Below are 72089 nucleotides of genomic sequence, written 5' to 3' on the forward strand. Positions count from 1 at the left end.
CTGATGTTACTTATTCTGATATTAGACTTTGAACATGGTTCAGATTTTGAAGTTGTAATATCAAAAGTGAAATGATTTTGTGTCATACACTATTCAACCCCCCTTCTTGTGTAAATTTCTCACCATCACAATAATTCCTCCTCATGAGGTATTCATCAATTAGCTCAACATAATAACTCAAAAACACTTTTCTCATCAATCATCATCAAACAACAAGGAACAAATCAAAAAATCAAAAAGTACTCAAAAAATTAAGTAAAACACCCCACTACGACCATTCTATAAGGCTGACCGTCATACCGTTTCGGCCATGACAGTCATCACCCTCAGAAAATTGTGACTCGCCAATCATTGATGGTTTAGGGCCGTACACTTATTCTGGGGCACTGACAGTTTGACCATCACTCGGCTGGTGTTTGTAACTGAAGATGATTTGGCGTATTCTCCCCCAACATAGTTATAGTTGGCTCGTCACACTGGTGACACCCATCACCAATGTGTAAAATGCGATTTATGCGTTTTCACCAATGAATCACTCCATATTTAAATCTCTTTAACCGATTTCATACCATTCCAATACCAAGCATTCAATTTACATATTATAATAACATAATTCACAACAAAACATCAATTTAATATTTATCACATCAATTCATCATTAATTCTTCATAAAAATATAACATCTCATATGAACATAGGCATGTATTTTTCATATCATAAACCCATACGAAATTCACATAATAGTAGAAAAATCAGCAACATCATTAGATCACAACTAAGAATTATATAACAATAATCTAGAGAGATTTTGCACAAACCATCTCAAGACTAAAGTTCCACATCAATGGAAGAAAAAGGAAAAAGTATAGGGATTAAGAATCCCCACTACCCCTATGCTTAGACACCAATTTATTGAAAAACCCCCCTTTACCTCGATTATGATGAAAAGCTTGAAACTTTGGCTATGGAGGCTCTACTCCTTCGCTTGCTCTGCTAGGGTTTACTCTCTTTTCTTCTTATTCCTTATTTCACTCAAAAAAATCCTACGTTTTATACATTTCTCCTCTATTTAAATAAAAAACCTATTTTATTTTATTTTTAATAATTCCACTAATGCTTCTGATTCTCGCTAATTCTACCCACCTCCCCATACTTAATTAACTATAGTTTATTACCCTAAAACCGCAAATTCTCATATTTTCTAATAATTTTAAATATTAAACTATAATTCAATTCTCATAGTCCTTATTAACTTAAATAATAATAATGAATTAAATAAGATACACCCCAAAAGCTCAAATAAAAATTAAGAATAGTAGAATAAAAATTGGGGTGTTGCACCATGGTCCGATGATCGTTGTCAGAGGAACTACTATAGGATAATTTGATGCCTCGTGTTTGTACCATCTTAAGGACGATAATTTGGGCAATCTATGATGTAAATGTAGGTGTGGCCTATGTTAATTTTACTAGGGTCGTACGATGTACGCCAACTGTACTTGCTAAAGCATAATAGTTGAAAGAGAGAAAGTCTATTCATGTAGGGGTTGTGAGAGACTCAATGTATTTCTCTCCAAAATATATGGATATCCTCCTTTCAATCATGTGATTGAGGTATCTATAGAGGATTTCCTTGGGCCTGTGCTAGAAAGCAGTAATCAGTTTCCCTCATTTCATGATAAAAAAATGGGAGTAGTGGAAAACTCATTCTCCCTTAAATTACGAGGTATACAAATTCCCTTTCACTATTACAAATAACTCTTTTTATAACGAAGCCTACACCTTGAACAATAAACAACCGAGGGTATAAGTCTTGGGAGCGCCATGTTTTATTTTAAAAAAATCAATCTTTTCCCTTGGTTTTTATAAAAACTAACATAAATAGTTGCTCAGGGTTTGAGATTCAATTCTCAGCTCTTGCAATTTTATGTTTTATTTAGAACCAAAAAGGCGCATTTATTTTTTATAAATTTTACGTCGGATATTATACCTCAATTTTTAAATAAACCGAGATAAAAAGTCTCTTATTTTTTATTTCTTTTGGAACCATAAAAGGCGCCTTTATTTTTTATAGATTTTATGTCGGATATGTTACCTCGACTTTTAGTAAAACCGAGATAAATACTCTCTAGTTTTTTTTATTCTATCAGAGTTAATGTTAAGTCTAACTAATTCACTTTTTGAACCCAATCAAACAAAAGAACACCATTCATCTCAAAGGAGGAAGGAAACTCAAACCGATAGTTTTCTTTACAAGTCTCTCGTCACATTTCCGGTATGTATAAGTTTGTTGTTGTTTGTTGTTGTTGTTGTCGTTATTATTATTTTGAGATTGTCTTGTTGTTTAATGTTTTTTTGACGGTGTACTATTTTTATTTTATTTTAAGAAGCTTTATGTGATTATGGACCATAGTTGGATGAAAGCTAATAGATTAAGTAAAGATTATGAATAATATGATTTCCTAAAAATAATATGATTTTTGGTGTCCTTGTAAAAAGTGCTTTAATACCAAAATAATATGACTTTGCAAAGAGACATGGAAGATTTGTTGTGTTCGAGATGTAAAAGTTTTACAAGAATGTCATATGTATTAAGACTATTTAATCTTAAGGCAATAGATGGATGGACGGATAAAAGTTTCACTAAATTGCTTGAATTGTTGAAAGAAATGATTCCCGAAGGTAACACGTTGTCGAACCGTAATTATGAGGCCAAAAAGATATTGTGTCCAATGGGTTTGGACTATGCCAAAATACATGCATGTCTTAATGATTGCATCTTATACAGGAAAATTTTTGAAAACTTGAAGGAGTGCCCGAGGTGTGAGGAGTCACGCAATAAGTAGAAGAATAATGATGTTGAGGGCGATGATATTGTAACTAGCAATGGTGTTTCTTCCAAGGTGATATGGTAACTACCGATAATTCAAAGGTTCAAGAGTTTATTTTCTAATGTTAATGATGCAAAGAATACTAGATGACATGCATATGAAAGAGTGTGTGATGAAAAATTCGCCATATAGATGATTCATTGCAATGGAAGAAAATTGATTCCTTGTTATCAATGAACCTTAGGCTTTGACTTGATACCGATGGAATAAACCCTTTTGGTAGTTTGAGTGCTAACCATATATCGTGGTTTGTTCTTCTCATAGTTTACAACTTACCTTCGTGATTGTGCATGAAGCGCAAGTATATGATGTTATCAATGATGATTTCGGGTCCAAGACAACCAGGGAATAAGATATATGTTTATTTAACGCCATTGATTGAAGATTTAAGACTTTTGTATGATGAAGGTGTTGATGTTGATGATTTGTATAAATGCGATAACTTTAAGTTGTGTGCCATATTGTTTTGCACAATTAATGACTTTCCTGCATACGACAATTTGTCTGAGTACAACGTCAAAGGACATAAGACGTGTCCTATATGTGAAGTTGATACATGTTACCACCAATTGCAAAAAGGAAAAAATACAGTTTATCTCGGGCATCGAAAATTTCTAAGACCTAATCATCCATATCATAGATTGTGAAAGACTTTTAACGGAGAGTAGAAGTTTGGTATCGCTCCAAAGACCTTAACTGGGAGGGAAGTTGATAAAACACAACAATACATTAATGTTGTCTTTGGAAAGAAACAAAAATAAAATTGTGGAGAAAAATATTTGGAAAAAGAGGTCGGTGTTCTTTGATCTTCCATACTGATCTAGTCTTGATGTAAGACATTGTCTTGATGTGATACATATGGAGAAAAATGTATGCGATAGTTTGATTGGAACACTTATCAACATTAAAGGCAAGGCAAAAGATACTAAGAAATCCCACAGAGATATGGTTGTGATGGGTATACCACAAGAGTTAACCCTAAAAGAAATAGAAAATATAACTTATTTTCCCCCACCATGTCACACTCTGTCTAAAAAAGATTTTTTTTTTGCGAATGTTTGCAAGGTATCAAAGTTTCCCAATGGTACTCATCAAATATGAAGAAACTTGTGTCAATGAATGATCTCAAATTAGTTGGCTTAAAATCTCATGATCATAATGTCTTGATGCAACAACTTCTACCAGTGGTTATTCGTGGCATTTCACCAAGAAATGTAAGGGTAATAAATTGTGTTTATTCTTCAATGCTATATGTAGTAAAATTATTGATCCTGAAAATTTAGATGACTTAGAACACAAAACTGCAATTATCTTGTGCCAATTAGAGATGTTTTCCCCTCTATCATTCTTTGACATTATGGTTCACTTAGTTGTTCATATAATAAGGGAGATTAGAATTTGTGGTCCAGTTTATTTACGGTGGATGTATTCGGTAGAGCGTTACATGAAGATTTCTAAATGGTATACAAAGAATCATCACCGTTCATAAGTTTCGATCATAGAAAGGTACATAACAGAATAAGCTATTGAGTTTTGTACAAACTATTTGTCATAAGCAAACTTTATAGAATTCCTGAGTCTCGTCAGATGTTATGATGGTAGATATATTCAAGGTTTAAATGTTAAGAAATTTGACCGAGAAGTAGTTCTTCAAGCACATTTGTATATATTGAATAACCTTAGTGAAGTTCAACCTTACTTGACCGCTCATAAAAGTCTTATAGAGAAAAAATTTCTCCAAATGAATGAAAGATGGTTGTTGACATTGCATAACAAAACTTTTATAAATTTATTTAATGAAAGTGTTTCTAAAGAGAGTAACCTAATAAATACAATTAAATGGTTGTCACATATGCTTAAGTTTAATGTAATTACTTGGAGTGCATACCACATTACTAAATATTCATTTCATACAAAATCAAAGAATAATCAAGAACCATGCAAAATAGTGAGTTATGATTGAGGCTGAATCCATGTACTTTTTCTAGTTCCAAAGATAACAATCTTGTACTAGCACCTAAAGCGTACTTTTGGATCATTGAGGAGATTTTGGAGATTGAATATTTTACTTTTAAAGTGCCTTTTTTTAAGTGCAAATGGATTGACAGTAACACTAGTGTAGAAACCGATGAATTAAGATTCACACAGATTGATCTTCGAAAGGTAACTTTTAGGAACAAACCATTCATCATGGCAATCCAAGCAAAACAAGTTTTTTACGTCATTGATCGTGCTAGCACTAGATGGTCAATTGTTCTTCAAGGAAAACATCTTCCTGATAGTATTGATGAAAATCAAGATTTTAACTATGATACCCCTTGTTTAGAAACACATGTACGTCAATCATCTAAAGAAAATGATTCAGATGATGTGCATGCTATTCGTCGTGATCATGAATTAGGGATATGGGAAAATTAGTAAATAAATATTTTATATCGTTTAGTAATTTATAATTATTCATTTTACTCTTTTTTATTCCTTGTACTATACATTTAAAGTTGTTGTTGATTATTCAGATTGGTTTCAAATGTTGTTTAAATTATATGTGCTTGATGACCAGTGACAAATGCTATTGGACAACCTATAAAACTTTCCATTTTGATTATTGCTTTTGTTGGTTAATCATTTGTTTTAGTTTTGTTGTAAAATTATAAAGTGTGTGCGATTTTGACTTTGCATTTGGTGTTAATAATGCATATTTGTGGTATAATGTTTCAGATTGAGAATTTGACAAAATGTATAATGTTTCTATTTCAGGAATGTGCAAAATATGGTTCTATATTCTGTAACATGGTTCTGTAAGTGCATATGATAATACTAAAAAAAACTTAACCCCTTGGTTTTTATATAAAACCAAGGTAGTAACATATATATATATATATATATATATATATATATATATATATATATATATATATATATATATTGAAGGAGAATTGCGGTCCAAAACGCAGCGGAAATTAAAATTTCTCCTTTAGAGATCCTTACGAATGGTCATGATCAGTGATAGAATATTTACCTCTTGTGACGGTTGAAACCTTTGGTGCAGATCTCTTGTAACGATCAAAACCCTTTGATGCAGATCCACGAAACGATCACGAACGTTGAACGATGACAACGTCTCTACTCAGTCCACACGAACGGCTTCCTTCAATCTCAGTGCTAGCTGGTACGAATGAAGGCTTTGAGTGAGAGAGAAAGAGAGAGAAAAACGAAATAATGCAACCGCAAATTTTTGCTTCTGCACAAGGGTTCTATTTATAGAACCACTTGTGTGGGCTTCAAGCTAAAAGCCCACTTAAGTGTATTTTGGCCCATATCTTATAATATGCCCAAAATCACTTAAGCTCATGGTACCTTACCATATTTCGTATTCTACTCAAGTACACCGTACCTTACGATGTTCTATAACTCACTTAAGGGCACCGTACCTTACGGTATTCCTTAGTTACTCTATCTCTCATCAATCCGTCCTTTGTGTGTGACCCTGTAGGTTTTCGTGACGTTGGCAATTATACTAAATCACACATTTAATATAATAAACAGTGAGCGGTATCTAGCAACACATCACTGCTACCCAAGACACGAAAATGTCATATGATCTGACAAAACCTTTCTGTGATAATAATTATGTGTATAATTACTCTTTTGCCCTTATGTCTATATTGAACACAAGGCATAGACCGTGTCATCCTTGTTCAGTTCAATATTGGGTCCATAGACATTTATCCTGTTACGCAGGATGGGCAAATTCCATCTAGGACACTCATGTCCCTCAGCATGCTTTGTGGAGTACCCATCAACTGTCTTTATGGTTATCCAGTTACGGACAACGTTGGATCAGCAATAAAGCACTCGACTCTACATCTAGGATCCATAGTGGTTTCAGGTCGAAGAGTGGAATACACTATTATCACCATGAGAATAACTTATGACACTTTGCATAACTTTCTATATAATATTCTCATAGCGGGTCAATCCGGTATAAATATTACTCCTAATATTCATACCTATGTTTAAGACTTGATAACTCTTTATCCATGATCCATGAGATGTGATCATCAGTCTATAACCATAATAGTCTTAATGCTTTAATGTTATCCCACTTCACACTAAAGCTCGACTACGGATACTTTAGGAATAGTGTCCTTATGTTTAATGTGTTCTCATGATTAAGTCACACTTAATACATTAAACGGACTATCTATTCTAGGGACTTTATTAATCAACCATAATAAAGAGAATGCCTTTTATTATTAATAAATAATTCGATACAAGTACCAAAAGGTATTGGCCTCTAGGGCTTACACCAACAATCTCCCACTAGCACTAGAGCCAATCAGGCATACCCCGTATGCCCACTGATCTAGTATGGCCATCATGCTTCTGCTGCGCAAGAGGCTTTGTCAGTGGGTCAGCTATATTGTCAAGTGTAGGTACTTTACATATTTTCACGTCTCCTCTATCTATGATCTCTCGAATGAGATGATAACGCCTAAGTACGTGTTTGGATCGTCGGTGAGATCTAGGCTCCTTAGCTTGTGCGATAGCACCATTGTTATCATAATAGAGACCAATGGGATCCACAATGCTAGGGACTATGCCAAGTTCACTAATGAACCTTTTTGATCCAAACAGCTTCCTTTGCTGCACTTGAGGCAGCAATATACTCGGCCTCGGTTGTAGAATCAGCAACTGTATCTCGCTTTGAATTTTTCAAGCTCACAACGCCACCATTTCAGCAAAACACATAACCATTGGAATCATTCATATTAAAGCGTCTCAACACCTTGTCTATGTACTCTGACTTAGGCCAAGCATTTTATGATCTATCTCTATAGATTCTGATTCCTAATATATAGGCTGCTTCACCTAGGTCCTTCGTAGAAAAGCATTTCCCCAACCAAGACTTTACTTGTTGTAGGGTAGGGACATCGTTTCCAATGAGTAATATGTCATCTACATATAATACCAGGAAAACGATCATGCTCCCACTAACCTTCTTGTAGACACAAGGCTCATCTTCGTTCTTGACTAATCCATATTGTTTTACTGTTTCATCAAAACGAAGATTCCATGAGTAGGTCACAAGCTCATCTTGATCCATGAGTAATACATCACCTTGATCAGATATCCATATATCTCAGGTAGGTGACGTATCCTGCCTGACCTACGCTGGTCTTGTTCTACTTGAGCAGGTTGCTCTTACACAACTACTTGTGTTTCCTGCTCCAATTCCTCCATAGGTGTCTCGATGCTTTGTGATTCTTGAATTTCTTCAAGCTCTACTTTCCTCCCACTGGTTCCTTTGGAAATAAAATTATTTTCTAGGAAAACTCCAGTTCGAGCGACAAACACTTTGCCCTCAGAAGGATTGTAGAAGTAATACCCTCTTGTTTCTTTAGGATACCCCACAAATAAGCATTTGTCAGATCTGGGCTCAAGCTTAGTTGAAATTTGTCGTTTCACATAAACCTCGCAACCCGAATCTTTATGTAAGACATATGTGGTTTCTTACCACTCCATATCTCATATGGTGTCTTCTCAACCCTTTTGGATGGAACACGGTTAAGTGTGTAAGCTGCTGTCAATAGTGCATGTCCCAAAAAGGACTTTGGAAGATCGGCGTGACTCATCATGGATTTAACTCATTAGGTTTCATCCTTTTAGTATTAATGTTATAAGTTGGCATTATGAGATCAAGGACATATAGTCCATTGCTCATTTGTGCAGTAGCATAGAATATATCATTCAAATAAATTGAGCAACAATTGTTCTTTATTATAAATGAAAAACTAAACTTGTCCAAACAAGAAATGGAAATAATATTCCTGCTAATTGCAGATACATAATAACAGTTCTCTAACTGAATTATAAAACCACTAGGTAAAGTTAATAAGATCCTACGGCTAAAGTAGCAACCTTTGCTCCATTGCCAACTCGTAGGTCAACTTCACCTTTTGCCAAATCTCTACTCCCTTTCAGCCCCTGCACATTTGTACAAGTGTGAGAACCGCATCCAGTATCTAATACCCATGATGCAGAAGTAGATGAATTAATAACAAAAATACCTGAAGTTGAAGTCTCTACTCCATTCTTCTTATCTTCCAGGTACTTTGGGCAGTTTCTCTTCCAGTGTCCGGTCTTACCGCAATGGAAGCAGGTGCCTTCTATGCTATGCCTCCATTACGCTTCAAAGCAGCAACGGTGGGTTTGGGTTTGGCAACTTCCTTGCCCTTCCCTTTATCACCCTGCTTAGTGGGCCTTTTGTTCTGTCTCTTTCCATTTCCGATCATCAGAATGGACTTCCCTTTTGACTTCAGATTCTGCTCGGCAGTTCTTAACATGGCGAGCAGTTCAGGAAGAGATTTGTCCATATCAATCATATTGAAATTTAGGACAAATTGACTGAAACTATCTGGCAACGATTGCAAGATCAAATCAGTTGCAAGTTCCTTTTCGAGGGGAAAACCTAATCTCTCAAGGTTTTCCACATACCCAATCATCTTGAGTACATGGGGACCTACAGGGGCTCCCTCTGCTAACTTGCTTTGGAAAAGGGCTTTTGAAACTTCAAACCTCTCATGCCTTGCTTGCTCTTGATAGAGCAACTTCAGGTGTTCGATCATATCGAACGCTGACATGTTCTCATGTTGCTTTTGCAATTCTGAGTTCATGGTAGCCAGCATGAGACAAGCAGTTTCATTGGCATCATCGACATGCTTCTTATAAGCATCTCTTTCTGCCTTAGGTGCAGAACTAGGAGGTTCCTCTTCAGGAATAGGTGTCTCCAAGAAATACAGCTTTTTATCATGTTTGAGGACAATCCTCAGGTTTCGGTGCCAATCCAGAAAATTTGTCCCAGACAATTTTTCCTTGTCAAGGATTGATCGCAAGATGTTGTTAGAGGTGTTTGCTGTCATGGTTATCTACATAAGGATTAAGAAAATATAAGTATCATTGACATATTTAATTAGGCCTTTAATCAAATATGCTCCCACTATTTTACTCAAAACAAATGACCCTCATCATTTGATTCGGAAAATCCCGTTGGAAGATTTTCTAGTGGGTCGAGATCCATATTTCACTTCGTTCTAAGTCCGCGTAGGCGGATTACACAAAACTAGGTTATTTAGGTAGGAACTCCTTCCAGTTGTATCTCATACAACTCTCGAAAATTTCAGTTGGGTGAATAACTCCTTATTCCAATCCATCATACGGATCATTCCCAACTCTTGCTTCTAAACATATATAAGAAAATTATAATTAAGTTTGACCCATTGTTTTAGCAGTTGGATATTACAATTATCCCATCGCACCTTACTAATATAGAACATGCACCTCGCTTTGACGAAACCTACATTATCCGATACTAGTCTTGATGAGTGCTAAAACTTGGAAAGCAAACACATATAATATTCTCATAATTTGTTTAGTTAAGTTAGACCCATTGTTTTAGCAGTTGGATATTACAATTATCCCATCGCACCTTACTAATATAGAACATGCACCTCGCTTTGGCGAAACCTACATTATTCGATACTAGTCTTGATGAGTGCTAAAACTTGGAAAGCATAAACTTAATATTTTAGTTTGAGGGAATTGCAATTGTTATGATCTCACCGGCTTATTTATTATATGAATCGTCTCTCACATGCATCAACATACATTCACATACATTCACATGCATCAACATACATACACAATGAAACAGTTATGGCCCCTAGCGCAATTGTTCTCCCAAGCCAATGAGAGAACCTAAGCTAACCTAATAACGATCTAAGCTTCTCCAAGCAAGATCTTCAAGGTTGTCCTCCTTTAGTATTGAATTCTTCTCTAAGCTTTTCCAAGCAAGATCTTCAAGGTTGTCCTCCTTTGATCTTGAATTCTTCTCTTTCTTCATATCATTATTCTCCTTTGATATTGAATTCTTCTCTTTCTTCATATCATTACATTACAGAAGAAACTCGTTTTACATACGAGGGTTTGAGATGAGAAAAGAAGTTACATTAAGAGATCAAAAGGAGAGGCACGACACGCAGGTCGTATTTAAAAACCCAAAATAAAATAAAGAAAGACTAAGGCCATAACTGATCACAAGAAGGCAATAATAACAAACACATTATTATTATTATTTTAATTCCTTTAATTTATTAAAACCAAATTAAATTTCGGCGACCGATCACACTACGCAGAGTTAGCCGGGGGTTCCGCTGCCCGATCAGCGGACGGGGTCAAGGGGCAGCGCCCTTGCGGGGTTGGAGGGGCAGCGCCCCTGTCCAAAATTTTAATGAACAATTCATTTGAAATGGACATTGTTTTGCATCAACACAACTCTTGCGTAGGCATAAAATTAGAAACCCCAAAATTTTGACTCTGTGAGTGTGACGACCGTCACAGGCATGTCACGACCGTCACAGGCCATGTGAGTGTGACGACCGTCACACAAAACACGTTATGACCGTCACAGGGCCAAAAACAGAAACGCCTAGTTTTCTGGACTTGTGAATGTGACGACCGTCACACAGCACGTGACGACCGTCACGCCCATCATGTTACGACCGTCATGGGTCTGTTACGAACGTCACGCGTCTTGTTTGTCACGCCTGTTACGCTCGTCACACGAGCTTCACGCGGCCAAACTAATAGGACTTTGAAACAGTCTACGGACCTCTTCCAAAAAGCCCTAAGTTCACAACTCCTTGACGGCACAACCCTTGCGCCGTCACCAACCCTAATGCGCCAATTTCAGACCGTCAAACACACCTCGATTGTTGATTCAGTATGATTGATCAACAGGTCATTGCTTCACCATACTAATGTCGGATTCCGAAGCAAATGACCATTGATCGCTCAAAGGAAAACAATCATTTAGTGTTCGAATGAACGAAACAGAAACAGTATATCACATATACCATATTTTGCATTAGGATTACTTATATCATATATAAGTTGATCGGTCTCAATTGCGTAACCTATGGACGATCGATGTATCGCTGCTTCACCATACTAATGTCGGATTCCGAAGCATAGTCAACATCAATCATCCAACTCGTACACTCATGATGCCAAATTTAATTACCCGTTTAATTAATTGATTCATTCTGTCTTTTAATCATATTAATACAGAAATTAAACACCTATCCGATTCATGGTTTCGTAAGTGGCTCTGATACCACTGAAGGAGAATTGCGGTCCAAAACGCAGCGGAAATTAAAATTTCTCCTTTAGAGATCCTCACGAATGGTCATGATCAGTGATAGAATATTTACCTCTTGTGACGGTTGAAACCTTTGGTGCAAATCTCTTGTAAAGATCAAAACCCTTTGATGCAGATCCACGAAACGATCACGAACGTTGAACGATGACAACGTCTCTACTCAGTCCACACGAACGGCTTCCTTCAATCTCAGTGCTAGCTGGTACGAATGAAGGCTTTGAGTGAGAGAGAAAGAGAGAGAAAAACGAAATAATGCAACCGCAAATTTTTGCTTCTGCACAAGGGTTCTATTTATAGAACCACTTGTGTGGGCTTCAAGCTAAAAGCCCACTTAAGTGTATTTTGGCCCATATCTTATAATATGCCCAAAATCACTTAAGCTCATGGTACCTTACCATATTTCGTATTCTACTCAAGTACACCGTATCTTACGATGTTCTATAACTCACTTAAGGGCACCGTACCTTACGGTATTCCTTAGTTACTCTATCTCTCATCAATCCGTCCTTTGTGTGTGACCCTGTAGGTTTTCGTGACGTTGGCAATTATACTAAATCACACATTTAATATAATAAACAGTGAGCGGTATCTAACAACACATCACTGCTACCCAAGACACGAAAATGTCATGTGATCTGACAAAACCTTTATGTGATAATAATTATGTGTATAATTACTCTTTTACCCTTATGTCTATATTGAACACAAGGCATAGACCGTGTCATCCTTGTTCAGTTCAATATTGGGTCCATAGACATTTATCCTGTTACGCAGGATAGGCAAATTCCATCTAGGACACTCATGTCCCTCAGCATGCTTTGTGGAGTACCCATCAACTGTCTTTATGGTTATCCAGTTACGGACAACGTTGGATCAGCAATAAAGCACTCGACTCTACATCTAGGATCCATAGTGGTTTCAGGTCGAAGAGTGGAATACATTATTATCACCATGAGAATAACTTATGACACTTTGCATAACTTTCTATATAGTATTCTCATAGCGGGTCAATCCGGTATAAATATTACTCTTAATATTCATACCTATGTTTAAGACTTGATAACTCTTTATCCATGATCCATGAGATGTGATCATCAGTCTACAACCATAATAGTCTTAATGCTTTAATGTTATCCCACTTCACACTAAAGCTCGACTACGGATACTTTAGGAATAGTGTCCTTATGTTTAATGTGTTCTCATGATTAAGTCACACTTAATACATTAAACGGACTATCTATTCTAGGGACTTTATTAATCAACCATAATAAAGAGAATGCCTTTTATTATTAATAAATAATTCGATACAAGTACCAAAAGGTATTGGCCTCTAGGGCTTACACCAACATATATCACCTCGGTTATACACAACACCGAGAGTTAATATTGGATGCGCCATCCAATTCTAAAAATAATAAAAAATGTAGATGATGAGATCGAACCCATATGCGGATAACTTTATCCCTCAGTTTTTTAATAACCGAGGGGTAAAATGGACATTTTTCATGATGCCATTAGTTACCTCGCTTTTGTAACCGAGGTTAAATGCATTTCGCATCCGACATTAGATGTATTTTTAGTAGTAGTGTTTGACTGATATTCCCAAGACATCTCATAGACCACGCGTGATAAGTGGAATACGTCAAGGGTCCCTCATCGGAGAGATGCACCCAATCAGGCCGCTAAGACCTTATTGGGCGACTAAGCCTATTTCAAACGCTTACCCAACCTTACTGTGCTTAGTCCGCCTTTACTATGAGTTGTTTTACCATGGACCATCCCTTTTTTAGACCCAATAAAACTATCCCAATCTGCATCATATTCTAGAAATGAAGTATATTCTCAATTTCTCTCTTTGAAGCGATCATTCAACATTAAAAAAAAACTTATGTTCTTTTTGTTGACCATTTTGAGCTATTTTATCCCTTTATGTAAGGGTGAGAATAATGCATACCAACTAATAGGGGTCTATGACCTAGCCTACATTGGTCCAGGCTAGGTCAATTTTTTTTTAAAATAGAAAATGCATATGACCACAAATTATAAAAAAGTCTTGTAAGTCTATTAGATCGATATATTGTATTTTGTAATTTGAATTAAAATACGAAAATAAAACTTAGTTATCTTGAAGAACTTATAAAAATAAGTTAAAAAAATCATACAAACAATGTCATAAGTTTTAGTCATAAGTTTTCTCAAACAAAGAGTATCACAAAACTTGTCTAAAGATAAATTCAAATGAGTAAATGAAAATAAATATTTAATCTCATTGACCTTTTAATTCATTAATCTATTTAACTAATTTCTTATCTACAAACATTAAAAAATGCGGTATTCAAGTCTAAAAATAAATCTATCATATTCTACGGACTAAATTTAAACTTTGAATTTTTTAACAAACTTAAATTTTACAAAGGTTAACTCGACCCTATTTCCACCCCCATAATATTTTAAAAATGCAGTAATATAAAAGATATAAATTTGTTTTCAAAATATAAAACACATAACATTTTCCTTTTAATTTTTTAATCTAATAAAAGTACATTTTTCCATATTTCATTCCAAAAAAAATACTAATCAAATAAAAACACATTCTCCAAATTTAATTCCACACAATTTTTTTTTTAAAATAACAATTACTAATAAAATAAAAAGACATTTTCCAAATTTAATTCCACACAAAAACATAAAAATTTAAAATAACAAGACATTCAATAAAAACAATTACTAAAGATTAATAATAAATAAAATAAAGAAATTAATGTTATGCTTCTATACCATCATCTGAATACTCGATCTGAGTTTTTGTTTGGCTGCGAACAACAACACCAACACAGAAAAAAAAAAAGAGAGAGAGAAAGCCAAAACACAATGGTGTGTTGAGAGACTCGTGAGTGATTTCTCTCCATTTCATGTCTCTCCCCACCAAACGTTCAGGCGGCGCTTCTACCACCCCTATGAAAAAGGCCAAGTCTATCTTCGACCCTTCCTCTAACGACGCCGTTTTAGACCCTTCCCTCTCCCTCTCCGATCTCAAACCCGACCTTCCCAATCCTCGTGGAGCCCCCATGGCTGCTAATCTCGCTCGCAAAAAAGCTACCCCTCCTCAACCTAAGAAATTGCTCATCAAGTTCACCAAAGGTTTTCGCTCACTCTTCTTCGATTTTCAGGGTTTTTCGGTTTTGGCTTAATTCTTAACGCGGATTTCGATTTTTGGTTTTTATATGGTTTGATTAAGCTTCAATTGCAGTTTTTGATTGCGAATTTGTTCTCTAACCGTTTTCTTAGGTTATTCACTATTCACTTGTTTTAGTACTTTTGCTTGTGAGGTTTTGATTAGTGAAACTAGATCTCTTAGTGAGAGTTTCAGTTTTGAACAATTAGATTAGCTAGAAACTGTTTTTGAATTTAAGATTGCATGATGAAAATTTGAATTATGAAGTGAGTTTGGTGGTGGTATCTATTGTGAGTTTCTTCTGTTATATTGTAGGTTGTGTAATTGTTGCATTTCTAAATTTTGATGGTAGGCTAGGCTATACAATGAAGCTCTTATTCGTCGTGATTTAATTTTGCGATTTTGTTTTTATCACTTTTACTTAGTTTCTCTCTGCCTGAACGTTTGAATATCTAATGTTTGGTTCAGTGGTGACCTGAGTAGTCAATAGCTATCCCGCTAAAGCGGAGCAGAGGCTGGCCGATATGGGAAGAGGCTTAGCGGTGCAGAACACTATAGTGGCCACTATAGGGTAAATAGCAGGGAGCGGGGCGGAGCGGTTTATGTCCTGCTATCCTTTTCCCCTTGGAAAAACCGAAGTTACCCCTAAAATTTAAAACGTTTCAAGGGTAATTTTGGGGTTTTCAATCAAATTTGAGTTGAGACTCAACCCTAACCTTCTTTCACCGGCATTTTTGTACTTCAACCATTCCAAAGAAAAATCAGAAGTTCCTCCCTCACCTCTCTCTGCACTTCGTTCTTTCCTCTGCACTTCATATGTTCATAATTATTAATCATGTAATTTATCCAAAAAATGATCAAATAGCGGTCATCCCGCTATATGCCATCCGGCTATCCCATTTTTGGAGTCGGCCGCTCCGCGCCGCTATCTGGGATTGACTACTCTGGTGGTGACAAAAATTGATTGAATAGATTGAGTCAAAACTTGTATATGTTTGGATACATTCAAGTAAAAGTGAATTGGTAATACATTTGAGTGTAATAATCAATTCTTATAGAGTCAAAAGTTGCAATTTCTAGATTCTAGTTAGAATAAAAAAATTAATTATATTCTGGCGGAACCAAGCAAGTCAAAATCTATTCTACTCCTTAATTTTGGCTCTTCTAGAAGTGAAACCAAACATACACAATTGAGTTTCCCGGTAGAATATGGCAGTAGAGTGAGTTTATTTTTACTGAAATGGAAATGGAATGTATTTTTGGAGTGTTGTTTTGAATATCCATTGACATTGCAATGTCATAAATAAAATTTCTTTTTCATAGGAATAGGATGACTTCTAAATTGTTCTCTTGTGCTTTCCTTTTTTCTTTTTGAAGGTAAACCAGTAGCACCCACTAATCTTGAGGAGCAGACATGGGCAACACTAAAGTCTGCTATATGTGCTATATTTTTGAAGCAACCTGACTCCTGTGACTTGGAGAAACTTTATCAGGCAATCATTCCATTTTTCTAATTCTTATTCTTATTATTTTAGTTATGCGCGTTATTTAGCATTGTTAATATTTATCATGAATTATTTTATGGGCATTTCATGTCAAACTCATAATCTCCACAGGCTGTGAATGATCTTTGTATTCATAAAATGGGTGGAAATCTTTATCAACGGATTGAAAAGGAGTGTGATGTACACATTTCTGCAGCACTGCAGTCTTTGGTTGGACAAAGCCCGGATTTGGTTGTATTTCTATCTCTAGTCGAGAGATGCTGGCAGGATCTCTGTGACCAAATCTTGATGATTCGTGATATAGCCTTGTATCTGGATAGGACATATGTGAAGCAATCATCAAATGTACGGTCATTATGGGACATGGGCCTACAACTTTTCCGGAAACATCTTTCACTGTCTCCTGAAGTTCAACACAAAACTGTTACTGGTCTTCTACGGATGATTGAAAGTGAAAGGTAAAACCAATTTTCACAACCTCAATTTTGAAAATGACTGGTAGACCTTTATATATGCATATATCATTGGCCAAATGTTCCGTACTTCAATTCATCGGTGGGTTGCGAGAGTGTGTTTGGCACTTTTTACTGATTTTACCTTAGTTTTCTGTGTTTCTGCCGCAACTCCTTTTTAAAAATTGTTTTTGTAAATACACATGAAAAATATTATTGTTAATAAATGATAATAATATCATCGATCATGTAGCACCATTCTCCGATGTAAAAATTTCTGATTTGATTTCTCTTCAGGGTTAGAGTTAAGCACAAGCTCCTTTCCTTTATTATTTTTTTAAATCTTTTCAGTTAGAAATGTAAGTTGTTTTATGAGATTTTTTCATTTGTTCAAGAGGAAAAATATTGATTAGACTCGTGTTTGCATAATGGCTATACAGCCACAGGAGTGGCCATTTAGATTTTAGGTTGGCTGAATGACCCGGGGTGGCCATTTTTGCTTTTTATCTCCAAAATCAAGGGATGATCCCTTGTTGTGCACATGAATTTCAGGATTAGAAAGGTCTATAGGTGGTTAGAAGGGGATTCTAGCTGTTATGACCTATGGAGCATGGACACATCTCTTTTTTGTGGTATTGCAATGTTGGACAAGTTTTCAGACAGTGACACTTGTATGACATGTGTTAGACATTCCTTACTATGTGTTTGTTTAAAAAGATTAATTTTTGTCGGCTTAGACAATTGCTGGGTAGGGCTTTGATCACTTTATTGACACTCATATGTGCTTGACACTTGAAGTGTATGACTTTTATGAAAAAGTCATTTTATTTTTTAGAGAAGGTAACCCCTAAATATAAAAGATTATTAAAATAGTCAAAATCTGCAAAATGGTGAGAAAAATCACCAAGACACTATTTGGAAATATAGTCACTTCTTATGTTTATCACCGTACCTCTGCCCACATATAAATTCGAAGTGTATCAAGTGCGAAAGTGAATTCAGATCAACTTGACCGGACAATCATATGAACAGTATTCACTTTTTTAATGCTCTCAATTAATATATCCATGACACTTCCTTTTTTATATATGTAGTCTTAGTTGGATAGTCGAGAGAAGAGATAAATGACAAGTCAAAGAAACAGCAAGTCAGAGAAATGAAACAGAGCCTTGAATACACGTTTTTTTAATGGCAAAGAAACACATGGTGTTTTTCCCTAGTAGAAGTAGAACAATGTATATAGAATCCAATTTTAGCAAGAGAAAAGTAAATTATAAGATATAGGTGAAATTAGTGAGCATAAAATATCTAAAGTCTCGCATTTAAAGTACCCTAGCTTTAACATACAAAGTGACAGGGAGATAAAGAGAGATGTCTTCCATATGATCCAAGTAAGGTGGACAAAATGGAAGATGGCTTCAGGTGTGATGTGATAGAAAAATACAACTCAAGTTCAAAGGATAATTTTATTGCATAGCAGTACTTGCAATATTGTATAGGACTGAACATCAGCTAGTAACAAGCCAACCAGAAAGTAAGAATGGTGTCACAGAGACAAGAATGTTATGATCTATGAGTGGTTACATACGATAAGAGAGATATAAATGAGACTATTTGAGTAGATTATTGTAGTCCCCTAAGTAGACAAGATGGTTGAATCTCATCTTAGGTGGTTGGGATTGGACATGTATGGAGAGGATATGTGGAAGCTCGGTAAGGAGAGTAGACCCAATGGAGGGTAGTCCAATAGTTAGAGATAGAGGGCACCCAGAAAAAATAGAGTATAGACCAATCATCAAGAGAGATTTAGAGATAAATGATCTATCTTTGGACCTAATATACATGTCGGGATTTAATGGTAAGGAATGATCCATATAACCAACCCCTCTAAGTTGGAAAAGACTTGGTTATTGTTGTACGAATCTTTGTATGTAACTGTTTATTTATTTATGTGTCTATATGTCTATATCCATAAAGGTCTTGCTAATCAGTGCCCCAAGGGCAATGGTTAATAAGAAATCAAGAAAAAATGATTATTAAAAAACACAACACTCAAAACGTTGGTATCTTATAGCTTACGGCTTATATGAAAGTAGTTTTACTACATTCCACCTTTTATTATCGAAAAAGCTTTATACATATGATATGACAAACATTTACTCAATCAGCATTCGAGTAAGTGTTTTGTGATGTCGACCGGGCTTCTGATCCAGATGATTGCCAATCCATGCGAGACAATTAATTTTTGTCCAAACCTTATCTCTGTGGTCCAGCTAGCAAACGTAAACATTACTGACATGTTCTAGCACAGGAAGAATACTGAACCGGGAGTTCTGTTCTTTACATCTAGAGTTTTGTTATAACCAGTGCAGCTGCCTTGGCTCACAATCCAGTTCTACATATATGCACCAAGCATATGGAATTAGATCTATTATTTATTAGTGATAAAGTGCTTAATTAACAACTCACTGTTTTACACATTCATGCACATGATCAGCGGGCAGATTGTTCTCGAATGTTCTACCCACTTAAATATTTCTACTACTTTAGACCAGATCCATTCCTTGAGTTTCCTATGATTTCTCACCCACCTTGAGTTTGTGTGGAAGCATATGAGAATTAAAATTTGGTTACAGACTATAACAACTTGTATAACTTGTTTTCTCAGAATCTCTATAAGAGATTGATTCTAATAGAGTTACATAGTCTATACAAGAATTCCATTTTCATCAGAAATATTCTCTTCTCTCTCTCTCTCTCTGAACCTTTGAGACTTAATATTGTTTGTCATTTTATTGTTTATTATATGCAATACGCAAAGCAAAATATATCGTTTCAACTACTCATTGCAATTTTTATTATGTATTTTAATACTATTATTTTATTGGTTTGAAGCTCCATATTTCTATCTGAACCAATCTCTTGGTACATGAATTTTGCCACAGTATTAATATGCAGTTATTGGTTTATCATACAGACCAACCATGTGTAGTAACCTACGAAATCTGCTCAACTGAGCTTCTGATCATAATGCATTGGGAAATTTAACTTTTTGTTTATTTCCTTTTTTATCTTTTTCAGTTTTTTATATGTGGAGTATACAGACATTTTAGTTTTTATTGGCATCTTTTATATAATATATGGTCTTGTATTCTTATTGCACTTTTGTCTTGTTCTGCAGATTAGGTGAAGCAGTGGACAGAACTCTTCTAAACCATCTTTTGAAGATGTTTACTGCTCTAGGAATTTATGCAGAAAACTTTGAGAAGACATTCCTTGAATGTACATCTGAATTTTATGCCGCTGAAGGTGTCAAATACATGCAGCAATCGGATGTTCCAGATTACTTGAAGCATGTGGAGGTGATTACTTTTCCTTATTCCCTTGTACTATTGTCAGATCATATAGAGAAGAGGGACAGTTAGAGCAGTCAACTTAGTTAAAACAGTTAGGGACATGTAGTTAGAAGGCTTATCATGTATAGATTGGAGAAATAAGAATAGGTGGAGCGATGGATGTATTCCTTACATTTTTATAGTTGTATGTGAAAGGAGAGTACATTCTATTCTTCTGATTCCGTCCTTTCATTTCAATTTTTCCGGTTCCTAATAGTTATCTTGTTAACATCAGCTATTTTTTATGACAGATGGATCTTGTCATGCCATATCAGAATTTTATCTGATACTCTGACCTCCAATACTGTCTTTTGTATATTCAATCTTTCCCTTGTCCCACATTGTATACTTACTCTAGGGATGTTTTTGGACACTCATTTTTGTAGACAAGATTGCAAGAGGAACATGAAAGATGTTTGATCTACTTGGATGCAAGTACTAGAAAGCCATTGATAGCAACGACAGAAAAGCAACTTCTTGAACGTCATATACCTGCCATTCTTGATAAGGTTCTAATCACCACTAGCTTCTTGGTTTTCCTTTGGTGATTTCTTTTCTTTATATTTTTCCTCATTGCTTCAATTTTATTTTGTTATAGGGTTTCTTTATGCTTATGGATGGAAATCGTATTGAAGATCTTCAAAGAATGTACTCACTTTTTTTAAGGGTCAATGCCCTCGAGTCACTGAGGCAGGCCCTTAGTTCATACATCAGGAAAACTGGGCAGGGCATTGTTATGGATGAGGAGAAAGATAAAGACATGGTTCAATCCCTTCTTGAATTTAAAGCTGCTCTCGATACAACATGGGAAGAAAGCTATGCCAAGAATGAAGCATTCAGTAACACCATTAAAGATGCATTTGAGCATCTTATCAATCTCCGTCAGGTACTTACCATTTTGCTGTGGTTTTTCCATATTTGTTGGTTGGTTTCTGCGCTGTTCATCTGCATTAATAATAGCCCTATTAATAACGCCACATTACTGTCCTGACATATAACTGTCCTGACATATGATTGTCCTAGAGAACATGGGCCATATTTTAGGGTTTTTTTTTCTCCTCATTATTATCCAGGACCTGGCCCACATTTTAGCTTTGAGCTCTAGCAGCACTTTGGAAGAGTAGAACTGTAGAAGGATCTCAGTTCCTTGTGTAATCTGTTTCTGTTTTCTTGCTTCTATTCAATACTCAATAAAAACAACTTATTTTCTCGAGTATTTTTGGGTTTGCATCATTCAGATTTTTGTTATTATGTCTCTGCCAGTGATTGATAATTGATCATTACTACTTTTTGTCCATAAGAGGGCTTGTGAAATATGCTTGTTGGTCTGCACCTTGAGTCTTATTTTTACCCCCATGTGGGTTTTATTTTATTATGTATGTGATTTGCAGTCAACCGATTGTTTCTTTCTTTTTTTACATGGCAGAACCGACCTGCAGAGTTGATTGCTAAGTTTCTGGATGATAAACTTCGTGCGGGTAATAAGGGTACTTCAGAAGAGGAATTAGAGGGTACACTTGATAAAGTCCTGGTTTTATTCAGATTCATTCAGGTAAGCACAATGTTTCATTGCAGAGCAACACTTACCTCTTGCAAGAGCATTTCTACTGATATTTTTCTTCCATACTGACACTGGCAAGGTTACTTTGTCGTTTTATTGTTGAAGGGCAAGGATGTGTTTGAGGCATTTTATAAGAAAGATCTTGCTAAAAGACTACTGTTAGGAAAGAGTGCTTCGATTGATGCAGAGAAATCCATGATCTCCAAGGTTAAGGCTCATCTTTTCCATATAACTTGAATACATATATGGTTTCTCAGCAAATTTTCATTGACATGACAATTTCCTTTCATCAATGCAGTTGAAGACTGAGTGTGGTAGTCAGTTTACAAACAAACTGGAAGGAATGTTTAAGGTATATATCTTTGAATCAGTTTATAACTTGAAGACATTTTATTCAGCCTCTGGTTGGCATGGGATGTAATGAAATCATCTCACCAACTTCAGTTTTTTCCCATGTCTTTTTCTTTGGGAATTCTAACCTGGTTAGAGATTATCTTTTACGGCCTTTGGTCATGTTTAAGATTCAGCTGTGAGGTTGGACTTGGATTTTAAAATAAGAAACTTCTTCAGCTTTCAGCTTTATAAAATTTTGCGGCCTTACAATTTTCTTGCAATCATAATTTTAAGGGGGTATAAACAATATTGGACATATCGTTTTCAAAGAAGGAAATTTACTCTTCTCTCAGCGTAGACTTCTGTATATATTTTAAAATCTATGACACAACATTTTTATGCATTATTTATGAAATTGCTGTGCCCATAAAACAAGACATCAAACAAACGGCCTATAACTTGTATTTGAAGGTGATGAATGAACAGGAATTTGGTATTTTCCTTTGATTGAAGTCAGTATATCACGTGCTTGGGTTTAATAGTTTTATATAACTAAAAGAATAACAATTTAAGCTATGCTGCATAAGTACGGGTACAGTACCCAGTGCGAGTACTGGTACTAGCACCTGATAGTCATTTTGAAAAAAATCAAGGTATACGTCTATAAAAATAAGATTTTTTCTATAAAATGTATTAGTGGAGAACTAGATTGTTCAATTCATGATAAAACACCACAATAAAGATAAAAAAAATAAAAAAATTGTGTTTAAGTTAGTATAACAAAGAAACTAAAATACATAAATCTATAATGTTAATACATGAAAAAACTGAATTTTCACGTAAAATTGAATAATGAGAAAAAGTGAAGTACCACGAGTTCGGTACATGTACGCGGTACGGGTACGTGTACCTGGTACCGGTATTTCACAATATTAGAAGTACCCATGCTTCAGAGAATTTAAGTAACCCTGCCCAATTTGTTAGTTGGGATCAGTCAGTTTTGGCATTCAGTTAGAGAGGTGGGATATAAGACTGTTAACTGTATATAGATACTAAGGGTGAAGTAATAAAGGACAATTGTGAGAGTTTCAGGAATAAAGTTCGGGAGGGAATATAGTTTTCAAGTACCAAGAACGTTGGAAATTACTGTTTTATATAGATACTGTTAAGAGTCCCACATTGGATGAGATATGGTCTGGCATATGTTTATAAGTAGTGATAGTCCTCACGTTACAAGCCGGTTTGAAGGGTTGAGTTAGGACCAACCCTAGATTCTAATATGATTTCAGTCTATCCAAGACCCATTGGGCCACCTGCAGTGTAGGTTATCACTATCTTGCCACTAAGGTCCTGCGGGTTACAACACATGTGTATAAGTGGGGGTAGTCTTCACTTTATAAATCTCCGTTTTGTAAAATTGAGCTAGGCCTAACCCTAATAGAGGACAAATATTAGAGTTTCAGAAATTGAGTTTGGGAGGGACTCTACAATATTGTGTTCTTTTCTCTAATATTATAATATGATCAAGTTCTATAATGACAATAATCTGACAAACATCATAAATTACTTAAGTTTTTATTCGTAGATTTTTACAGTTGTTAAAAACTATTTTGATACAGGACATTGAATTATCAAAAGAAATAAACGAGTCCTTCAAACAGTCATCCCAGGCGAGAACAAAACTCCCATCAGGGATTGAAATGAGTGTTCATGTATTGACAACTGGGTAGGTTATTTGTTTCCCTTTACTTATCTATTGGCACCAGTAATGTTAACATGATTCTATTTTCTAGGGAATCTTATAATATTGTTTGATGAGTGCAGGTACTGGCCAACGTATCCACCCATGGATGTTAGACTTCCTCATGAATTGAATGTTTACCAGGTTCAGCCCAAGCCATAATTGAATGCTATTTTAACTTTTGGCGATTTCCATCCTTGATACTTTAAGTGACTTCCTTGACACGGTCCTTTCCCTTTCTTCAGGATATTTTTAAAGAGTTCTATCTAAGCAAATACAGTGGAAGGCGTCTCATGTGGCAGAATTCATTAGGTCACTGTGTTCTAAAGGCAGATTTTCCTAAAGGGAAAAAGGAGTTGGCTGTCTCCCTATTTCAGGTTGGTTTTTCTAAAGCCACTATTATTATTTTATTATAGTTTCATTTGTTTAACTTGTATTGCACACATTTTTCTGGAATTAATTCTGCATGCTGGCTTTGCTCCAGACGGTTGTTCTGATGCAATTCAATGATGCTGAGAAACTAAGCTTTCAAGATATCAAGGACTGTACCGGGATTGAAGACAAGGAACTGAGAAGGACTTTGCAATCACTGGCATGTGGAAAAGTCCGTGTCCTACTAAAGGTTTGTTTGTAACCATTTGCAGAATTAAACCATTTATAGAATTTGTTTATAATATGGCCTTCTTTAATTTCTTATTGTTGATTCCGTTTGTTGAACACGCAACAGATGCCAAAGGGTAGAGATGTGGAAGATGATGACTCATTTGTTTTTAATGATACATTTACCGCCCCTCTTTACCGTATAAAGGTACTGTACCCATTTCTTACTACAAAAGAGACCCAGTTAACCGATTTCAAACTTTCATTTAAGTTTTTTGTGATTAAAATAGTTTAGCCCTTTACAGTGATTAATGTTTGTAATGGGTTACTCTAAAATTATGACTGATGATCTTTTTCAAATTAATTTTGGTGTTATTGGAGTGCAGGTGAATGCAATTCAGTTGAAGGAGACAGTGGAGGAGAACACAAGCACCACAGAAAGAGTTTTCCAAGATCGTCAATATCAGGTCATTTTTCTTTTCTTAAAAGCTTCCTTCTAACTTAAACTTCAGAAGACTAATGTAAACGAGAATGTAATGTGCCTTCAAATCCAATAGAACCTAATATCCTTGGGCGTTATACTCTATAGTTTAGTGTCATACAAGACAATAGGATTAACAATACAATTGTTGGCAAGAAATTTCAAGAAATTTTTATCTTAAATTTCATGGTTACATAAATTGTACTCCCTCCTTCCCAAATGATAAGACGTTTTGGATATTTCACGCGAATTAAGAAACATAATCAATGTTATATGAGAAAGATAAATTATGCATGACTTTACAATATTGTCCTTCATTTATTATAGATGAAAGAAAAATTTAAAGAATTGAAAAAAAAGTAATAATAAATGATAAAAGGTATATTGGGGGGAAATGTCATTAATTTTGCATTGAAATTGTAAAGTGTCTTATAATTTGGGACAATTTTTTTTGGCAAAGTGACTTATAATTTGGGACAGAGGGAGTAATATATTTAAGAATTAAATGTTTTTAATCATCAAATTTCCTGAAATTTGGTGTTAGTCCCGTCCCCTCTTTAGAAAGTTGTGTGTTTTTGTCTCCCAATGTTATTTGTGGTCCCTTGAAATTCAGTTTTAGAACCCTCCTTCAAAGACCACAAACGACATATGTTAGGGCAGAAACACCACTTTTTTAATGGAGGGACTAAAACCAAGAAATTTTGTGGGGAAGAAATATTTAACTCTGTATTCCTATTTAATAATATTTTTTAGTTATGTACACAATTGGAAACTAATATTATTTTAGATGTTTAAACCTGTACATTTACATTTGCTGAGGGTAACCAAACAAGGGTGCCTTGGTTGGACATTCTGTTATGCACAACCAATGTCATCCAGTATTTTTTAGCTATCCAAAACAAGTTTTAAATGTCTATGTACTGATTGATTTAAAAAAAAACTACAGAACATCTAATAACGATTATGATCGACATCGTTTTTCTTGTTGGCATGGTTTATTTGCAGGTTGATGCTGCTATTGTGAGGATAATGAAGACCAGAAAAGTACTTAGTCACACTCTTCTTATTACTGAACTGTTCCAACAGGTGACATCATTGCTACCTTTAATTTTTTCAATACAGTTATAATCTGTCTGAATCCCTAAGTAGTTCCATCACTTCCATATCGAAATAGTGCTGTCTGGTCTTCTGGTCGTGTGATATATTATAGTGTTGTTTCAAAAGCTACTTCGAGGAGTTAAAATATGTTATGCAGCTGCACCGTTATGCTTGCGAGTGAAAGTTTCTGATATGAGTCGTCCTGTGATTGTTAATATAAATACTGATTTTAGGATTATTTTTTGTGAACAGCTCAAATTTCCTATAAAACCAGCTGATTTGAAGAAAAGGATTGAAAGTCTGATTGACAGAGAGTATCTGGAGAGGGACAAGAGCAACCCTCAAGTATACAATTACTTGGCATAGTAATATTTTACTTCATTTTACATTTCAAAGTTTCTTTTTTCTTAAAAATGACATGGGAGAAGCTTGATGTTGTTTATTCCCTAGTCATATATGTACAGTAACAACGGATCCCACCTTTCCTTTTTTTTCGTCGTTTCATTTATTGACAAACTGTACTGTAATTGTAAAGTGTATGTTTCTCTCCCCTTTGAATTTCTTTTCATTTTCTTGAAAATTCAAAATTGTTCCCACAAATGCATTACCAGTGTTACCTTTTACCTCTCGAAACCGGTTTGTTGACTATAAGTTTCAACTTCATGATTTTACATACTAAACAATTAAAAAAATGTTGAGTTTTGATCAACATTTAAGATTGTGTAAAAAGATTCTGTTTTAATTGTTAATAGAATACAAGTTCTACTACATGAGAAGAATGTAGAACTCACTCTAGTCACTTAGAGCATCTCCAACACTGAACCCATTTTTGGGTTTTTTGTGAGACCTATTAAGCTACATCAGCTTGAAGCAATTCAACTATTTTTTCACTCCAATGGTGCAACTCTAAAGAATTCAGATTGGATCTCACAATTTTATTTTATATATTAATAATATTTTATTCATATTAAATTTTATATTAATTAAAATAATAATTTTAGTGTTTTAAATTAAATTTGATATTAAATAATTTTTTTAAAAATTAAATTTATAATTTAAAATGATAATTAAAATTAATTTCAAATATATGATATATAATTAAAAACAATAAAAATAAATAACATCACATAATTAATCAAACTTAAATTTCATCATCTTCATGTCCAAAATATTCCCAAATATATTCGACTAGATCTCTTGAAGTTTACGATGAACTTGTTTTTCTTGAATACTTGCTCTTCTTTGTAGTCTTGTTGCAAGATTCAGACGAAGACCGCTAAATGTTTCAGTTGTTGAGTTATTGATATCCACATTATCATAAGAGTAATCAAAATTACCTCCATATGTATGTTGTTTGTCTTTCACAATCATGTTGTGCAATATGATGCAGACATATATGGTATGCTTGAGAGTGTCCATGTGCCAGGCACGTGCTAGGCCATGTATAATCGCAAATCGAGGTTGAAGCACTCCAAATGCTCGCTCCACATCTTTTCTAGCCGATTCTTGATGTTGAGCAAATAATTTTTTCTTTTCTCCCTGTGGCATTGAAATAGTCTTGACAAATGTAGCCCACTCGGGATATATACCATCTGCTAAATAATATTCCATATTATATGATTTCCATTGATTGTATATTGCACATTGGGAGCACGTCCTTCCAAAATATCATTAAACACGTTGGATTGGTTTAGCACATTAATGTCATTGTTTGAACCTGCAATACCAAAAAAAGCATGCCAAATCCATAAGTCTTGTAATGCCACTGCTTCAAGCATGACTGTGGGCTTACCATGATCACCTCGACAAAATTGTCCTTTCCATGCAACAGGACAATTTTTCCATACCCAATGCATACAATCGATGGAACCCAACATACCTGGAAAGCCACGTGACTCTCCCATTTGTAAAAGATGTTCAACATCAGTGTTGTTAGGCTTTCTCAAATACTCAGCGTCAAATACAACATTGACACCCTTAACAAATCTTTCTAAGCACTCAATTGAAGTGCTTTCACCGATTTGAACATATTTGTCTACAAGGTCAGCAGGAGACCCATACGCCAGCATACGAATAACAGATGTACATTTCTACAATGGTGAAAGATCCATTTTACCAGTTGCATCGACCCTCATTTAGAAATATTCATCATGATTTCCAAGGGCATCTACAATTCGAAGAAATACATGCCTATGCATTCTGAACCTTCTTCGGAATTGAACATCTGTGTATACTGGGTTTTCCGAGAAGTAGTCATTGAATAATCGATTGTGCCCTTCTTCACGACCTCAATCTACCGTTGTTCTTCTCTTTGGCCTAGAGGAACTTCCAGATCGACGTTCATTCTGAAGTTGTTGTTCTTCATCACTGTCGTCCATAAATTCTTCTTCAACCAACTCCCAAAATTCTTGATCGTAATTATCTGAATTGTCTGAATCCATTTAGTGAGTAAAGAATGAGAGAAAAATGAGAAGAATGAGATGAGAATGAGAGAACAATGACATAAGTGGTACTATATATAATGGTTTGAATAACGGCTAGTTTGAATAACAACTAGTTTGAATAACGGCTAGTTTAAATTAAAGTGGTAGTTTGAATAACGGCTAGTTTAAATTAAAGTGGTACTAATGACCATTTTACATAGGTGTTGATAAATTAAAGTGGTACTAATGACCATTTTACATAAGTGATACTTACTACATTCCATATTTTTTTCATCTTATTACCATATTTTTCATGAATATCTCATTGACTATCGTTCATAGTAGAAGTGTCTTTCATCATCATTTGCACTACCCTTAATTCTAGCTCGTCCTCCTTAGCTTGCGCAAGTCTGTCCATTGTTATTGCTCTTTTATTCTTTGCATCTTGCGTTGCATTTGGAATTTCTGATGCCTTACCCTTCCTTTTTGCTGCTTTTTGTCCCATTGGACGCTCCATTGGTGATGATGAGTTAAACTCATAACTTGAAGTTGTATCTGAGTTCTCCGATGATGCCCCATAGCATAAGTCTTTGTTATTTTTGCAGAACTTCCAATCGATTCTTCGACGATGCGCCATTTAGCTTCATCTTTTAACAATCGCCATGCATACTCAAGATTGAATGTTGTACCTTGATCCTGAGCAAAAATAGCATGTGCATCTGCCATGACATCGGTCTCGGATGTCCCACTTTTCTTTCCTTTAAGAGCAATTTTGTAACACTCAACAAATTTTTGAACCATGCCATTTATTCTATGCCATCGACATTTTAACTGTCCCCCTAACTTTTCCCGCAATTGCCCACGATATTGGTTATAACTAGCAGCAATTCTTAACCAAAAACTCTCAGCCTTTTGATCAACTCCCACAATTGGATCCTTTGAAACATTGAGCCATGATTGAATAAGTAGTATATCCTCTTCCCTTGTAAATTGCTCTCGATATCTTTTTTTAACGACAACCCTTTCTTCTTTTTCAGTACCAACTTGAGTAGAAAATGGTGGGACTTGAGTAGAAAATGGTGGAACTTGAGTAGAGAATTCCATACTATTAGAATTCATTTGAGGTATAGGATACATATTTGGATTGTTTGGTGACGGAAGAAATATGGCGGGGTTTGTTGGCACCGGTGGAATTTGAGAATTTTGAGGATTAGGATTTTGATAATTTTGCATGTAATTGAAAAAAGCTTGTTGATAATGAAAGTGATTAGGATCCATTTGGCCTAAACAGTTGTAATTTGAAGTAAAAAGATGAAACTTTGAGTTAAATATTTTGTAAAAAAAATGCTAATGAGAAAAAATTGTTGAAAAAAAAATTAAAAGTATAGGAATAAAATGATGAAATTGTGAGAGAGAAATTTCAAATTGAAGAGAAAATAAAAGTGAGAGAAATTTGTGTTGGTAAATTTTTGAAAACCAAAATTATATTTATAATAAAAAATAAGTTAAAAAAAAAAAGTAGCCGTTGAACGGCTAGTTTCTAAATTAAAAAATAGAAAAAAAGAAAGGTTACCGTTGCTTCACATTACGCTGCTCTCCCGCTGGCATATGCTTGAAACGAGAAAAAGTGAAAAGATGGGTGCCATACTGACAAACCCATTAAAGGAACCACTCGTGGAGGTGGTCTTAGAAAATTACATAGGTAATCTTTCAGTATTACAAAATTAAGTGAATATAGGAATTACTTGGATTCAGGTCCAACGATTTTAAAATGAAAAGTACAAATTAAGTTTAGTGTATTTATAAGAAAAATAAAAGAGACACGATGGATAACATGAGATAGACGTAAAATTACTTACTCTACATTTAACTCGTTGAATTTATCTGCATTTAACCTTAATTTACTCTGACTTTTCTACATCTAACTCATTGAATTGATCTGAAACCCTTTGTTAGAAACTACTTTAGATACAAATTCATAATAGATTATCTTGAGTTAGATTTAAAATATATTTTATGATTTTTTAATGGAATTAAATCTAGTTCATTTTTTAGTAAATTAGATTCTCTTTTATTTTTCTGTTCTTCATTCCGTATTTTCTATCTTTACCTTAATCCTACTATTTTTGTAATGAAAAAAAATAAGATTTTTATTACATTAACATTTTTTTAATGAAAAAAAAGATAATAAGAGTTAGAAAAGAGAAGGAGAGAATTTTTTTAAGACATAAAATATTAATAAGTAACTCTAAGTCAAACACAAGACACACAACTAGCACTAGTAGATCAATAAAGAGATCCGCCAACTAATTACTAAATGAGTTGGCAATTTCTTTTCTCATCTTTGTGGATTGCAGATTTAAAAATCTAAAATTGTTTTAAAGTAATTTTAGAGATGCATATCCGAATGCAACAAATTTTTTATTTATTAAAATTTAGTTCTGAAATGCATCTACAAAGATCTTTATGGTGAATTCGCAGATGCCGAAGATTTCTACGGTGAATTCGTAGATGCATCTTTGAAAAGACTTCTGAAGTCATTTAAACAATGCTTTCATTAAGATGGTTTATCATTTAACCATTCAGTAGTATTTTCGGAGATGCATCTTCAAAAATTTCAAACGAGAAATTGAATATATGACCACCTTGCATGATCATCTCTTTCATACTCAATACCTCCTCCATAATCCAAAACCCTTTAAAAAATTTCATTTTCAATCAATTTTAAGACTTCAAATCACCATTCTTGTGTTTTATCACATCACAGGGAGCAAAATGAGTTGTAATTTAAGGTAAAGTTCATTCATTTCATACATCATTGCTTTCATTAATCTTTTTCTTGAGCTGAAAAAATGAACGTTACATCGAAGATGCATATTCAAATTCATTTGCTATATGTTTTGGAGATGCATCTCCAAAGATGTCTGTTACTGTTAGACATGTGTGTGTGTGTGTGTGTGCGCGCGCGCGCGTGTGCGTGTGCGTATGTGTGTGTGTGAATCAAGTAAAAACTTAAAAATTATTTTGAAACACCTTATGTATAATTGCAATTAAAGTATGATAATGAGTACAAATTTGATCAACAAACTTTCAACCACAACCAATTTAATGCTATACTAAAAGTAGAGTCTATTGTCAATGATAAACTACACAAAAGTGTAATATAGACAAATTATCGAACATCTTGTGTGCAATCGATTTTGTTTAGAAATTTGTATAATTTTGTTGATCTTCAAATCCAACCCCAATCTAGTAGATTGTGATCAACTCAACAAAACCTATTTCATATGATTATAAAAAGGTTTAGCCGAACTTATTAATCACACGATCGATGAATTCAACAATTTGAAAATGAAATGTAAAAAAGAAAGAGAGTACATAAAGATTTGTTTAGGAAGTTTCACAATCGACCTCGCTATGGGTACGTCTGCTCTCAATTCGAACTCGAATTGAGATAATGAAATTAACCTTACTTTGCAAAAGTAGTATACAAGAGAAATATAGTAATCCAACCCTACAAACCCTATGTTTGATGTTGATTCTAACACTTTCTCTTGCCTTTATCTGAGCTTGATCAAGTCATTCAACAATGCCAATTTGATTCACCGTCTCACGCTACTCCTTTGCAAGAACCTTCTGTTCTTTAAAGCTTTCATTCGATAGAATCCAAATTGCGAATTATTGTAACCCAAATTGCGTAATCTTCTCCAAAACCTTCAAATCCTTAATTGATCTTGAAGGATAACCTCAACTTAATTTTTTTATTTGAAACCCTCAAAGATCTCAACCCAATTTACAATTCAACAACCTAAATTGGACGTTATCAACACTGATTTTAGATGGCATCCAAACAAATAATGATTATGTGTAGTTTTCTTGTGTGTATGCATAAAATGTAGGTTGAAGATGATGATAACTTTTTGAAATCCCGGTTTCGTATAGGTTTAGTAGAGAACATTGCTAGAAATGATGCATGCATGAAGTATATATATGTATGCAAGTTGGAGGCAAAAGGAATGCAAAAGATTTAAAAATGTCATGAATTTTTGGAAAAATGCGTCGTATGTGTCGACCTTTTCGATGTATGTGTCAGCATGTATAAGTCATGTGTCGACCTGTATAGGTTATGTGTCGGCACATATAATCGGCTCATCAAATATAAGTTACATGCTTTAAAAATGACTTACATGTGTTGACTCATAGAATTTTTCTTCTTCTATGTGTCGACCTATAGCACGTATGTGTCGACACATAGACTGTTGGTCCCATAAAAACTTGTTTTTAATGCATGAAACCTTTTCTAACTCATTTCAAAAATATTTTTATGGTTCCTAATGCTAAGATGCACATTAAGACTCAGAGGATACCTTATGATTTACATAAACGCTAAAGTATCATTGTTTTAACATCATACAAAATAAATCTAACGGAAAGTTGCACCCACATACTCCCCCATTTTGATAATGGCAAAATTTGAGACGATGCCTTTCGTGTCTTCATAAAGGCTCCCCCTAAATGTATGCATCCCAACTTTATCTTGCCGGTGCTTCTCCCCCATTGACAACATCAAAAATAGACAAAGCAATCCATGCGAAGTATCTTATATAACACATATACCAATATAACACACATACACGTTTGCAAAGATAAGATCATCAATAAAACAACACTCACATAGAATAACGTAAATATTGAAAATGTCTAAACATAAATAAAAATATTTAAAGCAAAAATATAACATGGTTGCCACAACTCATGCCGAATAACATATACAATAAACATGAGAGATGGAGAATATAATGCAATCGAAAACTCTTGAGTTGCTTCAAAAATGACACGTTTACATGACATATACTTTTGGCGCTCCTGAATGTTGCACACGCATGTGCTCTAGCAAAACGATTATTTAGATTTATCACCACTCAAACAAAAAGCAGAAATGTTATCATAAAAATGATACATTAAAAGGATTTCATTTACATTATAACATGTTTAAACATATTTCATACCGTAATAGATAAAGAACAATCTCACATATACCATGCAAGAGCTAATAGTAGATACCAATATTATACACAAAGATCATATTTCAAATATGGAAGAAAAATAACATAGTCACTATAAGCATATAAATTAAAATACATCAATTGAAATTTTTGGAAGTGAACGTTCATGAATTAGTTCATACATCAAGCATATCAAGCATTTGGAACATAGACAACATGCAAAAGCAAAAGGCTTTATTTTAAAGAGGGAAAATGGAACAATATTACCTCACTTATGAATTGATGAAGGATGCACTCATATGTGATTGAACTTCCAAGGAAAGTTAGAGCAAAAGTATATAAAGTGCATGCAACAAATCATATTTAGGCAAGATTTGAGATATCAAGTATTCCTAATTCCCCTTGAATGTAGAAAAACGATTCAGTCGCAAGAGGTTTTGTAAATATATTTGTAAGGTGATTTTTGCTATCAACATACTCAAATACGACGTCTCATTTTTCAACATGGTATCGTAGGAAATGGTGATGTATCTCAATATGTTTAATGCGAGAGTGTAAAACCGATTTTTGGTTAGGTTAATAGCACTAGTACTTCCAGACATAATAGGAATACATTGTAGTTTAATATCAAAATCAAGTAGTTGTTGTTTGATCCATAAAATTTGAGCACCACAACTACCGGCTGCTATGTATTCCGCCTCGGCAGTTGACAAAGCAACGAAAACCTATTTTTTGCCATGCCAACTTACTAAGGAGTTTGAAAACATGTAGCAAGTTCCACTAGTAATTTTCCTATCCGATTTGCAACTGGAAAAATCAGAATCGATATAACCATCCAAATTACAATCGCTTCCCTTGGAATACCAAAGCCCATACTTAGATGTACCATGACGGTATCTAAGAATGCGTTTTACGGATTTCAAATGCGATTCCTTAAGAGCCGATTGATAACGAGTTCACATACACACTCTAAGCATAATTTACAGCCTAGATGCAATAAGATATAAAATAGATCCAATCATACCTCTATACTTCTTGACATTAACATCCTTACCATTTTCATATTTTTCCAAGTTTCCATTTGTGGGCATTGGAGTGTCAATTGATTTTGCATCTTCCATACTAAATCTTTTTAACAATTCGTTGCAATATTTTTTTTGACACACGAATGTCCATTCATTGAGTTGCTTGATTTGAATACCAAGAAAGTAGTTTAACTCCCCTATGAGACTCATCTCAAACTCACTATGCATTATCTTAGAAAACGGTTGAACAAGAAGATTATGTTTTCCTTGATATTTAATGAAAAGTGTAGTATCTACCTTCCCTCTAGAGTATCCTTGATCGAGTAAAAACTTACTAAGTCACTCATACCACGCCCTAGGGCTTGTTTGACCATACAAAACTTATTTTAGTTTATAAACATGATTAGAGGATACTCATGATTTTCAAAATTGGGAGGTTGTGAAACATACACTTCCTCATTATTATATCCATTAAGGAAAACACTTTTCACGTCCATTTGAAATAACTTAAAATATTTTGAGCAAGCAAAAGAAATAACAATATAGAATACATATGAAGATATTAATATGAGGTCACTAAAAACATGTAAATTGAATCACACCATGGTTATAAATTGAAATTTATGAAAATGAACACTCATAAAATGTATCATACACCAAGTATATCATATACCTTTGAAGAATAAATAGGTAAAAGAAAGGACTTACTTACAAAGCGAAAATTGAAACAATATAACCTCACCATACAAATGACAGAGGATGCACTTGCATTCCACAAGGAACTCTCGAATGAAAGTTAGAATAAATGCAAAACGTGCCACAAAAACTTTTAAAAAGAACAATCTTACCACTTTTCTCTTTGTCAAAGTACTTGAAAGTATGATTAATAATGTATCAAAAAGGTTATTAATTTGATGATCACCAATTTCGGTTGGATTTTCATTCTTGTCCTTATCATGATAGTTATCTTGCTCCTCCTCAGGTTTCTTCTTCTTAGGTTGATCAATCCCTTATTCGATGTATTATGTCTTATTGAAGATACACACACATCATAAAACAACATGCCTTTTCCGACATTTCTCAGATAGGAAACATTAAACGTAATCTACACATATTTTACCAATTAATGAATATAATTTGTTGTCTTCTTTGGTCACACAATCCTTATTCCTTGCCACAAAGTCAATGAAATAAGGAGATGTCACATGTCATACGTCTTGAGCTTCCACAAATGAGATTCCATACTCTCTTCATAGAGCCAAGATATTTATCCTGCAATATCAACAAAAAGTGATAGGCACCCAATCTTCATTGATTCCTTGAGGATTACTGAAACTTTGGTTGCTTTTGGGCAACCATTGAAAAACACTTTTAGGAACAAAGAGTCTTCTAAACTTGCATTTTTTAATAGTGTGACCTTTGTTGCAATAATAATGACAAGATAAATTATGAGGAGAGTGCCCTATTCTATTTTGATCATTTTCAACAAAGCTATACCTTCTATAAGGATTATAAGAAGGCATCTTATATTTGGTAGTATCAATAGCAAAAGTAATATTTCGTTGTAATTCCTTGTCCAATTTAGCTTGAAGAGTATTTACCTTCTTTTGCCAAATGTGACAAGTTTCACAATCGAGCCATGAAGGTTCTTTATCCTCATTCTTATATTATAGAATATCTACCATATGTTTCTTAAGAGCTTCCACATTCTTTTCGATTTCTAAAACTTTAGCTTCTAAATGTGAAAATATTATTTTGTTTGAAGCTAACTTTTTAAAAGCGTCTACGACTTCTCTATGTAGATTTTCAAAGGCTTTTTGTAATTAAGAATAAGATAATTCATTAATATATTAAATCTTAGAATGACTTGCATTCTTCTTCTTCTTCTTCTTCTTCTTTTTGTTGGTCATGAAGCAAAGCTTGGTCGATTCGACACTTGAAATTGAACTTTCATCACTTGAAGAATCACTTTCACTCTCCCAAGCAACATAGACTCTTCTAGACTTGCTATATTTCTTGTGATGACCTTTCTCTTTGTCTTTCTTGATCATAGGACAATCCGGTCTATAATGACTGACTTTTCCACAATTGTAGCATGAACTTCTAAGTTTACCCTTCTTATTCTCATCTTCCTTTGAGGAGTTCGAGAGCCTTCTAAAGTTGATTATGTTCTTGTCGGAGTACTTGACTCCATTTTTCCATATGCATCTATTGTACCTTTTGACGAACAACCCCATATCTTCATCATCAAAATTCTTGTCATCTCTAGTTTCACAATCACTTTGCTCATTGGTTGAGAACTTTGAACTTGAAGCCTTTAGAGCAATATACTTCTTTTCTACCTCCTTGTATTTACCTTTCTCATTTTTTATCTTATTCTCATGCTCATTTTCATGTTTTTCCAAGCAAATGAGTTTCCTCATGTTCTTCTAGTTTTGTAAACAAAGTTGTGAGATCAAGTATTTTAAGATCATTCACTTCTTTGATTGCAGTGAGCTTGAGTTACCATTCCTTATTAAGACACCTTAAAACTTTATTAGTAACAATATCATTAGAAAGGCTTACCTAGAGCATTCAACCTATTTATAATATGTGTGAACCTCTTTTGTATGCCGACAATGGTTTCATCATGCTTTATGCGAAATAGTTCAAACTCTTGATTTAAGGTTTTTATCCTAGTTTGTTTGAATTCATTAGTTCCCTCATAGGAAACTTCTAATGCGTCACACATAGATTTGACGGTTTCACAATGGGAAACATGATAATATTCATCAACACCAAGTGCAAATATGAGAATATTTTATGCCTTCCAATCATATAATCACAATTTCTTATCATTATCATTCCATTGATCTTCCAATTCTCGCATCAGATGAGTGAATAGATCCCAAGTAAAAACTTTAACAAAAGTTCTTTTTAAATTTTTTATGGCTAGCGGAAGTGACCCGTATCAAATCGTTTAACCGAACTGCTATCAAAAAGCTATGATATGCGCAATTGCAATCAAAGTATGATAATGAGTACAAATTTGATCAAAACACTTTCAACCATAACCAATTTAATGATATACTAAAATTAAAGTCTATTCCAAATGATAAAATATACAAAAATGTAATAGAGACAAATTATCAAACACCTTGTATGCAACCAATTTCGTTTAGAAATTTGTATGATTTTGTTGATCTTCAAATCCAACCACAATCTAATAGATTTTGATCAACTTAACAAAACCATTTTAAAATGATTATCAAAAGGTTTAACTAAACGTATTAATTACACAATCGATGAATTCAACAATTTGCAAATGAAACGTAAAAGAGATAGAGAGAGCACACAAGGATTTGTTTAGGCAGTTTCACAATCGGCCTCGCTATGGATACGTCTGCCCTCAATTCGAACTCGAATTGAGATAATGAAATTAACCTTACTTTGCAAAAGTATTATACAAGATAAATGTAGTAATCCAACCCTACAAGCTCTATGTTTGACGTTGATTCTAACACTTTCTCTTGCCTTGATCTGAGCTTGATCAAGTCATTCAACAATACCAATTTGATTCACCATTTCACGCTACTCTTTGCAAGAACATTCTGTTCTTCAAAGCCTTCATTCGATTGAATCCAAATTGCGAATTATTGTAACCTAAACCAATATGATCCACCGTCTCACGACACTCCTTTGCAAGAAACCACTGTTCTTCAAAGCTTTCACTCGATCGGATCCAAATTGCGTAATCTTGTCCAAAACCTTCAAACCCTTAATTGATCTTGAAGGAAAACCCCAACATAATTTTTTTATTTGAAACCCTCAAAGATACCAACCCAATTTATAATTTAACAACCTAAATTGGACGTTATCAACACTGATTTTAGATGGCATCCAAACAAACAATGATTATGTGTAGTTTGTTTGTGTGTATGCATAGAATGTAGGTTGAAGATGATGAGAATTTTTTGAAATCCCGGTCCCGTGTAGGTTTAGTAGAGAACCTTGCTAGAAATGATGCATGCATGAAGTATATATATGTATGCAAGTTGGAGGCAAAAGGAACGGGAAAGATTTGAAAAAGTCATGAATTTTTGGAAAAATGCGTTTTATGTGTCGACCCATGTAAGTCATGTATTAACCTGTTCGATGCATGTGTTGACCTATATAGGCCATGTGTCGACCTATATAGGTCATATGTCTATACATACAGTCGGCACATCAAATAGAAGCTACGAGCTTTTAAAAATGACTTACATATGTCGACCTGTACCTCGTATGTGTTGACTCATAGAAATGTTTTCCTTCTATGTGTCGACCTATAACATGTATGTGTCAACATATAGACTGTTTTCCCCATAAAAACTTGTTTTTAATGAATAAAACCTTTTCCAACTCATTTCAAAATGTTTTTATGCTTCCTAATGCTAAGATGCATATTAAGACTCAGAGGCTACTGTCCAATATATATAAATACTAAAGTATCCTAGTTTTGACATCATATAAAATATATCTAATGGAAAGTTGCACTCACAGTTACTGTGAGTTTTTTAAACCGTTTTTCTATTTTGGTTTGTATTAGATATGGTGCATCTGAATATGTTTCCAAAAGCTGTTGTAAGTAATGATGTAAAATCGGATATAGTGAAGGACGATGTTAAACTAGATGATATGAAGGATGGTGTTAAATCGGGTGCTAGACTGGTTGATGTCAGTTAGAGCATGGTAAAAAAAATTAGAAGATTGTTTATGCCTGGACCGACCAGGTTAAGATTTTTTGTGCCTAGACCAAGTGAAGGAGAAGATTGGTTGTGCGTGGACCGATCAGGTTAGATACCTCCGTAATACAACAACTAGTAAAGTCGAATATGCACACTCAACACTGAAGAAATGGTTGGGTGATAGTAAGGATGATTTATGTAGAGAGTGAGACGCAGTGAACCAAATGCTCTAAAACCAACATAATGAAATACAAACAACTTTTGATAGGAGCATTACCGTGTTAGAACATAAATTTAAAGAAAATACTCTTTATTCAAAGTTGGTTGTCAATGTATCTCAGGTGGGATTGAATTTCATTTTCTGCGAAATGAAGCGAGCAAAGCAGACAGGTTCGACAGTTCGAAGTTTGGATGTACACTTAAGAAGACTTATAGTCTTCCATGTGCTTGTCTCATTTAAAAAAAAAGATGAAGCTTGATGCCCCGATACATATGGATGAAGTGTACAGTCACTGAAAAAGACCCTGGTTTGATGATGATGATTTGATGAAGGATGGTAAAACAGGTATAACTATCATGACCGAGTGGGAAATAATCCAAGCTAGATTTTCCAACTGAGAAAGACATCCTATCTTGAAACCACATATTTGAAACCTCTTTAGGAACTGGTAAAACCAAGAGTGCCCCTAAAAATGTCAAAACGACACAAGATGACAATACAACGAAGCAGTCTCTTTCGTACTTAGAACATATTGATTCACATTTCCAAGATTCTCCAACATCGAAATCTAAAAAAAGTGTCTATAAGGATTCTCCCATTAGCAAATCATCTCCTTCACCATCGAAACCGAAAGTCCTCTTCATCGAAGAAATGACGCTTTTTATGCACAAACACAATGAACAAATAGTAAATGTTAAGGATGATGGTAATTGTGGTTATCCAGCCGTATCCATCTTGCTCGGTAGAGGAGATGAGAATTATTTTCTTGTCTATCAACAACTTTTGAAAGAGTTGACGACACATAGGGAATTCTCCACATCTCTATATGGGAAAGAAAGAACATTTTGATGCAATTCACGATGCTCTTACTCATTGTGTTAGTAGTCCCATACCATTTTCATAAAGGACACACTTCCTTAAAATGGGCCATCTTATAATAAGCGCGTTTAAACAATACACTTTTTTTTAATCTATTATCGTACTACTTTGCTCCAACTCCAACTTTCACAGCATTAGAGGAAACAAAGAAATTATAACATTCTCCTTACTATTTTAATTATTACTTCATTATGTACATTAAAGTAACAAATGTATTAGTAGTGACAAGTTTGACAAAATTGCACCTTCGTTTATTCCCCTATTTCTACTGTATATATTTTTTATCCAAAATAATTGTCGTAATTAATCATTTTATATATTTTTTAAAAATATAATTAATAAAAAAAAGAATAATATTTTTATTAAATTATCATTATTTATTATTGATGTATTCAAATTATCATTAAAAAATAAACATTAGAATTAGAATTGCATTAAAATATAAACACTTATTTTAAGACAAATAGTTTTATAAAGAGATTAATTTTTACATTGTCAATACATCACAATTATCCGTTTGTGTTATTTTATATGTAATTATAATAAAAATCAAACTTCTCTAACAAATCAATGGTTGTAATTAAGTAAGTGTAAAATATCTTTACGCTATCCGTACATTTCAATTAAATTCTTTTATAAAATACAACAATTAGTTTGAAATAATGAAAATATTAATTTAATAAAAATATCCTCATATAAATATTTTATTTGTTCTATTTTTTCACTTTTTCTCTTCTTTCCTTTGCGTTTGAGGATTTTCGAAATAGAGAAAAAATAATTTTTTTTCCAAATGTTTCAATACATTAAAAATAAAAAATTTATTTATGCTGCAAACATTTCTATATCAAACTATATTGCCATAAGAACTACCCTGCTACATAGAAAGAAACCCAACATTAGGGTGTGAGTAATAGTTATAGAGGGATTGTACAAAGAAAATCATTGATCGACTTTAATGACAACTTCGAGTGAAGGACCTATATTTTTGAAAGTTGTTGATGATACAAACGAGTACAAAGACAAACATTACATTGCTAGTAATACCTGTATATAAGATTGCTGGTTTATTTATTGAAAGTACGAAAATGTGCATCCTCATATTTTTCGAACGTGTAGTGCACACATTGAATTTAGCACTAAAAAATATTTGTTTGTTCACCAAATGTTACATTCAATTTAGCTCTCAAATGTATTTGTTAATCAATGTAAACCTTGTTTCAATGATAAAAAGCATCCTCAAATGCACAAATTCTTATTTTTTAGTGAACAAATACCTTTGAGAGTGAAATCCAATGTGTGCACTACACAGTCCAAAAATATGAAAAGTACATGCTTTGAACAATTAAACCAACAAGCTTACATGTCAGGGTATGAATTATCAATAATAAGTTGAACAACATTCTCATCAATTGTATGCAATATTAAATTAGCGTAATATTTATCTTTGCACTCACCTGTACCATCCATAACTTTCAAACACATGTCATGCATTTGGGAATGTCATAAAGTTAATCAATAGTCTTCTTTGTATATCTGTACAATCATCTGTGACTAAACTCACACCCTTTTTATTGTCTTTGATAGGTTGGAGCAATTTCAAAATGTTGGTATGCATTGAAAAGGGAAGGATTTATAGCAACAATGAATAACAAACCAGCAGAATAAAATAGTCATTATCCAGTAAATGGAATAAAGGTATGACATATTGACATTTCATATCATCATGTGTGATGACAAAGAAACAACAAAATGTGACATTTCCCGAGTTGTGATTTCAGAGGCACAAAGGGGGCAAAAGTATGTCGAAGCTATTGAAGGTTAAATCTTGTTATGCAATGGGAAGGTGTGTGTTTATTCTAACTAGAGGGTGTGTGAATCTCTCATTATAAAAGCCTTAGGAGAGGTGAATGCAATTTATCTTAAATCAAAACACAAATCAGCCATTCGATACTCATAATTGAATTGCTTCAAATTGCAACCAAAAATCAGCCATCTCGGTTGGTAACCTCAGTTGGTAGTTGTGCAAGCGAAGGAGAAAATACTAACCTAACAACTTTAGTGATAAAAGTAATTGTAAAAAACCTTTTGAATTTAAGTATAAATTCACAATTGCAGAAGCATGTCTGAATCGAAACAATAAACGATAATAGCTAGTTAAATCAATTAACAACACATTGATATTTCATCAACAATGGATCCATTTCTCAAATCAACTATATAATACACACAAATAATAATAAACGATTTTGTTGTTCAAAATAAAAACAATACCAGGGAGGGTCGATGATTAGTTATGAAACGAATTTAGCATCGGTGGAAGAGGCGGCGGCTTCGGGATCGGTGGTGGATGCGGCAGGGTTGAGTGGTGCTCGAACGGCGTTGTCGTCGTCGGGATCGTAATCGGGGTTGAGATTCCGATCGATGGCTTCACGGCCTTGTTCAAGACAAGGTTTACATGCGATCTCGATGGTGATCCAACCTAGAATCACGGCAGCCACTGCTATGACTGCGCTTGTGATTGCTCCCATCCCTAATACGTTTCTTGTTTCTCTTCCGTTGAATTGTATTATGTATTGTTCTAAATGGGCCACATACAGTGAGATGAAGAAGGGTTGCCTTGCCTTGGTAGCCTTGACAAGTACACTTAATATAATTAATACATACTTTTTACTTTTTAACCCAATTTAATATTTATTTTTTACCATTTTTATTATTGGATTTCATGCTCTATGTAAACTTAATTTGCATATTTTTACAATTTTCAAATTCACTCTCTAAAGATTGGAAAAACAAACTCAACTTTACACCATTCATATTCATACGTAAGAGTTAGTAGAACTCATTCATTCATTCATAGCATAGAGCAGAACTTCTATATAACTTTCGTCTTACATATTTCGTCCATCATTAACGCTCCTTCATGATTTCTGAACACAAATTCACCTGTTTTTGTTGTTGGTATTAAACGTTATCTCATGATTATTTATTTTTCCTTAAATTTGTACTTTGATTTTTGTTTCTACATTGTGTTTATTGTTGTTTTCAATGTTGAATGTCACAGTCACCTTCTCACCGGATTTACTGTTTAATTGGATTTGTTGTGGGTTTTTTTTACTATGTTGGTTTTGTGCGTTTGATTGATTTGTTCCATTGTCTGTAATGTTGTGTTTCTTTATTACCAACTCGATTTTGTAATCAACGACACGTCTAGTTGAGAATGTTAAGGATATCAATGACTCCAAGGATTTGTGGAAACTTGTTGTTAGGATTAAAGATTTATGGTATATCACAAGCATGTCCAACAAAGAGCATTTAAAAATGGTTATAATGAATGCAAAGGTAAGTTGTTATTGTCTATCCGGTCAATGATTATATTTTTTGTTTCAAACATAAATAGCCTTTTTGTATCTCATGATGTTTATTTCTTTGTCTACCTTTGTAGTGCGGCATGATTCAAGTCATTGTACCGCCAATTTGATTCAAAAGCATAATTATATCCTTATTGTAGGAAATACATCCAATATACAGAACTTTAAAGTTGTTAAAAATTATTTCTCCTTCAAGAAAACCGCTCATAAGTTCAAGTTGATCTTTTGTGGTGTATCTTTTGCAAAAACTGCAGATTTGTCAGACATTCCTCAGAACCACATGAACTTGATTAGTTTTGATGGGACACTTCCTGAAAATTTACAATATGAATTCTTAGTTGGTAATTTAAATGTTAAAATTTTGATGATTTTCATCTAAAATAAATTGGATTTTGTTTTTGCTTTCTTTGACGATGTGGTTTATTCATTAGATGTTATTGGAGAAGTTCATGAAATCATTCCGACAAAAACGAATCCATCAAACAACAAAAACAAAGTTGTCTTTACCCTAACAGATGAGGTATTCCATATTATTCTTATAACATGATGAGAAACATGTATTTGTTTAGATTATATTTCATATTGACCATTAACACAGTGCATGTTTTGCTTGATTCTTTTATTATTCTTTAGTTCAGTGTACTCTTTGGGGTGACTTTGCATCACCGTTATGCAATTACTACAGTAATAACTATGATTGTGATCATGTTATTGTATCTTTGCAAAATGCATGAATCAAGGAAGTTGGAGGTATGAATGCTTTCTATTTGTTGTAGTAATTTACATAATGTGTTTTCTCAGTTTGTTTATATAACTGAATTATACAATAGTAATTTACACATCTATAGGAAGTTTTCCATTGACTGTTTTCAACACATGGAATGGTACGAGATTAATAATCAATGATGTTATTGTAGATGAGATATAGAAGTTCAAAGACAAGTGATTACTTTGACTTATTATTATTTTATTGTTTCAACTTATATATCAAAATTTTATTATTCTTAGAAGTTAATTATATGTTTTTTTATTTTCCAATTTTAAAATGGAGATCCCTTTATTATCAACATCTAACTTGTAAGTTGATATGAGTCAAAAATCACAATATTATGATCTTGATAAGTTTACATGAAAAGTTCATGTGTTAAGTATTTTTGAGATCAACAATCTTCAATATGTAAGTGTATTTTAATTCATGATTTATATAGATATTTTTTATGTTAAATTTCAAACTATTGTACTATGTCGTCATCTAAAGAATTATTGTTTCTCATTAAACTAGGAGACAACATGTGTCATTGTTGCCAAGTTAGATAAGTTTGAAGCTCGACAGTCTGGGTGGTTTTATGATGGGTGTGGTAAGTGTACAAAGAGTGTTTCACTTAAAGATGGAAATTTGAAGTGTTTCTAAAACCATGAGACTGATGTACCTGTTCCAAGGTTTTTTTATTATATGAGTGGTTATAGATTTTTCAATTATCTTCAATCGATTATAAATACTTGGATCAATGCATAAAGGTTGGTGTTGTGTCTCAATTTAATTGCATATTTTATTTTCAATTAGATACAAATTTGGAGTTCAGGCAAAGGATAACAAATACAAGGCAAGGTTTGTTTTTTGGGACAATGATTGTGTCAAGATGTTTGGAAGACTGCCCTTGAACTCAAGATTGGCCTTATTGAGGCACTTGCTTGCTTATAATTACCATAACATGCAACTTATACCATAACATTCTATTACAATTCTAAAGCTTTGTATAATTTTAGGCTGACGAAGATAATCCACTAGAATATCCATATGAATTGGATAAAATGTTGAAGCAAGAGTTGGTTATTAGAGCTATGTTTCAGCCAAAATATGGTTGATTGTCTGTTGTTGGATTTAGAGATAATTAAGAGGCAATTCAGAAAATAAGGGGCCAATTCAAGTGTGAAGAGGTAGTATAATACCAATTACTTATATATTTAGATAATCTACGTGTATATTTATCATGTTATTATGTTTTTCTGCATACATCCAAGTTACAACTCGCTGAGCCTTCAAGGCAGGAGGAACTTCCAATTAATTTTGTAATATTCCTTAAGTATCTCACTTTTTATATTTTTCAAATTAAATTCTATTCTTGCAAAAGAAGTTCATTTCATGATTTTTATGTCTCTGTTGATTATGATCCTGCTGGTGCAAGCTCAGGCTTCACACCTTCGAAATGATCGGCGATCGATTATGTTCATGATATGGAGAGTGTTTAGCTGTCCTCAATAAAGTTTATAAAATATGTAAAAAAAAAGAGGAGAAATGACGTTTTAATTTCTTATGTATCGTTTATCACATTTTATATATTTTATATTTATGTATTTTGTATTTTGGGTGATGTTAACATACATCGGTTATTTTGGACCAACAACATTGTTTGCATAATTTCTCTTTTGTAACTTCAGACTTATCTTCAAGTTTATACAACTTATTATTTTGATTAAGGTTTTCACTGTCGGTTTTGCTTAATGTGTCTTCTGATCTTTTTATGTATTAAATGCTTAGATCTCAATAGACCAGATTAGTTAGTATACTTGAAAACTTCACTTGGTTAATTTGTCTTCTGGTCTTTTTATGTACTTGAGCATAGATCTCAATAGACTAGATTGATTAGTATGCTTGAAAATTTCACTTTATATTTGCATGATGCACTAACTTTATCATGTTATATTTTAATATGGTAAATATAAAGAACTTACATAGTTGTTATATGTTTCCCACTGAGTGGTTTTTCCTGTACATTAACTTGAATCATATTCATCATTTCCTAATCTCACCAAAATGCATTATTATTATTATTATTAACATCAAATCATCGGTGTATAATGCTCCAACTTAACATCAATCAATTGTTGGATTATGTATTACTTTTGGGATATATGTTAAATGGTTTCCACTAACTGGTGTTGTGTATGTGGTCCTCATTTGTTTCCATCCACTGTTGAATAAGTATTGGGGATTATAATTTAGATTTTAAATACTTGGGGATAATTTGTTTTCATTGTTAGGAAGTGATTTTTTTGTATTCTGATCTTTATATGCACTAGGGCTATGAATCCATGATCTGAATTGTGGAGTATGAAATCATTAAAATTACATTATACATTTGTGCCATATTGATGCAGTCGCAAGTGCACGGTTGTGCGAAGTAGTAAAAGATGTCGAACCGTAGAGACCAATGTGTTAAATATCGAATTCTATCCTATTAATGTATATATAGAGAAACCTAAAATATAGATTTTTGTAAAACAACTTAAAAGAAAAAGTACTTAAATGTAAACAGCTTATTCGAATAATCACTTAAATCTCAATTGGGGCAAGTAGGACCTAGGGTTATGGCTCTTACTCTAACACAATTTCACGATCCATGTAACTTCTATTACGAAAATTTCAAATAAATTATAGGAAATAGATAAATAAGGGCAATATCTACTTTCGCCAGCGTATTGACCTATCGACAATGAATAATACGTCTGCTTTCGCACGGCCGAATTATTCTTCGATGATTAATTACTTTTGCTAAGTTGTATATTTTCTAAAATTCGTCCAAGCGCTTTCGCTGTTTTGTACTAGGTTGTTTAAAAATTTGTGCTTCGGTATCGACACATATCGTTTTAGACTACAGTCAATACCTGAGAACCATTTACTTTCGTAACGAAGTTAGAATGTATGAGCTCAGATTATAAAATAAGTTTAAACTAAAATTCTCACAATCGATAGTGAAGGATCATACAAGGGGTCATAAGTAAATCCCCATAAACCCCTAGTCCATAATGAACTACTCACTCATGGTGAGGGCAAACAAAATCAAATTGGTACTCATTATCAAATTCATTACAAACAATTATACTAGATGAACAATTGAAGAAGAATGAATAATAAAACATGAATTATAATTAAGTTTTGATCCATAATTTCTCCCTCGGAGACTTAAGTTACAGAGAAAAAGAAGAATGAAAGTACGTAGAAACTTTTTGGAATAAAAACTGGATCCTAAAACTCATAACAGGTTATGAGTTTTATCGGGAAAAAAAAGTAAATAATGCACAAAATCCTTAGCTCAATGACTATTCAATCAAATTTGTAACATATCAGATATTTCCTAAGAGCCACAATAAAAGAGAATCAATCTAAATATGGAAACATAACATATCTTCCTCGCCCTCCTTCTATGGCCTGTAACAGCTGTTGCGGCCCACAACAGCTGCTACGGGTGGTCGTAGTAGATCTCTGACTTTTGTATGGGAGTTGAGAAAAAGAGTGCGCCTAGGGTTTCTAGGGTTTCTACTGCTACGGATGATCGTAGCAGCTACTATGGAAAAAAATTGACTTTTGTTGTTTTGTCTTGTTTTGCTTGATTTTGATCATTCTTGGTCTTGGATGCTTATTAGGCCCTGGAAATAGCAAGAATTCACAAACCAAAGCATATAACATGGTAACTGAAACTAAACAAAACATAATGTGATAAAATACTATGAGAAAATGACTAGAAATAACGATGTGAATACCATTTATCACATACCCCAACTAAACCATGTATTAACATCAATCAAGTTTTACCCACCGTGTTTCTTTGAATATAGTAACTATACTGAACTTGCATGTATGTTATTAGTTTGACAATTGACACTTAGTGGTTTTGCCTATGCATTTTTCATATTGCTTGTACCTCATTACCTAAACTCACCAAAATGCATCATTATGGTTTAAGCAAAAGTAATTGAGTATAATGCTCACCTTTTAAAATATCATGTTTAAATGAATGTACATATTTTCAAGTTGCTTTTGGATTTTTACACGTTGTTCTATTTCTAAATGCTAAAATATATGTTATACTTATGAGTTTATTGTCACTTTCATTCTATTCATGAGTTTTTTTTCAGAAAGTTAACAAATTCCTAATATTTACTAATATAGTAAATATGTTGTTGCTTTAAACGTTGATACGGGGAAGTTATTGGAAGTGAGTCTTAATCAATTTTAACCATAAAGAGAAAGAACAATGAGCTTCATATGTATGTAATCTTCCACTTAATGATTCAGTGTTTATAAAAACTATAGAATCTGTTATGCTTATATTATACTGCATTTGTTATCAAATGTATATGTTTGTATATCACTGTTGTAGCGGTAAATTCATGACCATCAAGCTATGGATAAGCTAGACGTCAATTAAACCAGAGTCGCTACCGCGCTTTTATTATTTCCAAGGGAAAAGGGAAAAGTACGAACAAAACCCAAAAATAAGAAGTTTTCAAATCAAAACTAATAAAATGTCAGAGATTACAGGTAAGGGGGTTGGTTACACAGAGGGAAGGTGTTAGCACCCAAAGTGTCCTAGGTACTCCTAGGGAGTCCTTTTTTGTGTGCATATATATTTTTGTACAAAATGATGTTTGCAATAAATAGAGTGGATGGATGATAAGAGAATTCATTAATTATATTTTTGTGTTTGACAAGACCTTCAAACTTGTGCATACGTACCAACATAAAAATGAGGGATCAAAACCTCGTAGTTCGTGGTAACAATTTCAAAGTGGATGCATTACTTTTAACAAAAATTTAAGTTTAACAAAGGCACAAAAAGCCTAAAAGTTTGAATGAGTGTTAATTATTTTTGTCTTTTGAAATTTTAAGTCAAGTATAGTTAAGTTCATTTACAAATTTGATTAAGAAAAGAGTTTAAAAAAATTCAATGGCATAAGGCCAAAGTTTCTAATTTGCAATATAGTCTAAGTTTAGAAATCACAGACAAAGAAGATTTTGAAAGAGGGGAGAGATTTTAAATTAAAGAAGTGAGGAAGAGATGAATAGACTAATCCTAAGCAAAAATTTAAAAATTAAGAGTTGAAAAGATCTGACAAATTGGCTGCAATCCAATAGATAAGAATGTCATATAGAAACCCAAATTTCCCTTGGACTTTAGAATCAAGCAATATCAATACACAAATAGCAAGATGAAGAGCAATACATCAAATAAAGATAGCCACATCCAAGCTTAGCAACTTCATGATCTCCTTCAAAATCTCTCATGCATCAGATGAACTCAAAGATAGACACTAGGTACAGGTTCAAAGTAACAGCTTCAATAAGACCATGTAGCAAATGAACTCAAATGGGATCACAATACTTGCTTCAGATGAAGTGTCAGATCACAAGCATTTGGTTTCATGAAAGTTGGCACTGGCCAAGTCCTTTTGCATAGGGAGTGTTGCCTAATTCTAAGTCCAATGTCCCATATCAAATCCAACAGTCCACACAGATGTCTTTTAGGGTTTTTGTTGTTATTATGTACATTAAGGTCAAAAGACCACAAAAACAAACAAGTATATACAATCATAATATAATCACAAAATGGGGCTTAAATGAGCAAAGTGAAAATGGTATTAAATTAAACAAGTTGAATGATATGAATAATGGCAAATGAATAAAGACTTAAAATTAAAGTGCATAAAAGTAAATGACTTGAAATTAAATGTTAGTTGTTAGTTGATTAGAAGTTAGTATTGTTTTTGCTTTTGTTTTGTTTAAGTCATTCTTTGGAGAACACTCAACCCATTATTCACAAGCATGGATCCTTGAATCAAGACATCTTTCAAAGGAAGGAAAAAATGTCAAGTTTCCATACAATACCATGAAAGAGGGGAGACTAACAATCTCACTTACTAGAATGTTATGCCTTTTGTGTCACAAATTTAGCGTTATGTTAAGCAATCGTAATTGGACTTATGTAAAAGTCACAACTATTTGAGGTCGGGCAATAGAAATTTTGGTATTAATGCATGTTAGAGATATGGTATTATGAACCATACTCCTAAAACATACCACAATTAAAAGAATATGCAAAAGAGGTGGACATAATCTCATCCACACTTATGTTAATTTTGCAATCAACTAGCCTTAGGATATAGAGACATCATATGTCCATGAAATGAATGAGAAGAGAATGAGATTGAGATGAAGAGGGAGGGAAAATGGAATCAACACAAATTGGTCAAAGGAGGAATTTTATCAAATTAAAATAATTCATTCATTTTTGGAGATGAAATGTACATTTCATCAATCCCCTAAATCCAATGATTTTAACTCATCAAACTCAAATCAACCTTGACCAAGGCCCAACAACACAAGTCAAACTCAACAAGTCAATATCAAAAGCTCAACACAATTTATTTTGCATTTAAATAATTAAAATCAATTAAATAATGCATTAAATTAAATTATGGTTGGTCAAAATCCCAAAACCTCATCAGAACACCAAATAAATGACCATGAGATTTATCATAGGTCAAACAAGGTCAAAGGACCTTGAAGATTTTTTTTATTAATAATGATCCAAAAAATAATTTTAATTCAGAAAATGAAAGAGGAGTTTATTTAATTTTTTTTTGGTGAAACTCTCATATTTTTTGGATCAATATTAAAATTAATATGAAATAATGAAAATAAACCAAATAAAATGAAAATCAGAAAATAGGAAAAAACGTGGACCACTTGATCTCCCTCATTAATTGAGGTGGCAAATCAAGTGGCTGCTAGTGTGCGTTTCATGGTGGAGTCAAGTCAAAGCGTTGTATGGATGGTATTCAAAACCAAGGCACGAGATTAAAACATTTGAAAAGGATCTTGTGGTTTGATAACATGAAATAATATCACATTTTTGGACTCGATTTAATTAAATTATATTATTATTCACTTAAATTTATTTCATTTTATTCGATATTACTTGGTATTTTTCCTTTTATTTGTCTCAGGTAGCTTATTTGAAGCACAAGTGAAAAAAGAAGAAAAGGAGGTGCAAAAAGAAATGAAGAGAAGCAAATTCCACCAAACCAAAGCCCAGCCCAAAAGTACTAGCGCTGAGCCTGTGACGAGCGCCACACATGGTGTGACGAGCGTCACGCCCTGCTGCCTTGTGTTACGAGCGTAACACATGGTGTGACGGACGTCACACCATTCCCCTATATTTTTGGCTTCAGAAGCGCAACAGAGGCACGTTGAAGCCTATTGTTACGCTTGACCTGGGAGACGTGAAGACCACTTTTACGGAAGGAGTTTTGGGAAACCGTTACAAATTGGGACAATATCAATAGAGCTCAAGGAGAAAACCCTGAGTCTCTCCTTTTCGTGCTTTTTCTTTGCCAGCCGCGCAAGCATATTTTACAGCATTGTTTTTTTTTTTTTACAGTTTTTACTTTTCTTTGCAATCTCTATTTTCTTTTCCAATCAATCTTTCAGCACTTAATTAATTTTATTTTTTTCACACAATAGTTTCTACACCGGAAACTATTGTGTATCTTTTACCGGATCTAACCTTACGTCAGACCCTAGGTTTTTCTTTCCTTCACTTTTATTTTCCTGTCCGATTGAAGAATTCAAGAACAAATCCAACCGGTCTGTGGTGGAGTGTTCATGACTGCTATTAATTACTCAGGTTCTTTAATTATTGTTTGAATTTATATATGTCCTGCTTTATTGTTTATTTACATTATTTGCCTGAGATGTTTCTATTTAAGCTTGATGATTGTTTAGATCTGTTTAGCATGTCTGACTAATTTATTTAGGTATCGGTATGTAAAGTAAGCGGAATGAAGGAATCAAAACTAAGTTGGTTTAATTATGCTTAAAAATAAAATCACTCTTTTTATGGTCTCAATTTACAAGTTTAATACCAAGGTTTTTGTACGAGAGTAAAAGACTAAAGAAGTTAAAATCAATAGAACGAAAGTTTGAGTTTTTAACTGGACAGTGTAAATTGAACATTAATTCTAGATCAGGGCGAAAGCAATTTTTAGAGTTAATTAAATTCTAATCTTTTTCAAAAAGTATTTTTAAAAGTTAAATGTGAGGACGAGAGTTAAGCATTTGAATTTAATTGTATAATCTAAGTCAACAGAGCGAGAGTTTGAGACGAGGGTGTTTAAACGGTTAATATTTTCTTAAAAAGAGTTTCTATAGATTCTATTGTTTTCAAAAAGTGATTTTGGACTTAACTAATAAGTGACAGCTACGTTAATATAAAGTCATAGTCTATTCAACAGAGCGAGAGTTTGAGAAAAGGCTTTTAATCAATAGTGTCTACTGAAAAGATTTATTTTAAAACCAAGAAACCAACGAAGATTTGATTCCCTAATTACGACGAACTACATACTGATATCCGCTTAATTGATATTTAATTTAGATCTTATTTTACTTTTAACTTTTCCCCCCGAAACAATCAAAATATCGTCCGCCTTAGCATTACGAAGTAACCTTAGAAAACGGTATATCGATTCATAAGTCCCTGTGGGATCGATATCTTTTAAAACTACGCGATAGAACTGTGCACTTGCAGTTAGTACCCCATTCGACTCATAAAGTCGCGATCAAGTTTTTGGCGCCGTTGCCGGGGACTTTTATTTAGTCGATATCGTAACTCTTCTGTTACGCTGTAGAGACTAAGGCATTTTTATTTTCTTTCGTTGATTTGTATGCCACACACTCGCTCACAAGGCGAGCCGTTTTACTTACGAATCAACGACATCGAACTATATCTCCGAGTCTTACGACGAATTCGGGAATATCGTGCCGCAAACAATCTCCCTCCTATCGAAGTGCCCGATCTCAAAAATCTTCTTCCTTCACCAATACCTGAGATGGCAGAACCAGCTCGCGCTCTTCGAGATTACGCCGCTCCATCGCAAGATGAGCCGCATTCGAGTATTGCTCCACCCGCTATCTAAGCAAACAACTTCGAACTTAAACCTTCTCTGTTGCAGGCAGTGCAACAAAATCAATTCTCTGGAAATCCTACCGAGGATCCAAACCTTCATTTATCCGTATTTGTCCAATACGCTGATACTGTTAAAGCTAATGGTGTCACTTCAGAGGCAATTCGACTTCGCCTTTTTCCTTTCTCGTTAAGAGATAAAGCTAGAAGATGACTTCAGTCTCTTCCTTCCAACTCAGTTACCACATGGAACAAGTTGAAGAAAGTCTTCCTTGCCCGATATTTTCCTCTAAGCAAAACAGCTATGTTGAGAGCCCAGATAAATGGATTTAAACAGAAAGATAACGAGTCTCTTTTCGAAGCATGGGAAAGATACAAAGACATGATGAGACTTTATCCACACCATGGTTTAGAGGACTGGTTAGTGATTCATACCTTCTATAATGGTCTCTTGTACAACACAAGGTTAACAATAGACGCCGCAGCAGGTGGTGCACTTATGGATAAACCTTATGTCGATGCTTATCAACTTATCGAAAGCATGGCCCAAAATCATTATCAGTGGGGAAGCGACCGAGCAATGGTAGAGAAACCTCAAACGAAAAGTGGCATGTACGAGATAAGTAGCCTTGATCATGTTAATGCAAAAGTGGAAGCCCTGGCCCAGAAAATTGAAAGTTTGAATGTATCACCTCCAACCACCGTGGTTGCCGCAACTCAAAATTGCGAAGTCTGTGGAATCCAAGGTCATACTTCTGCTGATTGTCAACTCCTAACCGGAATCCAAGCAGAACAAGTGAATTATGCTCAAGGAAATCCCTACTCACACACCTATAACTCAAATTGGAAGAATCATCCTAATTTTTCATATAAGAGTAATAATGCTTTATACGCACCAGGACAAACTCCAAATCAAGCCCCAGCTATACCTCCTAGATATCAAAAGCCGACCCCATCTACACCTAACAATAATGTTCCTAGAAAATCCAACTTGGAAATCATGATGGAGAACTTCATAGCTTCTCAACAGCAAACCAATAAAGATTTCTTAAACCAAAATATACACACTAGCGAACAAATCAAACAACTAGCAAGTAAAGTAGATGCCTTGGCTACCCATAACAAAATGCTGGAAACACAAATATCACAAGTAGCTCAACAGCAAGCGCCTACTGCTGCCCCAACTGGTGCATTTCCTGGACAGCCCCAACCTAACCCGAAAAGCCACGCTCATGCAATCATACTAAGAAGTGGAACGAAAGTGGAAGGACCAGTAGATCCAAGAAATGAAAACCAAAACTCTAAGAAGTCAATTGAGGAAGAAAGTACACCTAAGGAAAAGGAAGAGAGTAATAAGGAAACCGTAGAAAAGAAAGGACCTTATGTACCTCCACCACCTTATAAACCACCTATCCCTTATCCTCAAAGGCTTATTAAAACCAAAGATGCGGGCCAATTTAAAAAATTTGTTGACCTACTGAAACAGTTAAACGTCACAATTCCATTTACAGAAGCTATTACGCAGATGCCCTCATATGCTAAGTTCTTAAAAGAAATTCTTTCTAATAAAAGGAAACTTGAAGATAGCGAAACTGTTACACTCACTGCTGAATGTAGCGCTATAATCCAGAATATGCCTCCTAAACTTAAAGACCCAGGTAGTTTCTCTATACCCTGTCACATAGGAAAATTTGTCATAGATAAAGCCTTATGCGATTTAGGAGCCGGTATTAGTGTTATGCCCTTATCCATATGCAAGAAACTGGAAATGGGAGAATTAAGACCAACTAAAATGTCTGTGCAACTAGCAGATCGTTCTGTTAGATATCCTGTAGGAATTCTTGAAAACGTTCCCGTGCGCATAGGTCAATTCTACATCCCAACCGATTTTATAATTATGGACATTAGAGAAGACGAAGTTACACCCATTATATTAGGAAGACCATTCTTAGCAACTGCCGGTGCGATCATAGACGTAAAACGAGGACGACTCACTTTCGAAGTAGGAGAAGAGAAAATTGAGTTCATTCTTTCCCAATTTTTGAAAGCACCTGCAATAGATGACACATGTTACTTCATGGATATCATCGATGAATGCATAAAAGAAACAGAGTTAGAAAAGGACAAATCGTCTGAATATCTTGTAGAAGACAAACTCAACCAATGTTTAGCAATAACACCGGATCCTACGCAATGCCTTAAGAAACCAACCCTAGACCTGAAAACACTTCCCAAAAATCTGAGATATGAATTCCTAGACCTAGAACTTGAACGACCAGTGATAGTTAATGCAGACCTAGGAAAACTCGAAACCGAAAAACTCCTGCATATCTTAAGAAAATATCCAACCGCACTAGGATACAACATCACCGACCTTAAAGGAATAAGTCCTTCTATTTGTATGCACCACATCATGCTAGAAGAAGACTGTAAAACCTCTAGGGAACATCAGAGGAGACTGAACCCTATCCTGAGTGAGGTAGTGAAGAAGGAAGTAACCAAGTTATTAGAGGCAGGTATCATATATCCTATATCTGATAGCAAATGGGTTAGTCCTGTACACGTAGTACCGAAGAAAGGAGGTATAACAGTTATTGAAAATGAAAAAGGGGAAACTATAACCAAACGAATCGAATCGGGATGGAGAATATGCATTGACTATAGGAAACTAAACAAAGCAACCCGAAAGGATCATTTCCCTTTACCATTCATTGACCAGATGTTAGAACGATTAGCAAAACATTCTCATTTCTGCTATCTAGACGGTTACCCAGGCTTCTTTCAAATACCAATTCATCCTGATGACCAAGAAAAGACAACATTCACGTGCCCTTTTGGCACTTTCGCTTATAGACGAATGTCGTTTGGCTTGTGCAATGCTCCCGCAACCTTCCAAAGGTGCATGATGGCAATATTCGCCGATTTTCTCGAAAATATCATGGAAGTATTTATGGATGACTTTTCCGTATGCGGGCAAAGCTTTGAAGAATGTCTTGAAAACCTAGAAAAAGTTCTGGAACGATGTGTAAAAGTAAACCTAGTACTTAATTGGGAAAAATGTCACTTCATGGTACAAAAAGGAATTGTTTTAGGACATATCATCTCAAATAGAGGAATTGAAGTAGACAAAGCCAAAATAGAGGTAATCGAAAACCTTCAACCTCCGAAAACTGTGAGAGAAGTACGAAGCTTCTTAGGACATGCCGATTTTTATCGACGATTCATTAAAGACTTCTCTAAAATAACTAAACCTTTGACCGGACTATTGATGAAAGATGCTGAATTCATCTTCGACAACAAATGTTTAGAAGCATTCCAGACGCTTAAACAAGCATTGATCTCCGCGCCCATAATGCAGACACCAGATTGGAATGAACCATTCGAAATAATGTGTGATGCCAGTGATTACGCCGTGGGCGCTGTTTTAGGACAACGAAAGGATAAAAAGCTTCACGTCATATATTATGCAAGCAGAACTCTAGATGAAGCACAAATGAATTACGCCTCAACCGAGAAAGAACTATTAGCAGTAGTGTTTGCACTAGATAAGTTTCGTTCTTACTTGGTTGGAGCCAAAATAATCGTTTACACCGACCACGCTGCTATCAAGTACCTCTTAACAAAAAAGGATGCTAAACCTAGACTCCTAAGGTGGATCCTGTTGCTACAAGAGTTCGATTTGGAAATCAAAGATAAAAAAGGAACTGAAAACGTAGTAGCAGATCACCTCTCTAGACTTGAAAACCTGGAACCGGAAACAACATCGATCAACGATGATTTCTCGTACGATAAACTTATAGCTAGTTTGGAAGAAAATAAAGCTGATAAACAGGTAGAAACCACCTTAGCTATATGTGTAACACCATGGTACGCTGATCTCGTCAATTATTTAGCTGCCGGAATAGTTCCACCTACTTTATCCTACCAGCAAAAGAAACGATTTTTCTATGACATAAAACACTATTACTGGGATGACCCTTTACTTTTCAAAAGAGGCCCCGACGGTATTTTCCGTCGGTGTATACCTGAAGAAGAGGTAGAAAATATAATCCAACACTGTCACTCCGCTCCTTATGGTGGACATGCAAGTACATCTAAAACCTGTTCCAAAATCCTACAAGTCGGTTTTTATTGGCCAAATATATGGAAGGATGTGCATGCGGCTATCAAGAAATGTGATAGATGTCAACGCACAGGAAACATATCTAGACGTGACGAGATGCCACAAAAGGGCATTTTGGAAGTAGAGATTTTCGACGTATGGGGAATAGACTTCATGGGACCTTTTTCGTCTTCTTTCGGTAACAAGTACATACTCGTAGCGGTTGACTACGTATCAAAATGGATTGAAGCTATAGCTTCTCCAACAAACGACACACGAGTAGTAACTAGACTCTTTAAGAATATAATATTTCCAAGATTCGGTGTCCCGAGAATAGTAGTTAGTGATGGTTGATCGCATTTCATATCCAAGGTACTCGAAAAACTACTGTTTAAGTATGGCGTAAGGCATAGAGTAGCGACACCTTACCACCCTCAAACCAGTGGGCAAGTGGAAGTGTCTAATAGAGAAATCAAACAAATATTGGAAAAAACAGTCACCACCTCAAGAAAAGACTGGTATTGAAATTACCAGAAGCTTTATGGGCGTATCGAACTGCTTACAAAACTCCCATAGGGACAACCACATTTAAGCTTATTTATGGAAAATCTTGCCACCTCCCGGTAGAATTGGAACATAAGGCCTAATGGGCTATTAAAAATCTAAATTTAAACTATAAAGCCGCCGGTGAAAAGCGAATCCTCGATATAAACGAATTGGAAGAACTCAAACGAGACGCTTATGAGAATGCCAGAATCTACAAAGAAAGAACAAAACAATGGCACGACAAGCGCATATCAAGGAAAATCTTCGAACAAGGCGATACAGTCCTGTTATTCAACTCTAGGCTAAAGTTATTCCCGGGAAAACTACGATCTAGATGGTCAGGTCCTTTTCAAATTACTAATGTTTTCCCCAGTGGAGCGGTGGAAATTAAAGGAAAATCCATTGAACCGTTTATCGTAAACGGGCAGCGTCTAAAACATTATCATCATACAGAGAACCTTGAAGATTCACAAGTCCTGCACTTAGACGTAGTGCCCCCAAATCTTATAAATTATATTTGATAGTTTATTGTCGAGCTTGCGACATTAAACAAAGCGCTTAGTGAGAGACAACCCACCAATATTTATATTTTCATTTCTTACTTAATTATTCTTTTAAATTTTATTTAGTATTCATTCTTAATCTATTTTAATTTTTCTTCTTCTATTCTTTCGGCATTTGGCCAAATCTGGACTAAAACTCTTGTTTTTCCTTTTTTCTAGCTAACACTAACCTGATGGGACAAATTGATCGTATGAGTATCAAATTCAGAGGGAAAGCTCAGAAACAAAAGTTTGAGGAACTAGCAGAGAGAGAGATGTTACCTAGTTTGTACGCTGATGACTAGGCAATGACTGCCCTTGGACTAAAAGAGAGTGTCTTGTATTTGCTGAGTCAAATAGGGTGGGAAACCACTCCTATCCGTAGACAATTCGTCACTTATCGGAGACTGACTCTAGAATTCCTTAGTTCTCTGATCTATCTACCCATCCATGGAAAAGGAATAAGCAGAGGTTTCATTCAGTTCAGAATGTTCAACATGGAGTATCAATTTAACATCCAAGATTTTACCAACCTTTTAGGTTTCCCTACCTCCCTTGATACATTCACAGTAAGCCAAGAAGAACTTTTTGAATACAGAGAACTTGAACACTTTTGGGGAAGCTTGACTGGAAATGACGATCCCGAGGAACATGAGTTTCTTTCTGGAAACATACATAACCCGACCTTTCATTATTTCCATAAGATCCTGACCCACACCATATTTGGGAAGAAGTCAAACAGTACCTTAGTTTCACGTGATGAACTCTTCATCATATTTTGTGCTTCCCAGAACCGTCCAGTAAACGGTGCCACTTTTATGTTGGCAAATTTTGACCGCCTTATCCAAGATGAGCGAGCACCAATTTAAATAGACGGCTTGATAACCATGATTGGTAATGCTATCGGATTACGTCAACCTATGCTTGACTTAAGCCCTTTTTGTGGCATTGCGACTATGAGTATACCCTTCCTCTTCAACACTATGTTTATAGCAAACCTAGGGTCTGAAGAGTTTGAGCTTATAATTAACAACCAATTTCTTTGCCTATTCACCTTGCCTAGTCCAAGGACTAGTGTTCATAACCGCAATAACTGGCTCTACAATCTGAACGCAACACCCTCTTCCGCTAGATCTACTGAATCCATCCAGGACTATGAGATTTGTGACGACCAGATCCCTTATGCTGAATCTGACCCTCAGACACCATTTGGCTATTATGATATTGATCCTCCTCCTCAACCTGCCCCAACCGAAGAATCGACAATACCCGATCTTAGACATCATGTGCCCGGAGCTAATTATAACACCACCATTCAGGCTTTGATGTCAGAACAGGACGCCCTCAGAGAAGAGTTAGCTAGCATGAGACAAGAATTTCTGGGATACATGAACAGTATGACAAAGCAGTTCCACGAGTTGCTAAACCGTGTTAACTCCTTTGCTCCTCCGGCCAGAGATCATGCAGATGGATAGAAGTTGTTTTTCTTAGTTACTTAGTTTCAGTTAGGCTATTCATTAATTTTGTTTCAAATTATTTTAGTATTTGTTTTTCTTTCGCATGTTTACTTTTGTCTTCCAATGTTACATTATGATTATTTTATGAAGCTATTGATTTATTTACTTTATTATGACTTATGCAAATATCTATCAATAATGCTCTCTATTGTTGCCACCTACATGACTTATTAAAGATATATATTATGAAAGTAGAATAACATGAAAGGCAATTTAAAAGTATCACAATAGCAAAATAAAATAAACATATGCATAACAAAATAACAACAATAAAATATAATGATAAAAACAAAGTACGTTGCAAGAATGCCTGTGTGACGAGCGTCACACAAATCCATTACGGTCGTCACACCAAGTGCCTGTGACGCCCGTAACATTCCTGTCACGAGCGTGACACCGTCTGACTATGTGAACGTTACTAACCGTTGGGATACGACCGTTACACCATCCCACCTTTTTACCTTCCCCATTTATTCACATTTACCCACATTTATTTACTTTTCAACCACTCCCTTTCCAACTCCCAAAATTTTTCCTATAAATACCCACCATACCTTTCTCCATACACCACAAACCATTCTATAAAATCAATTTCATTTCCCTTCTCTCCTTATTACCTCTTTCAAACCACTTATCGGTATGGCGGGAAACCAAGATTTCGGAAATATCATCTTCCGATCCGAAGATGAAAATTATCAAAGGGAGCAGTTTGAGCGTTTCCAACAGCGAGGTGTCCAGTCCACCAGGTATCCTGATTTACATTGTTTACAAGAATTAGGATTACTTCAAGGTATAGAATGGATGCTCCGCATGGCTGATTTAACCTTTCTTTGCACTCATAATCAACCTACCTACCCCGCCCTAACCTTAGAATTTTTAAGTTCCTATTCGTACAACACTCCTACCGGTGAAGACGAGTACTTAACCGGTACCGCAACCTTCCGCATGTTCAACACCGAGTACTCCCTATCCCAAAGCCAATTGAGCACCATGCTACAATTCCCTGTAGAAGGTCAAGTCCACCCTAGGATACCTCCGAACTCCCAGTGGCATATAAACGCCTTCGACCTCTTTAGAAAAATTTCCGGTGTGGAAACCAACAACTGGGATGTATTACTTGCTTCACATATACATAATCCAACTATCCGGTACTTCATCCGCATCCTGCAAAACACTATTTTTGGTCGACCGAACAACAGCAAAGTCAACGCCAAGGAATTATTTTTCCTCCACTGCGTCTTTGCAGCAGATACACAGGTAAACGCTGCCTCCTTTCTATTTCATCATATCCGCACCCTATGTGCTAGAAGCCGTCAACCTTTTGTAATTGGTGGATTAATCACCACCATAACACTTGGCTTAAATCTTGGGGATCAACTTCAGAATTTATAATCTCTCCCACCCCTATTGATGGATATAAGCTACTGTCGGTCCAGTCGCCTAATCAAAAACAGGGTAGGCGTAGGGTATTACCTTATGGTGAACAACCAGGAAGTCCCAAGTGTTGTTTTACCCAACATTTCCCTAACAGATGTCACCAATCCCAACTGTCACATCTATAATATGAATGCTCCCGAAGCCACCGAGCCTACACAAGCAAACCCGCCTTCAGACGAGTTTGCCGAAATGGAGCAGGGTGATCAGGTTCCTGCACAACAATCAGTCCCGCTCAACCCTTCCGATAATGCAGCTGGTCCATCCTCACGACGTCGTCGACGAAGAAGGCCAGCAACCAACGACGACATCATGGATGCTATCGATGGTATGCAAGCGCAGAATCTCGAAGTGATGCAGATGATGCGCCAGATGCAACAACAACAGGAAGCGAGGAATGCAATAACCGACCAGCGGTTCACTGAGTTGCTCAGCAGGTTTGATGATTTGGAAGTACGTCAAAGATCACCAGGTCCAAGAACACGCGGCGGAAGGCAACATTGACTTTAGTTTCTTTTTCTTTTTGTATTTCTTTTGTTTTCTTTGAAACATTGGGGACAATGTTTCATTTAAGTGTGGGGGGGAAAACCTTGTTCGTTAAATCCTCCCTTTTCAAGTATGTTATCTTTCCCTTTTCATTGTTATTACCTTTTCTTTTTAAAAAAAAATATATATTTATAATACATATTTATTCTAAATTAAGTCCCTAGTGTGAGAAAAATTTCTATTATCTATTCCCTCAAATTTTCATGAGCCATAACAAAAATTCAACACACTCAGTAAATATAAAGGTTGCTTATTTTATCAAACTTGAGTGAAATCAAGACAAAATTATTACCATACCAACCTCTAAACAAACCTCAACATGTTAGATCAGAAAGGTACCTGTTATACAAGTCCCTGGACTTTTAACTTTATAGTAACCCCGAGTAGTTTATACAAGAAGTCAGCACCATCTTAATAGCAAACTACGTGGAGGGCCGATGAATATAAGTGAATGATTCCCAAAATAAAATAAAAATAAAAATATATATATCAGGAAATGCACTAACTAAGTTAGGTGATCCTTACCAGATCATTTAATCTAAAGGCTGCATATCATATGAGAGCATAATACGAAAGATCCATTATGAGTTGGTTCAGCAGGTATCTGGTGCTGAACTTGGTAGGGCGGACTACGGTTCGATCCCCCGCAATTTGCAATGGACCGAAAAAAAACGAAGTTATCCGACTTAGGTACCAGAGCTTCAAGCTAAAAAGGGGATCAGAATCACTAACCGGTCACTCCACTATGTGCGCAAAACGATAAAGGGCTTAATGTGATTTCGCTAGAATGAAAACGGGTGAAATAAGAGTAAAAGAGCTAGGCTGGTTATAATAGCATGACTCAAACTGATTTGCATGAGGTAAGGTTATCAGACGTTATAATGGTAGTTCTTGATGTCAAGATTAGACTCAGGTTATTTCTAAACAAGGTTTACCTGCAACCTAGTACGAATTGATGTGTGTTGTGAAATTTCATCTGGCCAAACTTTTAAAACGATTTCTATACTTTATCTTGTTTGAGGACAAGCAAAGATCTAAGTATGGGGGAGTTTGATAACATGAAATAATATCACATTTTTGGACTCGATTTAATTAAATTATATTATTATTCACTTAAATTTATTTCATTTTATTCGATATTACTTGGTATTTTTCCTTTTATTTGTCTCAGGTAGCTTATTTGAAGCACAAGTGAAAAAGGAAGAAAAGGAGGTGCAAAAAGAAATGAAGAGAAGCAAATTCCACCAAACCAAAGCCCAGCCCAAAAGTACTAGCGCTGAGCCTGTGACGAGCGCCACACATGGTGTGACGAGCGTCACGCCCTGCTGCCTTGTGTTACGAGCGTAACACATGGTGTGACGGACGTCACACCATTCCCCCATATTTTTGGCTTCAGAAGCGCAACAGAGGCACGTTGAAGCCTATTGTTACGCTTGACCTGGGAGACGTGAATTTATATATGCCCTGCTTTATTGTTTATTTACATTATTTGCCTGAGATGTTTCTATTTAAGCTTGATGATTGTTTAGATCTGTTTAGCATGTCTGGCTAATTTATTTAGGTATCGGTATGTAAAGTAAGCGGAATGAAGGAATCAAAACTAAGTTGATTTAATTATGCTTAAAAATAAAACCACTCTTTTTATGGTCTCAATTTACAAGTTTAATACCAAGGTTTTTGTACGAGAGTAAAAGACTAAAGAAGTTAAAATCAATAGAACGAAAGTTTGAGTTTTTAACTGGACAGTGTAAATTGAACATTAATTCTAGATCAGGGCGAAAGCAATTTTTAGAGTTAATTAAATTCTAATCTTTTTCAAAAAGTATTTTTAAAAGTTAAATGTGAGGACGAGAGTTAAGCATTTGAATTTAATTGTATAATCTAAGTCAACAGAGCGAGAGTTTGAGACGAGGGTGTTTAAACGATTAATATATTCTTAAAAAGAGTTTCTATAGATTCTATTGTTTTCAAAAAGTGATTTTGGACTTAACTAATAAGTGACAGCTACGTTAATATAAAGTCATAGTCTATTCAACAGAGCGAGAGTTTGAGAAAAGGCTTTTAATCAATAGTGTCTACTGAAAAGATTTATTTTAAAACCAAGAAACCAACGAAGATTTGATTCCCTAATTACGACGAACTACATACCGATATCCGCTTAATTGATATTTAATTTAGATCTTATTTTGCTTTTAACTTTTCCCCCCGAAACAATCAAAATATCGTCCGCCTTAGCTTTACGAAGTAACCTTAGAAAACGGTATATCGATTCATAAGTCCATGTGGGATCGATATCTTTTAAAACTACACGATAGAACTGTGCACTTGCAGTTAGTACCCCATTCGACTCATAAAGTCGCGATCATGGTTCAAATGAGTGTCAGCACACCGCCGGAGCCAAAGCTCCGATCTCCTTCTCCATTGAGCTTCACCGGACTGGTTTACTCACAACCATCACCAAAATTAAAAAGAAGGACATGAATTTAAAGTAAAAATGCTCAGGAGCTCGAATTTGGCCTCAATTTCTCCTAACTCCAAGTATATTGAAAGATACAGGGAGTTGAATTCTAAGATGTATGATCTGAGTTGCTTCGATTTGACCTCAAAGCAACTTAATCTTGTTGCCTACATTGGTAGGACTTCAGACGACCAAAGATCAAGAAGAATTATGGAGAATTAAGTGAGAATTGAAGGGATGAAAATTTCTAGAAAATACCTTCAATGCAGGTCTGTATTCAATCGATCTTGCTCTTGGTTGCCATTGATCTTGCTCAGGACACTTGATGGAGTGGAATTGAATGATCAGAAGGCACATGACTCTTGGAGTTTTGAATCTCAAAACAGTGAGATTCAAACTCAATTTCCAATGGAAATTATCAAGGTTATCCTTTGAAATGAGAGGGTTTGAAGGTTTAGAATCAAAGCTGGCGTGCAGGGTCCTCAATTCTGATGGCAAGGGGTTTTATTTATAGCCATATGGATTGATATTTGCACACTTGAAATTGAAATTCTGGCGTAGTCAGATTTCAGATGTTCTACTCCAAGTTATGACATCTGATCTAACATTGCTACAAATACAGCAAGATAGTTATACACTTCAAACCCAGTACTGATATGCACATATTCACAGATGTCACGACATCTGCTACTATATCACCATAGTACGGAAGAACACCCAGTTCTGTCCATCTGGTACAAAGACACAACAGAGATCAACCATAGCACTTGCTTCTGTTGAGCCTGCACAGTTATCAGCATGATGTCTCAACATTGATTTGAACATCACCTGTTACAGCATTACAGGTTTACCTTATTTTATAACAGACAAAATTATAACATGCAGAAGGTAAACAACACAAGTAATTGTTAACCCAGTTCGGTGCAACATCACCTACGTCTGGGGGCTACCAAGCCAGGAAGAAGATCCACTATCAGTAGTATTAATTCAAAGCTAAACTCACCCGTTTACAACTCTTCACTTAATCCCTACCCAATGCAATCTATACCTAGGAACTCCTAGATAGAAACCTCCAGTTTCCTTTCCTATCACTACAAATACAATGTAATGTTAACACACCTTGAACTTGCTTCACAGCTTCATTCAAGAACAAAATCACTCTTGCCTACAGGCTTTGAGTTACAAACACTCTCAGGATTTACCACTGAGAAACACATGGTAACCATCCCACGGGTTGGGAGGTTTACCTTACACACACCCCTAAATTTTCATTCTAAGAGGCTTACAAATACTAGGTTACAAAGTGCTATTTATAACCTAATCACCCAACTGGATTTGGGCCTTCAGAAAATCGCAGCAACTTGTTCTTTGCTGTTACAAAGTCAGCAGAAACTTTCTGCTACAAACAAGGTCTTCAATCCTAAAATCTCTCCATATATATCTCCTTATTTTGAGCCTATATATATTCCAAGACCTCCACAAATAATGCCACATAGGATTCTAACTAATTTCCAGATATTAGTGTGCTAACAAATAGGCTATTTGTTAGGTTCCTTAATTGTAGCTTGGTTGTTGGTTTCCTGGATTTTAACCTGAGAAGAATGCTGAAACAGAAAAACTAAACAACCTACAATATAGCATATGCTGTCAGGAATGAATGTCACAACATTCAGCTTGACATCAAGGACCATATGCTAAGTCTGTTTTTCCTGAAAACAGACTGTACATAATTTGCTGAACTGTACAGGACCAACCTGTCCATTCTACAGTAGCAGCTTACAATAATAAATGTCAAGGCATCCAATTTGACATTTACACATTTAGCCTTAAGTCAGTTCTGTTTTCCTCTTGAAGAACAGACTCAGAAACATACTGAAGTGTAGCAGAACTCCACTCTGTTTATTGTTCAATATATGCTGTCAATGATGAATGTCATAACATCCAGTTTGACATTCAGACAGTAGGCCTTATGCCAGGTCTGGTATTTCCTTGATAACCAGACTGGAAATAAACACTGAGTTCTAACAGAACACCAACTGTTCTATTCCTCAGTATTTGCTGACAGGGATGAATGTCACCACATCCAATTTGACATTCAACAAATCCTGTATTAGCTAATCCTGCAGTAAACTACTCAAGTGTGTCATGACATCAGTCAAGACATCAGAGTACAGTTAGATATTCTAACCTACAATGCAGTCACACCTTCACACCATGTCATGACATCAGTCAAGACATTAGAATCCAGCTAGTGTTTTACCATACAATGCAGCCAATTAAACACCTACAGAAATGAAGACCCAAAACTAGTAATGTGCATTGCATGTGTGCATGGGCATGTGATAGGCCCATGTAATCACTCCTTCTGGTCCATAATTAAGTACAAACATTGCTGAAGTCATGTTGGAAAGCTATGCATTTGTGTATGAAAGTTTCAAGCTCACTTATGCCAAATGATGATCCAATGTTCAAGCCATGCACAGGTCACTCATATCTTATCTAAATGGGATGAAATTGAACTCTTTGGAAAGTTTAGATCAAGAGGAACAACTTTCATGTTTAACACTTTTTCATTTGAAGCTTTTATCATGATGAATTTTGAGGTGGAAGTTGGGAAAATCAAACATGTCAAAAAAAATTCTAAGTGTCAAGCCATATGTTCACTTATTCCACCTGGCTAACTTTTTATGTGAGCTTCAAATGAAAAAGTTTCCTTCATCAAAGTTGTATATCTCTCAAAGTCCTTCAAAATTCTCACCAATTTGACCTTATTTGGATTTAATATGAAGGCGTTAGGCATTTTTGAAGTTGAGGAAAATCACTTGTTCAATGGCATTGGTCCAAAATGACCTATAATGTATTCTCATATCACATGCATATAAAAGTTGAATTTTCTCTTCCTCCAAACATCAAAGTTGAATTATACATATTGAATTTGATTTTGCAACTTGGAAATCTTTCATATCATAAAAATTGAGCAAGTTATGGCCTTGAGAGGTTGACCTCCAAATTAGGGTTTAGACAAAATGACCTATAGTCTTTCACCATAAAAAATGACTTTCCAAGAAAAACTAGCTCTAGATATCAACATGAAAGTTGTTTGGAATATCATTTAGAGTAATGTTTCTCTTGGAATCATTTTCATATGATAAAAACTGTAGGAGATAAGGTCTAGGGAACCCCGATTTTGATCAGATGAATTCCTCTGGTCAACCACCATGAACCAACTTGATAGCTTGCCATTCTCTTGACTTTTGGGACTCATGGAGGATAGTATATGCATAAGATGATGGAATTTGAAGTATCCCTTGAAATATTTAACCAATTTGTGAAGAAGTTTGTTGAAGAAGTTACACAAGATACCCAGATGAATTAGGGTTTCCAAGGCAAACCAACTCCAAACTCTTGATGATTTCTGATCAAAATAACATGTGAAGACCATGGGGATTCATATATGATACTTAGAGCCATAGTTAACCAATCTTGATTTAGCTATTTGCACTGAGGGTCTTAAACCTTATATGTGAGCTTGATAGATCAAAGGTGAGCAGATGCCCTACCTACAAAAGAGTTAGTTTATACAAAGACATATTTTTGGTATTTTGGTTAGTAAAGATAATAAAATACAAAGTATGATACAATCAAATGTGCTTGGTGATCTCTCCCAATGGAAACTCAATGAATGAGGGGTAAGGAGGATGCCAAGGTGTGATCTCAATGCTAATGCATATGATGAGATAACATGAGGGATCTTATGGTCAAAATTGGGGTCTTACAACTGCCCCTATTTAAGGACGTTCTAACTGAGGAGATGAAGGTTAAAATCTTCGCATCCACTCAGTAGAATGGGCTTAAATAACAACTTATAGAAACAAATTTTGGTCCCTAAGAGACCTCATGATGCATATGATATGAATGTTAACATAATCTTTATGGGGAAATGTTGTCACAAAGGAAAAGAATCCGGAGAGACTGAAAGTCCACAGGAGTATAATACATCCCGAAAGGAAAACTCACTAGGGAGACAGAGACTCTGGGGAAAAAGGGTTGTGCGTAGGCCAGGCTATGACTTAAGAACAACTGGGGGAGTCGAGGGATTCCATAAAAATGAATTGATGGAAAGACTCAGCCGAGGAACAAGAGGAATACCTGCAGAGGAAATGGTTAAATCAGACCATAGCTTAAATACTCGAACCAAGCAGGAAACAACGATTCCGCAAAGGGAATGTGCACTCAAACTCATCTGGGGAAGAAAAGATCTTCAACACAGGAGGAGCAGAAATCTATTATCTATTACCAGTTACTGGGTAAGGAGATAACAAAAATCTGACAGGGAGGACATCCGTTACCGGTTAGGGTAAACATATCAAAGATGACCCGCTGAAGGCAACCAAGAGGTGTATTCATTACTGGTTACTGGGTAAGAATAAACTGCTGGGAAAAGCCAAAATAGGATTTACAACTACCAGTTACTGGGCAGAAAACCACAGAGAGAGAATATTCGTCACTAGTTAAAGTGAACGTATCAAGGATAGACTCAAAGGAAAGAAAATCTGTCACCAGTTAAGATGAACATATCAAGGATAGACTTGCCTGGGGATTCTAGGGAGGATATCTGTCACCGGTTAAGATGAACATATCAAGGATAAATTGCCTGAAAAAGTAGGAATTACATCTATCGAATGCTGGATAGAATACCAAAAAGAGAATATCCGTCATCGGTTAGGATGAACATATCAAGGATAGACTCAGAGGGGAAAATAGGAATTACATCTATCAGTTACTGGATAGAATACCAAAAGGAGAGTATCCGTCATCGGTTAGGATGAACATATCAAGGATAAACTCTACAAAGGGGATAAAAGTAGGATTTACAACTACCGGTTACTGGGCAGAAGACCGTAAAGAGAAGGAAATTTGTCACCGGTTAAGATGAACATATCAAGGATTAACTCTCTGGAGAACAAAAATAGGGATTACAACTAGTGGTTACTGGGTAGAATACCAAAAGGAGAGAATATCCGTCATCAGTTAGGATGAACATATCAAGGATAAACTCAAACAAGGGAAGAAAATATATGTCATCGGTTAGGATGAACATATCAAGGATATACTTCCTGGGAGACATGAAAACGAATCCGCTGGGGGGAGCAAGGTTACCTTTGTCGGGTATTGGGAAAAAGTGACAAACATGAGAAGAATATTACCAGTTACTGGGTAATAGGCTCTCAGGGGACCAAAAACATCTATCTAGGCAAGATCTAAAAAGAAAAGGCCAATCAAAGGACTCAACCCAATGAGGATATAACTCAAAGGGAGTGGTTCCATCCAGATAATCAACTGGGGAGGAAGCTGAAATAAAGGCCATCCACGAGGAAATAACTCAGTGGGGAAAGGAGAAAGGTTAAAGTCTTTCTACTTAATGGGATAACACTCTATAATTGAAAGAGGACAGACAAACCAAATCTGCATGGGGAGAAGGCAAACCATCATAGCAGAGGATTAAAGTGAGCAATGAATCGCAAAGTGTAATAATGAAATTATATGAGTGTATATGTATATGTATATGTATATATGATGATTATACTGATAAAATGATCACAAAGGACACAAACGTCACTTATTTGAATCATTGATACAACCCCTAGCAAATCCTCATGGGAGGGAAACAACTGCTGGAGAGAAATAAACAAACGTTTGAAGGCTCAATCCTGGCTGGGTAAAGCACAAGGAGAGGATCTGCTGAGGAAACTGCTACAAACTCTATGGGGAATTTTAGGTCAATATCATATCAAATGGGAGACAACCCTGTAGGGGACAAACACAATAGCTGCTCAACATCAGGAGTAACTCCAACGATCTGCTAGGAATCAAAATTCTGTCGAAGCCATGCTAACTGCCGAAATAACACGCCTATAACTCAAGGGATGCCAACAAACTCGGCTAGGGAAACCAACAAAACTCGGCTACTGAAATGCTGACGGGGATGAAATAGGGATTACACCCACTACTTGGGGAGAACCAATAATGCTCCATATTTAGCGCTTACCGCTTTTCAAATTGCTGTTGATATTCCTCTAAATGATATCGATTGCTTAAAATAACTACTTTTATATATTTAAGAAAATATGATTTTAATTTAAAATTTAATTTCAGAAATGATCATAATAAAATTTAAATCTATTTGGCTGAATTAAACAAGAGTAGAAACAATTGGATAAAAAGCTCAACTTTATTTAATGGAATGGTAGTCTGTAAATGACAAGACTCCATAGATCTTTACAAAAGTTGAAAAATGGTAATTTACATGGAAAAGGGCTATATTAAATACAATGATCACTAATCCTTGTATCAACTTTCTATATCCACTGTGCTCTTGGCGACTTCATCGGAGATGGTGAGTCAGAATTGACTGATTTGCTCAAGAATGACTTCAAAACTGAAGATCAGCAGGATGCAGTTACTTGCCATAATCCCAAATTTTTTCATAAATTACCCCAGGGTGGGGTACTCAATTTATTAGGATGATCTTTCTGTTTTTATGTCTCTAATTTTTTCCTGGATCACCCTTTCGGGTTGTAATCCACCGAGACGCTCATTTTTGCCTAAGCCCCCCTTTCAGGTTTTCAACTTAGTGGGCTCTTCTTTTCTTTTTAGGCGAAGCATTTCTTGACTGCATCTGCATTCACAGGACGAGTGAACTCTTCACCATCCATAGTTGTAAGAATCGAAGCACCGCCTGAAAAGGCTCTCTTAACAACATATGGGCCTTCATAATTAGAAGTCCATTTGCCCCTAGAATATGGCTTGAAAGATATGATCTTCTTAAGCACAAGGTCGCCTTCTCTGAACACACGAGGCCTGACCTTCTTGTCAAAAGCTTGCTTCATTCTCTACAGACAATCTTTTCTCTTCAATCAGATTCAGCTGATCATACCTGGTCTGACACCATTCAGCCTCGGTCAACTTCTTCCATCAAGACACGCAATGAGGGGATCTCAACCTCTACTAGGAGCACAACTTCCATGCCATAAACAAGTGAGAAAGGGGTGGCCCATGTTGAAGTGCTGATGGATGTATGGTACCCATGCAAAGAAAATGTGAGCATCTCATGTCAATCCT

General features: G+C 35.0%; 3 protein-coding genes, 1 non-coding gene and 1 pseudogene across 4 annotated transcripts; 1 reads left to right on the forward strand and 4 right to left on the reverse strand.

The window, feature by feature from the left end:
* Nucleotides 1–14891: 14891 nt before the first annotated feature.
* On the forward strand, nucleotides 14892–27010 carry LOC127079604 (cullin-4). The gene is made up of 17 exons (XM_051019987.1): nucleotides 14892–15252; nucleotides 16664–16779; nucleotides 16903–17249; nucleotides 20425–20605; nucleotides 21025–21147; nucleotides 21237–21524; nucleotides 22065–22190; nucleotides 22305–22406; nucleotides 22498–22551; nucleotides 24152–24258; nucleotides 24357–24417; nucleotides 24519–24650; nucleotides 24758–24895; nucleotides 25001–25081; nucleotides 25260–25340; nucleotides 26360–26440; nucleotides 26705–27010. The coding sequence occupies exons 1-17, from the start codon at nucleotides 15024–15026 to the stop codon at nucleotides 26816–26818; spliced, it is 2361 nt and encodes a 786-aa protein (XP_050875944.1). The 5' UTR covers nucleotides 14892–15023; the 3' UTR covers nucleotides 26819–27010.
* Nucleotides 27011–27593: 583 nt separating this feature from the next.
* LOC127114345 (uncharacterized) lies at nucleotides 27594–35002 on the reverse strand (annotated as a pseudogene).
* A 1754-nt stretch (nucleotides 35003–36756) lies between these two features.
* On the reverse strand, nucleotides 36757–37329 carry LOC127114361 (uncharacterized). The gene has a single exon (XM_051046584.1). The coding sequence runs from the start codon at nucleotides 37327–37329 to the stop codon at nucleotides 36757–36759; it is 573 nt and encodes a 190-aa protein (XP_050902541.1).
* A 5536-nt stretch (nucleotides 37330–42865) lies between these two features.
* LOC127079614 (outer envelope membrane protein 7) lies at nucleotides 42866–43333 on the reverse strand. Its single transcript, XM_051019995.1, has one exon. It carries the CDS (start codon nucleotides 43237–43239, stop codon nucleotides 43003–43005), a length of 237 nt encoding a protein of 78 aa, XP_050875952.1. The 5' UTR covers nucleotides 43240–43333; the 3' UTR covers nucleotides 42866–43002.
* A 10793-nt stretch (nucleotides 43334–54126) lies between these two features.
* LOC127116221 (small nucleolar RNA R71) lies at nucleotides 54127–54233 on the reverse strand. Its single transcript, XR_007801191.1, has one exon. It is a non-coding gene; the product is annotated as a small nucleolar RNA R71 (small nucleolar RNA).
* Nucleotides 54234–72089: the final 17856 nt, after the last annotated feature.

This window comes from Lathyrus oleraceus, chromosome 1, assembly GCF_024323335.1.
Source record: "Lathyrus oleraceus cultivar Zhongwan6 chromosome 1, CAAS_Psat_ZW6_1.0, whole genome shotgun sequence".
NCBI lineage: Eukaryota > Viridiplantae > Streptophyta > Magnoliopsida > Fabales > Fabaceae > Lathyrus > Lathyrus oleraceus.

What these genes read in the sequence shown, in the direction of transcription:
- LOC127079604 (XM_051019987.1), top strand. Translation starts at nt 15,024, where the DNA reads ATGTCTCTCCCCACCAAACGTTCAGGCGGCGCTTCTACCACCCCTATG. An exon ending in TCCAAGATCGTCAATATCAG is followed by an intron (nt 25,341 to 26,359) that starts GTCATTTTTCTT and finishes GTTTATTTGCAG; the next exon opens with GTTGATGCTGCTATTGTGAG. An exon ending in TTACTGAACTGTTCCAACAG is followed by an intron (nt 26,441 to 26,704) that starts GTGACATCATTG and finishes TTTTGTGAACAG; the next exon opens with CTCAAATTTCCTATAAAACC.
- LOC127114361 (XM_051046584.1), bottom strand. Translation starts at nt 37,329, where the DNA reads ATGAGGAAACTCATTTGCTTGGAAAAACATGAAAATGAGCATGAGAAT.
- LOC127079614 (XM_051019995.1), bottom strand. Translation starts at nt 43,239, where the DNA reads ATGGGAGCAATCACAAGCGCAGTCATAGCAGTGGCTGCCGTGATTCTA.